General features: G+C 33.0%; 1 protein-coding gene across 1 annotated transcript; it reads right to left on the minus strand.

The window, feature by feature from the left end:
- Window positions 1–8,410: 8,410 nt before the first annotated feature.
- On the minus strand, window positions 8,411–53,136 carry LOC128989161 (uncharacterized). Its single transcript, XM_054411030.1, has 4 exons — window positions 52,849–53,136; window positions 52,483–52,788; window positions 52,387–52,428; window positions 8,411–9,051 (listed from the first exon to the last, which is right to left on the minus strand). Exons 1-4 carry the CDS (start codon window positions 53,134–53,136, stop codon window positions 8,440–8,442), a joined length of 1,248 nt encoding a protein of 415 aa, XP_054267005.1. The 3' UTR covers window positions 8,411–8,439.
- Window positions 53,137–63,015: the final 9,879 nt, after the last annotated feature.

Below are 63,015 nucleotides of genomic sequence, written 5' to 3' on the forward strand. Positions count from 1 at the left end.
CACACAGTGAGGAATAGAGAGATGACAACGAGGGTAGATCAGCTGACAGTTGAGGTTTTGTATCCCACTCCTGTAGGCAGTCCTGTACTGCCAGTGTTCCTGGGGCTCCTCTGGGGACATACCATCTACTGGGACTCTACAACACACAGTGAGGAATAGAGTGATGACAACGAGGGTAGATCACCTGACAGTTGAGGTTTTGTATCCCACTCCTGTAGGCAGTCCTGTACTGCCAGTGTTCCTGGGGCTCCTCTGGGGACATACCATCTACTGGGACTCTACAACACACAGTGAGGAATAGAGTGATGACAACGAGGGTAGATCAGCTGACAGTTGAGGTTTTGTATCCCACTCTTGTAGGCAGTCCTGTACTGCCAGTGTTCCTGGGGCTCCTCTGGGGACATACCATCTACTGGGACTCTACAACACACAGTGAGGAATAGAGAGAGGACAACGAGGGTAGATCACCTGACAGTTGAGGTTTTGTATCCCACTCCTGTAGGCAGTCCTGTACTGCCAGTGTTCCTGGGGCTCCTCTGGGGACATACCATCTACTGGGACTCTACAACACACAAAGAGGAATAGAGTGATGACAACGAGGGCAGATCAGCTGACAGTTGAGGTTTTGTATCCCACTCTTGTAGGCAGTCCTGTACTGCCAGTGTTCCTGGGGCTCCTCTGGGGACATACCATCTACTGGGACTCTACAACACACAGTGAGGAATAGAGAGAGGACAACGAGGTTAGATCAGCTGACGGTCGATGTTTTGTATCCCACTCCTGTAGGCAGTCCTGTACTGCCAGTGTTCCTGGGGCTCCTCTGGGGACATACCATCTACTGGGACTCTACAACACACAAAGAGGAATAGAGTGATGACAACGAGGGCAGATCAGCTGACAGTTGAGATTTTGTATCCCACTCTTGTAGGCAGTCCTGTACTGCCAGTGTTCCTGGGACTCCTGTGGGGACATACCATCTTCTGGGACTCTACAACACACAAAGAGGAATAGAGTGATGACAACGAGGGCAGATCAGCTGACAGTTGAGGTTTTGTATCCCACTCTTGTAGGCAGTCCTGTACTGCCAGTGTTCCTGGGGCTCCTCTGGGGACATACCATCTTCTGGGACTCTACAACACACAAAGAGGAATAGAGTGATGACAACGAGGGCAGTTCAGCTGACAGTTGAGGTTTTGTATCCCACTCTTGTAGGCAGTCCTGTACTGCCAGTGTTCCTGGGACTCCTGTGGGGACATACCATCTACTGGGACTCTACAACACACAAAGAGGAATAGAGTGATGACAACGAGGGCAGATCAGCTGACAGTTGAGGTTTTGTATCCCACTCCTGTAGGCAGTCCTGTACTGCCAGTGTTCCTGGGGCTCCTCTGGGGACATACCATCTACTGGGACTCTACAACACACAAAGAGGAATAGAGTGATGACAACGAGGGCAGATCAGCTGACAGTTGAGATTTTGTATCCCACTCTTGTAGGCAGTCCTGTACTGCCAGTGTTCCTGGGGCTCCTCTGGGGACATACCATCTACTGGGACTCTACAACACACAGTGAGGAATAGAGAGAGGACAACGAGGGTAGATCAGCTGACGGTCGATGTTTTGTATCCCACTCCTGTAGGCAGTCCTGTACTGCCAGTGTTCCTGGGGCTCCTCTGGGGACATACCATCTACTGGGACTCTACAACACACAAAGAGGAATAGAGTGATGACAACGAGGGCAGATCAGCTGACAGTAGAGGTTTTGTATCCCACTCCTGTAGGCAGTCCTGTACTGCCAGTGTTCCTGGGACTCGTGTGGGGACATACCATCTTCTGGGACTCTACAACACACAAAGAGGAATAGAGTGATGACAACGAGGGCTGATCAGCTGACAGTTGAGGTTTTGTATCCCACTCCTGTAGGCAGTCCTGTACTGCCAGTGTTCCTGGGGCTCCTCTGGGGACATACCATCTACTGGGACTCTACAACACACAGTGAGGAATAGAGAGAGGACAACGAGGGTAGATCACCTGACAGTTGAAATTTTGTATCCCACTCCTGTTGGCAGTCGTGTACTTCCAGTGTCCCTGGGGCTCCTGTGGGGATATACCTGAACAGAGCATATTTGGAATTGGGTCAAAGGTGTTGAACTCAAGTGTTTTTAATTAATTGTTTAAAAAAAATCTTCTACTAACAGTACTTCGACAAAATTAAATTGTTGATGGAAAATCCTTATAATAGTCCTTTACATTTACATCGTGAACTGAACATAATGAATAGTCAACTTTAGACAAAGAAGAGCTATGTACTCACAAGAATATAGTACGAAGTATTTCTTCTAGTAGTCCAACTCTTGGTACAAACTGCTGGGCCGCCTCACACAACGCTCTCAAAACACAAGACCTACCGTCCAACCCCGCTCTAAAATCAGACAACAACAATATAAACAGTTCACTAAAATAAGCTTAGCTTACTAAGATTCAAATATTAGAACAAATTTTAAATTTTGATAATCTAGTCATTTTAGGTTAGATATATACATACATATGATATATACTTATGTTAGGATGTAGATGAAATACATTCCGGCAGTTTTTTTCCTATAGCCTGGAAAAGTATAATAAAATATCAAACAAATTATGCTCATCAAAAGATGGCTGATAAAGGCGAAAATTTATGTTAACAAGCGCTGACTACAGATATGACTATGGCTGTTTATACTGCCGTTCGTTTGGTCCAAAATCGTTTTATCTAAAAGTACAGGCCAAACTAGAAGTACAATTTTGCATTGTGGAGTAAACTTATGAAATATACTGTACGTTTCACGGTGGACCATTCGAACGGGTCGTTTTATCCTACACTTTAATACGAGTTCGTTTGGCCCAACAGTATAAACTATTGCTTCCCTCACATGGAAAGCGTTCAAATTATCCGCCGTCGTATTCAATAAAATATTAATACAATTTTTGCTTTAAACATGCCGACTTTCTATGTTTTAAACGTTAAAGACACCATGTTTTGTATTATTCAAACTAGGCTACTAAATTATTATTTGAACGCCTTCAATGTGAGATACGCAATAGTTCGTACTGTTGGACCAAACAAACTCGTATTAGAGTGTTCGATAAAACGACCCGATCGAATGGCCCGTCGTGAAACGGACAGTCTATTTCATAAGTTTATCCCACAATGCAAATTTGTACTTCTGGTTTTGCCTGTACTTTTGGATAAAACGATTTTGGACCAAACAAACTATTTTACAACTGGTGGACCAAACGATTTTGGACCAAACGAACTGTTTTACAACTGTTGGACCAAACGATTTTGGACCAAACGAACTGTTTTACATCTGTTGGACCAAACGATTTTGGACCAAATGAAATACTCCCATTTTGACAGGCAATATTGAATACATTATTTTCATTCTTTGCTGGTCAGTCAGTGATACTTGATAGATTGCGTCAATTCATGATTTTCCTTTACAACTGATTCAACTGTACAAATCGGTTTTATAGGACGAATAAGCCAATCCCAAACCATTTACAAATAATATAGCACAGAGTTGTATTCTTGAGCCTGTCATCCACTTCGGATATTCCCTAGAGCTTGAACCATGATTCAATCCACTTCGTGGATAGTACATGTGTAATTCAATCTCTATGTGGTAGCCAAGTGATAACCTTACTACCAGAAGGCTGTCAGATCGATCCTGATTAAAGTCGAGCGTATCGATAAAAATAATACTACCGTAGCTTTTAGACTTACAGGTTAAACAGATTCTCCATCCTGCTGTAGACACTACGACGATGTCGTCGCTGCAGCACAGCTGGTGGTGGTGGTGACTTCCACTTGACCGTGAACAGCTGATCAGGTTTGGAGGGAAGGTCATAGTTGGCGGCAACTGCTACACCTTCAGTGAATATGTCAATGTCCTGAGTTACTGTCTTAAGCTCCATGCAGAACGCAAACTGAAAGATGGGATGTTTAAGAACACGTAAGTTATTCTAGACCATAAAACATAAATGAGACGTCATCCATCTAGAGGCCTGATTATCCAAAGAAAACCACATTCATAAGAAATGGCAGCGCACAAGAATCTCGCAGAAGCACACAATATTTTAAGACTAAACTTTTACTGCAGTTTAAACCATATGTCTAAAAAAACAGCTGATCAAAGTATAAGCGATTTGACTTCGTTTGCAGCTGTTAACAACACAAGACAAAGGAAATCAGCAATTTTATAAATTTTCCAGTGAAAAAGATTTTTATGATTTTCGAAATTTGCTTAAAGTAGTGACCACAACGAATGTACTAACAAGATAAATGTCTTTATCAAAATATTGGAACCATTTAAAATTTTATCCGCAGATATTTTAAGTCATTTTTTAGCCGTGTTATGAATAGTAGATTTTTAATTTATTTAGTACCCGTTCATTCTTTAGAGCTCCTTTTTGATAGTCAGTCTATTTCCTAATATATGAACCACTAAAACTACATCAACAACAACACAACATATCATGAACAAATGATAGCAACGAAATCAATAAAACAACTTATCCCTCAAAACAGCTCAGTTTCATGTGCAGCGATTTTATTTTAATTTCCTGTATACAGCCATTCAAATATATTGTGGTTAAACTTACAATTAAATGTAGAGGGATGATACAAAGAAATGTCATGATATCCAATTTTAAGGAGCTTTGAAGGTGCATAAAGTATAATTTTGCCACGAAGAGTACAAGTTAAGTACATTCCTTTACACCAGATCAACATACATCTTGAAAGTTATTTAGTGCATAACATGACTGAATACATAGGATAATTACAATACCACATACTTTACCTTAGTTAACAGGTAAACACAAAAATAGGCAAACCCTTTAAAGTGGCACTGTTGTATCCTACCTTATATTCTGCCAAATACTGAATACGTAGTTTCATCTTTGTTGTTAATACAGATATTTCGGTCACTGATAGCACTACAAAAAAATTTTACCAGAAAAATTATTTAGTATATAATAGTTAGGTCAACAATACATACGATTCGGAAACAGTTAATAAAACTACAGTTGGTTTAGTTGAAGTATGAATACAGTAAAACCCCAAACTGTACTTAAATTTAAAAACATTAGCTAAATAAAATACACTAACGAAACGGAAAAGACCGTTGTTATTTTAATTGAAGCAATGGAAACAACAATGATGTCAGTTTTGTTTAGATCGAAGGGTAAATAAGCTTATTTTGAGAGTCAACACTGTGCGGTGATGATTAACATTCAATGGGTCTATAAAAATAAATTTTCGGCAATGTTTTCGTACTGGATTTCGCTTCACGCTCTAAATCCAGCACTTCTAGACTAGAAAATCTTGCTGATTATATAAGCAAATTAATAATGTAAAAAGACCTTAATAATGTTGGTAGCCTTGCAAAAGTCCAAAGAACAATCCCTAAACACCGACAAAGATGAGGGGATCTGTTTGGAAATTACCCATTTTAATAGGGTTCTACCTACTTCAATCGGGATACAATTATCAATAAAATTAGTATTTAAATTCAATTTTCAAAAACTGTTTCGTTTCTTAACAATCTGGCTGTGGTCAAACATTCAACTTTAAAACTCTTAAACAGTTATAAAGAAAGTTGGTCAGCATTACTGGATCTTTGACAGCACAATTTTTAATAAATCAAAGTATATGGAACGAAACTAAAGGATATTGCCTTTTTGCTAAACATTCCTTCACCCACTAGATCATAAGCTTTAAAACTACACCAAAATCGTGAAAAACTGGTTCGGTAAAACAGGTGAAATAGGGATGTTACAAAGACAACTCATTATTGCAGTAAGAAATATAGATTAAACTTACAGAAAAAGTGCTGCCTTCTGGAAAGGTAAGGTACCTCTTTCGCCGTGAAAGAACTTTGGTAGAATTAAAGCTAGAATCGCTCTCATCGACAGCGGCTGTTATATAAAAAGTGAATAGAACCGTAAACCATATCACCCAGGTAGAAGCCATGTTCAAGACTAAGTTACCGTTTCTGTACTGCAACGGCTGATTAGCACTTAGTTAGAACATAGTTGTCATTTGTTACACTGACTGACTTCCGTTTATTGTAGTTTCGTAGTTTGGCTTTGTTCTATTTGTTCATTAGAATAAAAAATTAATATATTCAGTTGATTAACTGAACCTTCAGTATACATTGGATATTGTTTGACTACTAAACGTTTTGAAATGACCATCTTTGCAATTTAAACTGATAATTTTTTATGATTCAAGAGTGTAAACAGTAAACCAAAAGGAAAAACTATAGAGGAACTTACAAATCGTTGGAGAACAAAAATAGCTAAATCCACCCTCATTTTATATTTCAAATAAACACGAGAAGCCTATTATTGATAAATATAGTCTTACGGTTGGCTCCCGTTTTTATTTTCAGCAATAAATGTGCTATGATCTGATTGAAAGGTTTCCATTAGTAAAATTTACATTTGGTTTCACTCAACTTATTTTAGGGTTAGAAACAATATCACAAATTTTATTTACTGCCGGTTGCCTTGACAAGTAGGCTATTCTTGTTTTGGCGTGTAAATAATTTCAAACTTATTATACATTTCTTCTAAATACAAAACATAACTTTTTTTTTTTTTTTTTTTTTTTTTTGTCCTAGGACGCTAGGCACGAGCCTGGGATTGTTTTTCACATTACTTCAGGCTAGACCTAGGGGTTGCGGCATTATCACTTAGATAAATTCCATTGGTGACTTGGCGGGGATCGAACCCGGGACCTCAGGGACTGAAGTCCCGCGCTCTAACCACTACGCCAGCTCGCTCCCCAATACAAAACATAATAGAAGTACCTAAAGTCTCCAGGTATTTTTTTAAAAGCTGAAATTCTACATGGTAATTCCTGAGACATCTCATCTGCACAGTAACCTATTAAAACTTTAGTAAGTTAAGTAAAATTTACTCAAACCATGTTTTGGAATCTTTCTATAATAATTAACCTTTTATTATTCTCATGGAGGCTATCTATTTTTTTACAATTTATTAGATCAGCATTACATTGCTATACAGATCAGATATAACACAGAAACAAAATAGCATATTAACTTTCACATAGGTAGGGGTCAGCTATAGCTAGCCCTCAGACATTGACACTGTTTCTATGGGTCTCACTGTAAGACACTAAGCATACATAAATGGAACACAGAATTCTTCAGAATGGAACACAAATGGAAAAAGGGTTATAGTAAGACATCTTGAGGCAACCTGGGTTTTAGCCGGAGTCTCTGGATTTCAGAACCTGTGTTATACAATCCAATGCTGCTGGTTAATAGAAGTTTTATAAAGAGTTTTAAGGTAGTTTTCTTGATGAAATCCTCTATAGGCTTGATACCCAGTTTTAAATGCATTTGACGGGTTTGAACATACCAGGGACGTTTTAGGATTATAATTAAAACTTTATTTTAAAAGGTTTGCAATTTACGATTTGAGCTTCATAAAGCAGTTCGCCATACTGGGCAGGCAAACTACAATAGTGAACGTTGAAGAGATTTGTATAGAATGGTCCCAGTTGTAAAGACAGACATGATTTTTTTATTAAAGGAAACAGTTTTTATAATCTGCCATAAGCCAAATATAATTTTTATTAAAAACTAAAAATCTAAATCTACAAACGAATATCTATGCATTAACCTTAACCTGACCTTAGATTTATAGACAAAAACTGCAGTCAAATAAATAACTTATTGTTTGCCCAATATTTAATATTTTCTGAACATTTCGCCATAACTGAGCGCAGTTTATAACAATAACACAACAATGTAAACAGAGGCACGGCTGTGGCGCCATGGCGGGAGATGTATGAGAGTCTGCAGCGGAAAACACCGCCATCAGGCTTCTGGCCCGCGCTCCGCTTAAACGATATTTTCGCTTTACTCAAAATAAATAGCTACTAGTTCACTGGTGAGAGTTATATTGGCAATTATCTAACTCTGGTTGGGTCATTAGACTAAATATTTTATAAAAAACTTTACTAGAAACTGGATCAAATAGATTTTCAGCCCTAATGAATTGTATAACATTTAAAAGTTGATTATATCGTCTGGAATATGTGTAATGTGTGAATGTTAAAATAGTATAAGTAAGATTTCAATACTAAGAAAATGGCAGATGCAATAATTTGGTAGATAAATATAAAAAGATACATATACAGACAATACTAATACTATATACTGTTCATTTAGGACCGGAGACTATTAAAATATCATTTGAAATATTAAGAAATTGATGATTTTTCTCTCACAAGTATACAATTTCTGACTGTAAATAATTTTATCATTCATGAGAAATAACCTAAACACATTGGTTTACTTGAACAACAAATTATATTTTACTTAAAAATAGTTTGTACAGTTTAAAGATTTTGTAGATGTACACTTCAGAAATTATATCCATGACCGGTATGTTGATGGCCAAAGCTGTGATCAAAACTGTGAGTTTCTTGTTCCAACCCATATCCAGATCGATGGTTGTGATGGTGATATACAGGCACCTTGACGGGGTAAGGCACCGGCTTCTCTACTGTATAAGGCACCTTCTTCTCTACAACGACCGGGTAAGGCTTGGGCACAGACACAGGTACGGGCTTCTCCACAGGCACCTCTACCTTGTAAGGCACCTTCTTCTCTACAGTGTACGGGACATGCTTGACGACAGGCACGTGGACGGGGTAAGGTTTGTCCACAGCCACCTTTACAGGGTACGGCACGTGCTTCTCCACCGTGTAAGGTACTTTCTTCTCGACGACCACGGGGTAAGGTTTAGGGACGTGGACGGGGTACGGCTTGTCGACGGGCATCTCGACCGGGTACGGCTCCTTCTTGTAGACCGTGTACGGCTGCGGGACGTACTCCTTGACCGTGTACGGCACTTTCTTCTCGACATAGACGGGGTACGGCTTGGGCACGTGGACCGGGTACGGTTTATCGACTGGTACCTCGACGGTGTAAGGCACTTTCTTCTCGACGATGACAGGGTACGGCACAGGCACCTTCTTGGTCACCGTGATGGCTTTGACGTGCTCGTGATGATGTTGGACGTGGTGATGGAAGTGTTCGGCGGAGGCTACCGTCAGAAGACACAATGTTGCCAGTAGAGCGGCCATCCTTGCTGTGTGCTCTGGCAGTGCGTGTGCTGGATTATATATCTGTTCTTGGGATATGGAATGTCGGCCAAAAGTGTAATTTACTCATGCCAATTCAGTCCAATTTCCTGTTATCTCATCCAGTTTCAACCACAACTTATATAACTTTGGTTCCTCACGATCTTCATTGTTAATTTGAAGTGAGAATGGTCGAAATAAACATTTAGTACCAGTGTAGTTTTTTTTTGTTTTTTAAATACAATATGAAATTAAGTTATTACCATTACAATATTTATTTAATCTAGGATCCATCCTAAACTTCAAATTTATCTTACAATTGTGTAAAACTTATTTTCAGTAAGGTCGTCGTAATCCTACCACTAACATCGTTGGAACATCCGTTAATCTTCTGTGACCACGACAGTACTCAAGATTTCCGTCTCCAAAAACAATCAAAAAAATTGAACTCATGTAGTGAAGGTAAACGAACATTCGGGTGGCAGTTCTGTGGTTGAATAGCAAATGTTACTAAGTATGAGATTTGGAACTCAATTCTTGAATCCAGCCGATTGGAACTGTGAAATACATACTGTAACATACTCCCATCGGCTTATTGAATAAACAAAGGTTTTATGTTTTAAATACAATGGAAAGTTGTTTCCCATCCCTAAGCTACCTAACTATAAGGACAATGAATGGCATACTGAACCAATGATTAAATTTAAGATAAGAACTGTATATTAGTTTATATCCAAATAATGTGAAATCACCTTAAACAATTCTTATCTTATATTATGATATAAACAGCCATGAAATTTAACTATATCTAAAAACACATACAATGTGTATTAAATGTTACTAGAAAAAACCTTATTAGTAATTAGTTTTATTTTGTCAAACTATCCTGAATTTTTGAGTTAGTTCCAACAAATCTTTCAAGGAAGTACATTTTTATAGTTTTATTTTACCGTTCACAAAAACACCGATGTACTATAAAACATCGTATGTCTGACGTTTGTTAAAACTGATACACCACTTAGATTGCATGGCCATTACACTGGAGGGTTAGACTCAGTGGAGTGGTAAATGTATGTAAATGGACGAAACTGACGACGCCAACACCTCTGTAATATTTACTATCAGAGGCTTTGGAGTGTTAAGATACAGCTAGATTGGTTTAAATACCCACCAACCGACCATGGTTGGTGAACACCTGTAAGGTTTACGAAAAATTATGATCAAAATTCGTGAGATCCCAAAGTTCTTTAGGGAATTTAAAGTAAATGTCATTTATTCTATAGTGGAACATTTTTTGCAATATTACGAGAGGGGTACACATTTTAATCAGTATTCGGGACCTCTATGTGTGTGTTTTACAAACGTTTCACAAAAAGTTCGTACACAAATTGCCGGTACGTTATATCATTTCTAAGAAGAGTATTAGGGTTTATCCTATATCCCTAAGGAATTCAAAAGTGTAGTGAGGTTAAAATTTGTGTTACACTGTAGTTCTTGTATTTAGTTAATGTCAAAAACATTTAAAACTGTAAAGTATAGCGTTTCGCTTGTAGAATATCATCACCGACACAAACTCAAATTAAAATTATATTAACTTTTAGATTAAATGCCTGGATCCAATGCCTGGATGGATTGGATTTTAAACGCAATTTAGTGGTTCTCCCTTTTTCTGTAAAACCAATTGTGCTGAATGTTGCATTCTATTGATCATCCTACTTGTGTGTGAATAAATATAAGAAAACGTCAAAAATACAAGATTGTATCTGGTAATATAACCAGTACCAATTAAAAGCATGTTATGCGATTAGCGTCTTTGTTCTTCATCAGGATGTTATATCATTGAGATAGTTACACAGGAATCCTTCGCCTGTATATAAGACACGTATATGCCCAGTGAAAAATCACATCATCTCCCAGTTCCTACGATGAAGGTCCTAGCAACACTTTTTATTATAGCTTTGGTGTCTGCTGAAGAAAATTCTACAAAGAAGAGAGGCATCGAGCAATTTGAAAATCATAATGGATTTGAAGGTCACGACTTTGGAGGGCATCACTTTGGAGGCCACGACTTCAGCAACCATCGCCACCACGAGATGAAGACCATCACGATAGAGAAGGAGGTGAAGGTGCCATACCCGGTCCACGTGGAGAAGAAGGTACCGTACCCTGTCAAGGTGCACGTCGAGAGGCCGGTCCCATACCCTGTGGAGAAACCTTACCCGGTGACTGTGGAGAAGAAAGTGCCTTACCCTGTCAAGGAGTACATCCCTAAGCCTTACCCTGTCGAGAAGAAGATTCCTTACCCTGTGAATGTGCCTGTCCTGAGGCTAGTACCCGTGCATATACCCAAGCCTTACCCCGTCTACGTAGAGAAGAAGGTGCCTTACCCTGTAGAGAAACACATCCCTTACCCGGTCAAGGTGCATGTCCCCCGGCCTGTCCCCTATCACGTTCCTGTTGTCAAACACGTGCCTTACCCCGTCGAGAAGAAAGTTCCTTACCCCGTCAAGGTGCCAGTTGAGAAGCCAGTCCCCTACCCTGTGGAGAAGCCTTACCCCGTCTACGTAGAGAAGAAGGTTCCCTACCCGGTGGAGAAGGAGGTGCCGTATCCAGTCAAGGTTCCGGTTCACATCCCGGTCCATGTCCATGAGCATCATGAGCATGAGGAACATCACTTCGGAGGACATCACTTTGAAAATCATCAGGTGGAACATCAAGAGAATGGACATCATGTAATAGGCCAATTTGGGCACTCACACCATCTGTTCAAGTAAGACGTAATGGTTGGATAATGCCAGTTAACCTTCAATTACAATGAGAACATTGAGGAAAAGTTATTGTTGGCTAAACAATTTATTTGTTTTAAAATAAATTGTTTTGATATACTTAAGGATTATATTGTTTATTGACAATTTCAAGACGTAAATAAACATCTTTATTTGTACATTTTTTGAATAGTTATAATTTATTGATCCTAAAACCACATTATAGTAAAGGTATGATGGCTTAAACTTGAAACTAGTATGACCTTTTGTGTGTCTTTAACCAGCTCTTAATGTGCAAAATAACGCTTAGATGCAGCTGTGTTTAGTTTGAGCTCGGTTGCCTATTCAATAGCTTTGTAAAAATCAGTGGTCATTCAGAATAACCCACTTTTTGGCTTTTAAAAATGACAGCTATAGTTTTAAAGCTAAGAATTTATCTGAGCAGTTTAGCTAATTTGATTACGAATGTTGCTATCTAGATTTCAAATATATTTTCGTCATATTTTAAGTGTAGAATCTACGTTGTTTTTAAACATTGGATTAATCTCAGTAAATTCAACAAGGCTAATAATTTTACATTACTTTATATGTCTTTGCAACGTACTATTGCTATCTAAAAAACACCTTTTCTTCGATGTAATTCTTTTGTTAATAGACACAGACCATGAAAATTAGTGGAGTAAGGTAATCATATTTCAAATTGAAAAATCATGTTGCTTTTGGTTCACTTATAGCCAAATTATGTTGTATTTAGTTTATTTGCTGTCATAGCACAGTGTTTAACATTATATTATTTATGGCATGTACTTTATTAAACACCAAACATCCAAGTCTTAATCTCGTTTTTGTTTATGTAATCGTCAACTTTGGTGACTATTGAGCTTTGAGAAGCTCTAAAGGCTCTGAAGTGAATATTACACAGCCCTTACCACCGTCACTTTCATCCATTTACATACATTTACTATCCTCATCAGCTTCCACTTATGCAAGAAATATTCATCACAAACAAACCTCCTTTGAATGGCAACGACGAGTGGATTGTTGGACCAATGATAATTCTATGTGTATGTCTTAAATCATTATTAGTTTTTGCTATTTGGAATGGTTTTTTTCAGTTTTCAAACAAAGGTAAAACACAAATAAATGCAGCACAAAGGATGAGGGTAATTATTCCGATTAATTGTTCGGGTAGCTGAGTGGTGATAGTGATCACCTAAGAATGTAGAGGTCACTGATTCGATCCACCCAGTTCGATTATGAATAAAAACTCAATTTTTAATTATGGCCTTAATTAATCATGTTATCTAAAATATTTTAGATCTTTGAAACATACAAAAGAATAAAATATAATTAAATTATAATCGTAAAATTGAATGCTTGGAATTATATGTTTATTTTGAACTCAATTAAATTAAAAGGCAATGTCTGAAACGTTGTGCTAAATTATTTTTAATCCATAAACATTTATCTATATCAAATGTAAGAGGTTTAACTCGTATTCAACAATTTGTATTGCTTATACTGTATATTTTTAAGTAAGAGCACTGGTTTCAAGGGGTGAATTATTGTTGACAACAGACAAAAGGAGAAGCACCAAGTTGACATTTACATAAAATATGTGCCTTTGGCGGAAACTGTATCCCGAGAAGAAATTTGCAGGGGTTTCTGAGTTTAATCTATGGTAAAACTGAGAAAGTTAATCCTACAAAAATCAGTGAACTTTATCTAAGAATTGTGTGTATGAGATCATTAAGTAAATAGACTTTTAGTTAATAAAACGTTGTGAATATTAACTATAAAAGTATTAAGACTAATTATGGTAAAAACGTACCTTGTCAGACAATCCTTGACATGTTTTGTAGTGTCGAAATTGAAGAACCACCGAAACATGTAGCAAGTTAAATTTCGACACTACTAAACATGTCAAGGATTGTCTGACAAGGTACGTTTTTACCACAATTAGTCATAAAACGCAATCCTGGGGCTATAAAAATTAAGTATAATTGAAAATATCAAATGTGAGCATAACATGTGGGGACAGTCCTGTGTAGATGTTTTTTTTACTCATTATTACAATGCAAAAACAAAGATATGTAGCAAAACTAAAATCTGAATACTACAAGTTTAAGGAAACAGTAGGCCTAAATACAATAGGAATTCGAAACGATCCCTTTAATTGTTACTCTATGAAATCAATGTTACTGATAAAGTTTTAGTGAGTTGAAAATATTAGCATAAACTAACTAAAACAAACATTTTCTAAACCAATTTAATCAATTAAAACACTGAAATAATCCCCCCCATGAAGCGTATTTAGTATTTATATTTTAATAAATTATGAATGGCGACTGTATGTAGATAGATAGTTAGTTATTGTTTTGACTGTCTTAAACGTTGGCTGTGTGGCTTCAAAGGTTTGAAACGTTAAATATTACTTAGCCTTCATCGTTCCACTTAGTGTATTTACATTCTCTTGTAGGCTGTATTCAATAGGCCATAATGAAATAGGAATTAATATTTTACATCGCTTGGCACTCGATCGTTGATTCTTTCAGAAGCATTGGGGTATTTTTATTTAAAATGTATGATATAGTTCAAACATTGGGAACACTGCTGCACTAAAGACAGACTTTGACGGTTAAAAAAAATAAGAGAATACGTTTAATGATTTTACTAAAAGGTTATACTGACGAAACACAAAAAAATAGGACGGAATGTAAATGTTTACTAAAATAACTCCAGCCTTAATGTTTTTCGTTGAAAATCTTGCATATAAAAATACATCTCGTTAACCTGAGGTTTATCTAGAAAGATTAATCCAAGTTCAAGTTTAAGACAGGGAAATATCAGTAAGCGAGTGACTATATCAGTCACAGTTAAGGCGTACTTAAGACTTGATGACGTCACATCAATCCATTGTGTAGAAACGTCATTGTTGGCGTACACATATTGTTGCCGAGCCTGAGATGGATTTAACAGTCTTAACACTGATGTCGCCAAAGATATGATCTCGTCAACAGCTATGGTATAGAACAGGCATGATGTGGATATAGAAATTTGCAATATAGAGGTTGTTAAAATGTTTTTAAAGGAGTTGTCGTACTAATTACGTCATCTCGTCCCAATATTTCTACTACTTCACTTAAAATAACATTAATGAATGAAATAAAATAAATTAAAATATATGTTTAGCATTTAGTCAAAAATATTCTTACCATAACTTTAAATGACAATGATTTGTCTAACGGTCCAGTATAATAAGCCGATCAAAAACTACGGTAAGAATTTGTTGAGAGTATCATGTAGTATTTTTTTTTAATTTTACCATCACTTTTTTTACCCTGTGTCCATCCCTATGAATTAAGTTTGCAACAAAAATCAAATGCTATGGTTTAATACATATTGTCTGGTGTACATTCAGTTTCGTTTACCTCAGATGAACTCATGATGTGCCTCTGAAAAATATACTATATCAAAATAGTGACTTTTAGGAAAATTTTAATGAAGATAATTTTTATCCAACACGTACAGAGATTATTAATAGTTGAAGTGTCAGATTTAGCAATAACTTTATTGCTTTGTTGACGTTTGTAATGTAATACTGCTTGTATACCGCAATTAAATGCATAGTTCTAGCACTTGTACATCGTCTGTTTGCGATAGTTTTACACTTTTTCGTCTACCTGCAAAAAAAATCAAACAATTGACTTTCTCTTGAAAAATCAATATAAATCTCCTTTTAACTACAGTTTATCAAAGACGGAAAACATTACATTTATCAAACATATTATCCATAATGCTTCACAACTGGACTGCAGCAGGACAGGATATATTTACGTGGAGGGTAAATGAGATATTTCTCTCCTGGGACAGTTTCAAAGCGCAGTTATTCTGTGGTGATTAGAGGTACGGTGTAAGCCGTCTCTGGCTCTGTAGCGGGGATTAGAGCTCTAATTACAAGTAGGGAGAAAAAGAAGCATGCCTCCTCCAAACAGTATTTAATAATGTTCCTCTAGAGTTTTTTTCTGGCTTTGTAAAAAAGTTCCTGGAAATTCAGAAAGTCGGTTACACTGTACAGTTGTCTAAGTATCTGCTTTAATTACTATGAATTTGGTTGTAGACTAATTATTTAGTATCTTTGAAATTATAATCGATGGAGAATATGTAAAATTTAAACCTCTCGTGGATACAAGACCAAAATTTAGCTGTTCACGATGATTCAAAATTTCTTTGTTTGTACGTAGATTCAAATTTAAAATAGAAATATAACATTGAAAATTTAATTAGTAGACTGAATTCGGCTTCTTATTAAATAATATGTTTAAGAAACACAATCGACTTAAAAACTAGTTTGATGTTATACTATGCATACTTCTATTCCATTCTTCAATATGGAATTGAATTCTGGGGCTTTGCATCAAACATTGATTTAATTTTTAAGATTCAGAAAAAATGTTTAGGAATAATGATATTTGCACCATGGAGAATATCATGTAAGCTAATTTTTAAAGTAGTAATGAGTAATGACTGTTCCGAGTTTAATAATTTTTTAAACACTTTTGATGGTTGATGGACATTTTTAAAAATTATGTAGTGAAAACGTTGAGCACAGGCATGATTGAACCTTCTATTCTAGGTTTAAAACTAAATTTCAATATCTGCGGCATCGACTTTCATTAGTAGAGAAAACACCGATATATATAGGTAAAAAAACTATTTAATAAACTGTCTCAAGAATTCTATTACAGTATAGATGAACTCTTAACTGATCAGGTTGTGTGAAAATAAATTTGTTTTAACAAAATTGTTTAACTGATACATTTTGTTTATACCACTTTAATTTTTATAGTTTTAGTTTATTTTAGTGTTTTATAACTCCTTAGTCTTAAGGTATTTGTATTTTGACAATTTTACCTGTTTTATAGCATTGCTATATTTTGTAAACGTTATGTGACAATAAAGATTTATTTATTTATTTAGATGCATAGATTTATGGGTATGCTGTTGTGATTTTATACAATTTAACCAAAACAAAATGATTTATTTCAGAAAAAAGTGAAACCGCACAAACAATCATATCCTTCAAACAGAAAAGAAATATTAAAATTTTGAAAAGCAAATAATATTAATAAGAGGTTTTAAAGAGAAATTACATGAACAATAACGCACAAAATAAACATACAGGGCGATGATTGTGGAATTATCGGTGTCAGTTATTTTAAAATGTAAAGAGAAAATATATAGTTTTAAATATATATTTCTATACACAATTCTATATAAAGTATTTAGAGTTTTCCAGTATTATATCAATGGTTTGGTTGAACTTTTATTGATCTACTCGTCACACAATATTTTATTAGTGTGACATTATTTGAGTTATTCGTCCATTTGATCAAGAATCGTAGATGTATATTTGTATTGATCAAAGGTCGCAAGCACACAGTAATTATGGACAAATTCGAATATTATTAATGCGTGCATAAAACGCAAGTAAGTAACAAAGTCAGCCATGTAGATGGATGAGACACACAAGTGGATACGGGGATGATTGCCTCGACGTACAAAGGGACAAATGGCTGATAGGGACAAATGGCTGATATAACAGATAGCGGCCATTATGTTCATTTACATAATCGGCCCTCCACAACGCTGCCGCTTTTTAAATGGACCCTTAATTGTTTCATGCATTTGAAATTTACTTAGAGTTTGTCAGCAAGAAATACATGTACACATCTAAAGTTTGTTAGGAGTTGAATAACTTAAAATAGAATAAAACTATCTAAAAATGCGTATAAAAAACTACAATTGATATGGCCTAACAATTAAACAAAATAGTAACTTTGAAAGGCTTAAACACGAACAATAAAGCGTCTGACACAACTCAGGAGCGGATGTTATATGAGTAAGATGTATTAATGGAATAACCCACCTAACGTTATGTAATACGAGTACTCATTACATTAGCACTTGTATATAACAGCGCTACAACGTTAGAACAATCAGTGTGTCTTCCCATCTTCAACATGAAACTTCTCTTTCTGTTGGTTTCAGTTTGTTTGGTCTGTGCTGAAGAAAGATCAAAAGAAGATATATAATTTATTTTTGTAAAAAAATACAACCGACTTCAAACGCTCTAAAAAGAATGAAATAATTTCAATAAAGTAAACTTTTGTATTAGGCATGCTCACGTATTTTAAGTCGGCGCGGCTCTATGATGATTTTTGATACAAAATTGAAAGAGGGTGTCCATATTGCAGGTGACTATCTATAACTAAAGGTGTTAATCTGCATGTCTTTTTCATAGCTATGCGTTAAGTGTTATTTTATTACCGTAATCAGAGATCGGCATTAGAGTGGTATTAACGATTATCTTTAAAAATCGTATAACGCATTTAAATGTTTTTTTTTTTTGGAAAAGTAACGTTTTAATACTAAACTAGCTTCTTTTCCCTATCATAATATCAAACTAAATTATTTTCCTATTCATATAGAACATTTGTGTGTGTTATTTTCATAATGCATTTATTCTGAAGTAGGCCTAAACATAAAATACAAGAAGATATTTCCTTTAATATATAAACAAAACAGTTCAGTATGTTTTTTTTTTATATATTTATGTTAAGTTATCCAGCTACAATTTATTAATTTTCAAAATACACACGCAATATTTAGTTTCAATCATATTTGCAGTTTAAGCCGCACCGACTTGAAATACGTGAGCATGCCTAATACAAAAGTTTACTTTATTGAAATTATTTCATTCTTTTTAGAGCGTTTGAAGTCGGTTGTATTTTTTTACAAAAATAAATTATTTTATGATTTTTAGTGACTGTATAAGTTTTTATATATTAAATACTTGAGGATTTTTGATAAGCAAAACTGTTTGACACAATCAAAAAGTTCCACAGAACAATCATTATTTTAAAACTGCTTGAGTCACCTGTTCTGGTTACATAATCAATGGGTATGAAAATAAACATTTTTAGATATTCCTTAAAAAGGAAAGAGTTGTCCATTACATTAGGCCTAACGACAAACTAATTGTCTTTTCTAGATAAATTGACATGTCAGACATCATCGTTTCCTGCAATCGGTGTACTTCTACATTATAAAAAGAAATACAGTAACGTCTCAAGCCTTATGGAATGAAAGTTATTCCTCAGCTACCAGCACTAAAAAATCCCTCAAAAGTGGAAAATTGGTCGTTAACACGTATAGTACCTTTGGAAAATATTATATAAAAGATTGGTTCAGCTTAAAGTGGTGTAAGTCATGTAGGGGGTTTTGTTTGCTCAAGATATAGCCTAGTCGAAATTGCAAATCATCTTCCTCTAAGACTTTCCAAAGCAGGCATAATAGTATTGATATGATATAGTAACTGGGTAGAGAATACTAATAAACATTCCACATCTGCAAATGAAATATGTATATGAAAGATTGGTTCAGCTAAAAGTGGTGCAAGCCATGTAGGTGGTTTTGTTTGATCAAGATATAGCCTAGTCGAAATTGCAAATCATCTTCCCCTAGGACTTTCCGAATCAGGCATAATAGTATTGATATGATATAGGCCTAGTAACTGGGTAGAGAATACCAATAAACATTCCACATCTGCAAATGCATGTTTAGTAATTAAAATATTTATCACTTTTAAGACAATTGACGATTATGCACTGTCACACTTCTTCGGTCGTGTAAGGAATAATTGCATTTAATTTATATTTAGACCTGTTTTACGAATGCTTTGGTTTTCACAATACACCTTTATTTGTCAATATCATACAGCTATTCACTGAAACATATATGTTTTTGTAAGTCAGAATATTCAATACTAATAACAGAATTACTGTATACACAAATCAGGTCAAACGTTAAAATCCATTTTTTATAGTAACCAAAACAAAATGCATTTTTCTCAATGTAATTCAAAGGCTCCATGGCAAGAAATAGTTTATTGATCAGTGAAGCAACTGTTTTATGAAGAATTGTCTGTAGCTTCATTTAAATGGTTTCAACTAACAGCTGTAGGAATGTTATTATTATTTATTGCCTTCTCTGCACAAATGTAAACAATCTGCACAAATGTAAACAAAACTAATGTTGAATATTTAAGGTTTTCAGAATATTTCACCGAAACAAATATTATACTTAAACATAATATATAAGGTACCAAATAGAAATTCTCCTGGTTATTTTGGTGGTGGAACCACACTGATCGGTAAAAGAATCACAGAGAAATTGGTGAACATACATAGAAAAAAAAAAAACATCGCCACAAACAAATTGAGAACCTCCTCCTTTGTTGGTAGTGGGGAAGTCGGTTAAAAATATAACAAGAGAGATATAGAAGGCTTCGGGGGACACGATTTTGGAGGACATTATCTAGGTCAACATTTTGGAGGACATGACTTCAGCAACCATCACCACGACGAGGTGAAGACCATCACGATAGAGAAGGAGGTGAAGGTGCCGTACCCGGTCTACGTGGAGAAGAAGGTACCGTACCCTGTCAAGGTGCACGTCGAGAGGCCGGTCCCATACCCTGTGGAGAAACCTTTCCCGGTGACTGTGGAGAAGGAAGTGCCTTACCCGGTCAAGGAGTACATCTCTAAACCTTACCCTGTCGAGAAGAAGATTCCTTACCCCGTGAAGGTGCTTGTAGAGAGGCCAGTCTCCGTTCATATCCCCAAGCCTTACCCCATCTACGTAGAGAAGAAGGTGCCTTACCCTGTAGAGAAACACATCCCTTATCCGGTCAAGGTGCATGTCCCCCGGCCTGTCCCCTATCACGTTCCTGTTGTCAAACACGTGCCTTACCCCGTCGAGAAGAAAGTTCCTTATCCCGTCAAGGTGCCAGTTGAGAAGCCAGTCCCCTACCCTGTGGAGAAGCCTTACCCCGTCTACGTAGAGAAGAAGGTTCCCTACCCGGTGGAGAAGGAGGTGCCGTATCCAGTCAAGGTTCCGGTTCACATCCCGGTCCATGTCCACGAGCATCATGAACATGAGGATCACTTCGGAGGACATTACTGAATTTAGATGAGGAATTTAATTTAGATCTCATTCAATCATTGTAAATACTATGTATGATAACAATAAAAACTATAAAACCACAAGAAACTGGATACCTGAATATACATAGAAAGCTAATGAGGGCCACAAAAAAAAAAAAAAAAAAACTGAAGTCGCACATTTTACAACCACATACTTGAATGAGAGGTCTTGATGTGAAACCTCCCTGAAAAATACCAGTTTTTCAATAAACCATCTCCTAATGGCACGAATCTCAATAAAAGGGTTTATTTAATCACATTTAAAATACTGAAGATACATCAGCTTTTATTTGTTTTTATTTATAGTTTTGTTTTGTTTAATTTTTCTCGGAGTTATCTTTTGATTCTTATTATAGATGGTACAATACGATAAAGTTATTAATTTTGATTCTGCCACACAGTTGAATGTAAGTACACTAGAGATTTTTATTAAAGTAAGTAATAAGTACGATTGAGATTTGCCAGAAAAACAATGCATGGCAAGTATGTATTACTGTGTGATTTTTTTTACAGTAAATTCAAAGACCCACATGTTCTCTTAAGTATTCTCTTAAGTATATATTTGCCCTGTTGCGAAACACGGGCAGAACAACCCATGTTACTAACTATAGTAACTATTAAGTAAGAAATCATTTATTTTTAGTTATTATAAGTTTATAATAACTAAAAATAAATAATTGCTGTTCGGTTAAGCTTTAAAGTTAGCTAATCATAAAAACTATAGATAACAATCCGGTTTTAATATTAATGAATTTATAATTGTAAAGAGTTACATTAAACCGTTTCAATAAACATGTAGCTGATATTTAAAAAAAACGGACAGATCTAACCTGAGACGAATTGTCCAATTAGAATTATAAGTTATATTTTACTAAAGCTTCTTTCCCAAATTGATTAATAGTTTTTATTTATTAGTCCAGTAAATCTGTCAGAAAAAATGGGGTTGCTGTGAAAAGGTCGGGTAGTTCTGATTTTTGGATATGTTGTTAGTATTGGGCCCATAACATAAAATCCAAGTTATCCACCTCGAGATACTGCCGCTCGCCGCGGGGCGCGCCCCTTGTTATCGAAATATAAAAAAAATATGGCAATTCCTATTGTTTTTCACTCAATCTTGCGAACCGTTGATTTTACCGAAAATTTTATATTATTACATTAAATAAGAATAAATTTGTGGCAGTTTAAGCACAACAGCAAGTATGTAGCGTAAATAATAGTCATAATACAGACCATCAAAATAAATAAATTTTCCAAAGACGTATAAAAATTGTGGTTTTTTCAATATGTCCACAATATAGTTGTTTGAAGCAAACACCATATTGAATTAGAGAGTATGCCAGTTTATTTGTTATTAATAGAAAATAAATGAAAGTATGAATAAAAATACCCCCACCTCAGCAAACCTGCAGACTAAGCGAATTTCCAGTAGCTTGATTTGATTTTCACAAACCTATTCAAATAACATTAGGTTTAACTGGTACCTAGGTTTTCTGCTACAGGGAGGGTAATATAGTATATAAAATAATAATAGTATGATAAGAAACAAATCAATTTACCCAATTTTATAAAAATGTGTCTATAAATAAGGTAAAAACAATAATTGAACATCTTCGCAATTGGAATAACTTGAGGTTTTTTAATTTACATTTTTTAATTTTCTCCGTAACCAATAACTGTAAAAAAACATTTTAATGTACTAAATTATTTGTTTTTAAGCTCTACAAAACTCTTTAATGATACAATTGTAAAATTGTATGTTTTGAGGGTTAAAAATGAAAAAAAAATATTCTTACCGGCAAAATACCTATAAAGCAACCGTTCCTATGGCCGGCCTTATCATGCCGATCATGCTTTTAATAACTCGTTTTAATAAATAAATGTACGTTTAGATGATTCAATGATTCAATGATTCATTAAGCCATTAAGCAAAAGCAATAGGCTAAGTCACTTACAATACAAACTAAACGATAAATAGTCCATCTCTTGATTCACAAATAAAAGTAATGTTTGTACCAAATTCCACTAAATCGGATGATTTTTGGGAATCATCGTGCTAACGGACGATAATAACTTTTTTGGATACAGTTTAGTAAAATCTTTAGTTTTTTTTTTTATACAGGGTCTGCAAAAAACTTACCTAGTTAGAAAATTTATTTATTTATTGTACTAGATACAAACTACTGTTTAACGACTGATACCATAGAGAAGGCTATGCTGATACATTAAATGAAAGGTAATAAAATAAAAGTTATTTTAACACGATCACACCTCAATATGCGAACCAGTTGTAGCCCTGCAGACATGCAAGCTATTTTTACTCATTTTTATCATTAATATTTTATTATTCGTATTATAATTTATTACCAAAACTATGTTCAAGGTCAAATAGGTGTACGCAACTTATTGCCAACGTACGAAACTAAAACGTTGAAGTATACTCTACACAGCACGAAATGATTATTACTCATCCATTTGAACAATAGTATCAGACCAGTATCACACCAGAACTTGTCTGTACGTCTTGTAGTGAAATTTCCGATCTTTGTGAATTTGTTGTGTTCTTCAATATCAATCATGTATTTCAATTAATTCATATTCAGCATGCCCTGTATAGATGGGCGCACTTGGCGTGGAAAAATTACCCGCTGCATGGAAGATCTGTAGAGTGATTGTGATTGGAAGATCTCATTTGCCTGATCTTTAAGCCTCAATAAACTGTTAACTATGTTACACTGTTTTATTTTGTTTTCATGTGAAAGTATTGTACCCAAAGCTTAGCTTAAATGTTTATGTATAAACATTCGACAGCTTTGGAAAGAGTAGTTTTGCCGTTGAAGGTATATTTGAAGGTCTGTTTTTCGGCATGCAAACCTACATTTATTAAAACGAGTTCGCGAAGCATGATCAGGCCATGGGAACGGTTGCTTTATGGGGTTTTTGTTAAGAACGGGTTTTTCGTATTTTTGGCCCTCAAAACATACAATTTTACAATGAGTCTCTAAACCATTTTGTAGGGTTTAAAAACAAATAATTTAGTACATTAAAATGTTTTTACAGTTATCGGTTACGGAGAAAATTAAACAATCTCAAGTTATTCCAATAGCAAAGATTTTAATTATTGTTTTTTCCTTATTTATAGACACATTTTTATAAAATTGGGTAAATTTATTTGTTTCTTATCATACTATTATTATTTTATATACTATATTACCCTCCCTATAGCAGCAAACCTAGGTACATACCAGTTAAACCTAATGTTATTTAAATAGGTTTGTGAAAATCAAATCAAGCAAATGGAAATTTGCTTTGTCTGCAGGTTTGCTGAGGTGGGGATACTTTCATTCATACTTTCATTTATTTTCTATTAATAGAAATAAACTGGCATACTCTCTAAATCAATACGGTGTTTGCTTCAATTAACTATATTGTGGACATATTGAAAAAACCACAATTTTTATACGTATTTGGAAAATTTATTTATTTTGATGGTCTGTATTGTGACCATTATTTTCGCTACATACTTGCTGTTGGGCTTAAACTGTCACAAATTTATCCTCGTTTAATTATATAAAGTAATACTTTCGGTAAAATCAACTGTTCGTGAGTGAAAACCCACAGGAATGGTCAGATTTTTGATATTTCGATAACAAGTGGCGCGCCCCGCGGCGAGCGGCAGTATCTCGAGGTGGATAACTTGGATTTTATGTTATGGGCCCAATACTAACAACATATCCAAAAATCAGAACTACCCGACCCTTTGCATACCAAAATGTCTTATTTTACTGGACTATATTGAAACGAGTGTTTTACGCTGTAAATTACTAATTATTTAATTGCTTGTTGTTTTTTAGTCAGTTGTGTGCAGCAGTGATGATCATACAACTCAATAACCTTTTGTTAGGTACTCACTACTCATTGTCTTCTTCCTAGTTTTTTTGATAGCCTGTTTGTCAATCAATAAATTTACTCTTATTATAAATGCAAATTGATAAGTTGTAAATTTCAATCATTGTGAAATACTAATCAGGTTTATACATCCAATTTCCACGAAACAAACTTTAAGTCACGTGATTGCCAATACGTCACATACAATTGGTTCTCCGATATTGAAGAAGCCTTGAGTAAATACGGAAAGAAAACAAAGAGTTTCTCTCTTAGCTGAAATATTGCAATATATCGGCGAAATGTGTAAGAAAACGAACTTCAAACGTCAGAATCGTTTCTATAAAAGCTGCCTCTTCTTATGTTTTATTTTTATTTTTTAAAGTATATCAACGTATATAGATGAGCTGTGTGTTGGCAGTAGAAACAAATTTAAAAATTGTCATAGTCTATATATTTAAAATTATACCACAGCTTAGTAAATCCATCTTTTAAGACACATAGTTTAAATAGATATCTTAAAAAAATATACTGTCCATACAAACTGAAAATTTTACATAATTATAAATGCTATTATCTTACATCAATATAAGTTCCTATGCCTCCCGGTCTGTGTCCAAGAAATGTGATGGCAATGATTGTAGGTTTTTACTCACAACCTTATACAGTAGTAGGAGATACATCAAAGTACATGGTAGTTTTATAAGGATCTCCAAGTTTCCAATTTGTACACACTACACATGTGTTATGGTTGTGTCAAGCTTCATTTTTTTTAACCATTTGAAATGCAGTTGTGTATGTGATTCTAAAAGTTAAAAGCAATTTTGATGGAGTTATAAAAAAAAACTAGGTTTTAATGTTTGCAATAAAAAACAAAATTCAGAACCCTCTCCCCTACAGGATAGAGCACCTTCTTCTGTACTTAGACAGGGTAATGCTTGGGGAGGTGAAAAGGTACTGGCCTATCTACAGGCAGCTTGACGGGATAAAGAATCTTCTTCTCGACAGGGTAAGGTTTAGGAATGTTCTCCTTAACCGGTAAGCTACTTTCTTCTCTACAGTCACCAGGTAAGGTTTATCCACAGGTCTTTAAATTCATATTTGCAGTATTATGATAGTAAACAAGTAAACATTTTAGTAGCCTGCTTTTTTAGATTATTTTTATGATTGATATTCATAATTTAAATATATATAGATGTCTTTCAAAAGTTGTTGCAAGTATAGTAGTAAACCTCAATAAAATGCCAATTTTTTAAAGCAATAGCTTTGAATACTTTTAAATCTTTAAACAAATATATCTTGATGAGACACACAAGTGGATACGGGGATGATTGCCTCTACGTACAAAGGGACAAATGGCTGATATAACAGATAGCGGCCATTATGTTCATTTACATAATCGGCCCTCCACAACGCTCCCGCTTTTTGTCTTCTCAGATTTTTGGAAACCAAATGCAGAATCGTACCGATTTATAACAGTTCGTAGAAATCAATAAATTCAGCCATCTAATTGTCACATCATTTTAAGTAAGAATACTCTACTAGTTACACATTGGAAGATCACAATTGATTATGTATTCAATATACAATTCCTATATATTGTTTTATAGTTAATCGTTCTACTCACATTTGGCTGGTTAGCCAAGTGCCTAGTGGGACAATGTTATTGTGCTATCAACTAATGGTGCTTTCTAACAGCAGGTCAATGTTAGATAGTAACAAGGGGTTTGGACCGTTCCCTTGCAATATCACCTCAATCTCAATCTCAATATCATCTATTAAATTAGCAATACCGAAGTCTCATGGAAAACAAAAACAATTACAGTATTTTCAAGACCTATCCAGTCTTTAACATCAACTCATTATTTCCTTGGCTTTTACTGAACTAGTTTTTCTTCTGTCACTCATTGTAACAGTTGAGTACTGTTTGAAAACATACGCATAAAAAATATTAACTAAGCTTTTAACTAGAAAGCTTTTAAATTACAGTTGGATGATTTTATAACTTCGTCTGAGTTAGCCAGCGCTGTATAGTGTATACTCACCATACAAACAGCAAGGCACTATAGCGTCATCCATTTGATACGCACATGAAAGCCTATACATCCAGTCACGGTAGATGGCTAGATGACGTCACACTTAACTCTGTTGTGGAGTTGTCATTGTTGTTTAAACCTCACGCTGTGTTAGCTTCATGTATCAATTTGAAGTCAAAGCGTTTTAAATACCTTAATTAGTTGAGTGTCTGGCTTTTAGTTTAAGTATATATCGATTTAAGTATTTTATTTAGGTGCATATTACAAGAGATTATGGTTTTACCAACAAAATGACAGGCTAATAATCACTAATGTACTATATTATTTCTTCTTAAAACGTACAATTTATTAATTCATTTTGTGAACGATTCATTTAAGTTGTGTTGGTTGATATGGTTGAATTATACACTGTTTTTCTTTCCTTAAGTAAATAAAAACACTTTCTTTAAGAAATTTAAAAAATTTTTCACTAAAGAAACATTTTCCACAACATATTTTAACTATTACTTATGCATGACTGCATTTCTACTGATGCAATTATTTACAACAACAAAAATTCTTTAAAACAAATAATTAAGTGTAAAATTGAAATGCTTGGTTTTTGTTTCATCAATCAACGTATCCACACAACTCCAAGTTACTCATCTTCCTTCTGAAAACCCGTTATTCCTTCACCATTATTTTCAAAATATGCTTGCTAATAAATGCTTTAACAATCATCGGGATAAGAAACTGGGAAACAACACTTTAAGGTGTTAAATAATTATAACGGTACGAAATACACCGCCCTAGGTACGAAATATACTATTATTTTGTCAATTTATACAATTTTACATATTAAACGTTTTTCATTGAGTAAGCCTACAGTGTATGATTTGTATATCTAAATCCGCTTACAGTCTTACACTTTGCAGATGTAAACATATATTGACATAATAAAAAAAATGATATTACAAAATGATCTGATGTTACTGAGTTCAAAACAAACAATGTCTCAGTTTTAGAGTTGAATTGTCAATTTTAGTAAATTACCGCAGTTAAGGTTAAGTACGTGATCTATCCTTATTTAAAATCAATTTCGAATAATCTAAGAACATAAGACAAGCTTGTACAACAATGAAACATACAGTAAATTGACGGTTTAAACTTACAGTTAACAGTAGTCTAACAGCACATAAATTCAAAACTAGTAGAAAATTACAAAATAAGATTTAAATGCATCCAGAAAAACACATCGCGATAAGTTAAACAGAGAGAGGTACTCACACATATTGTAACTGTTTTTGTTGTTAATGTATTTTTTATACAGTAAATTGTATCTATGTATAAGTACCGCCCACGTTACATCTTTTGACAATGTTTGTATAGAATTTGGCCGTTAGTATTAGTTTTTGTTTACAGTAGTTTTCCGAATGTTTCAGAAAACGCTAGCAAATAATATTTATATTTCCAATCATATATAACTTATTTGAAAAGAAAACATTTATAAAAAAAATGAACAGTTGACCTAAAAAAAATCTGTTTTTTAATTTCCTAAGTTGCAAAAAAAACCTGTTAATACTCTTTCACAATAAAATTCAAATCTAAATTTTAGAAAAAAAAATAATAAAAAGAGTTTTAACTTTTTAACTATGTGTAAGATGTTCATTAAAAACTAAATTATGAGACATGAAAGCACAATTATATATTTAGTGATTGATAATGAATAGACTAGCAAGGGATCTGTACCCTGGGATAAACAGCTGATTTGGCCGTCCCTTTGTGGTACTTCAAACTTGTAATCGTTGATTTGGGAACAACAATTACACTAATTACATCATTAATCTCTCCCCCGTTTGGCAATTAAATCCCTCCCATTCGGCAAATACACGGTCTTTACTAATTCAATTAGCAGTGGAAAATTCCCTTTTAACATAAAAGATGTGCTGAAGTTAAGTAAGTGTTAATGATCGCCGTTTTAATTCAAACTAAGTATTTTCAAATATTATTGATAAATTCTGGATATGTATTGAGGTATTTATAATTTTAGGAATCTAATTTAACGCTGATATATTTTTTTAAATAGTATATATTATTAAAGGATAAATATCAGTAGATTGAAGGAATAATTGTAATTTGAAAACAAGTAGATAATTGAAAGCAATAAAATCTAGATAAAAAAAAATATTTTTGTGTATCATCAGTGTTTTTTTTTATATTAAATATTCACGCTATACAACTAAAGATCAACGATGGATGATTAAGTCACAGTTTGGACCGTTCCCTTGCAAAAATGTAAGCAATTGACAACGACGTGGAGACAAACAAAAAATCGCGTTTGTGAAACGGGGTGTTAAAACGAACAAAGAAGCTGCGAAAATGGTGAGTACATAATTTTAGCAAAAATGGCTGTTATTGAAACTTGATCAGTTAAACTGAACAATTGTCTAGGTTCATGAGGCACTTGAATTGTATTAGTGTTATAGTATATCTACCACAACAGAATTTTACCACAAACTTTTCACCCGACAATACATCTTAACGAAATTGAGTTACGTCGTCGTGTTTCGAATTTATTTATTTCCGTAGGGAATTCGCAGCCTGGCTGAGGGTGGATATTTATTTTGCCGCAGTTTCAGAAACAATTAGTTTACGGGTGTGCCACCGGTTTCAGAAGTTATGAATATTAATGTCGCCCGTTGCGCGCGTGACGGTGGGTGCGGGTGTGTGTGTGTGCGGGTGTGTGAGCGGGGGTGCGGGTGCGCGAGTGATCCGTCAGTTGGTGAGGCGCCTCCGATCGTGTCGGTACAACCCTGTGTCATGGATACCAACACAATCATCGAGGGCACACTAAAGTTTAGGGATGGAAAAAAGGTAATATACATACAAAATTAATATTTTAATTTTTATTAATATAAAAAAAAAATGTATTATTTAAAAAATAAAATAATTTATTTTTGTAAAAAAATACAACCGACTTCAAACGCTCTAAAAAGAATGAAATAATTTCAATAAAGTAAACTTTTGTATTAGGCAAGCTCACGTATTTTAAGTCGGCGCGGCTCTATGATGATTTTTGATACAAAATTGAAAGAGGATGTCTATATTGCAGGTGACTATCTATAACTAAAGTTGTTAATCTGCATGTCTTTTTCATAGTTATGCGTTAAGTGTTATTTTATTACCGTAATCAGAGATCGGCATTATAGTGGTATTAACGAGCATTTTTAAAAAGATTATAACGCATTTAAATGTTTCTAACATGGAAAAGTAACGTTTTAATACCAAACTAGCTTCTTTTCCCTATCATAATATCAAACTAAATTATTTTCCTATTCATATAGAACATTTGTGTGTGTTATTTTCATAATGCATTTATTCTGAAGTAAACGTAAAATACAAGAAAATATTTCCTTTAATATATAAACAAAACAGTCCAGTATGTTTTTTATATATTTATGTTATCCAGCTACAATTTATTGATTTTCAAAATACACACACAATATTTAATTTCAATCATATTTGCAGTTTGAGCCGCGCCGACTTGAAATACGTGAGCTTGCCTAATACAAAAGTTTACTTTATTGAAATTATTTCATTCTTTTTAGAGCGTTTGAAGTCGGTTGTATTTTTTTACAAAAATAAATTATTTCATGATTTTTAGTGACTGTATAATTTTTTGTATATTACTTACTTGAGGTTTTTTGATAAGCAAAACTGTTTGAAACAATCAAAAGTTCCACAGATCAATCATTATTTTAAAACTGCTTGAGTCACCTGTTCAGGTTACATAATCAATGGGTATGAAAATAAACATTTTTAGATATTCCTTAAGAAAGAAAGAGTTGTCCATTACATTAGGCCTAATAAAAACTAATTTTGTCTTTTCTTGATACATTGAAGTGTCAGACATCATCGTTTCCTGCAATCGGTGTACTTCTACATTATAAAAAGAAATACAGTAACGTCTCAAGCCTTTTGGAACAATATGAAAGTTATTCCTCAGCTACCAGCACTAAAAAATCTCTCAAAAGTGGAAAATTGGTCGATAACACGTATAGTACCTTTGGAAAATATTATATGAAAGATTGGTTCAGCTAAAAGTGGTGTAAGTCATGTAGGGGGGGTTGTTTGCTCAAGATATAGCCTAGTCGAAATTGCAAATCATCTTCCTCTAGGACTTTCCGAAGCAGGCATAATAGTATTGATATGTTATAGTAACTGGGTAGAGAATATTAATAAACATTCCACATCTGCAAATGAAATATGTATATGAAAGATTGGTTCAGCTAAATGTGGTGCAAGCCATGTAGGTGTTTTTTTTTATCAAGATATAGCCTAGTCGAAATTGCAAATCATCTTCCTCTAGGACTTTCCGAAACAGGCATAATAGTATTGATATGATATAGTAACTGGGTAGAGAATATCAATAAACATTCCACATCTGCAAATGCATGTTTAGTAATTAAAATATTTAACACTTTTAAGATAATTGACGATTATGCACTGTCACACTTCTTAGGTCGTGTAAGGAATAATTGCATTTAATTTATATTTAGACCTGTTTTACAAATGCTTTGGTTTTTATAATACACCTTTATTTGTCAATATCATACAGCTATTCACTGAAACATATATGTTTTTTTGTCAGAATATTCAATACTAAAAACCGAATTACTGTATAGACAAATCAGATCAAACGTTAAAATACATTTTTTATAGTAACAAAAACAAAATGCATGGCAAGAAATAGTTTATTGATCAATATGAAGCAACTGTTTCATGAAGAATTGTCTCTAGCTTCATTTAAATGGTTTCAACTAACAGCTGTAGGAATGTTATTATTATTTATTGCCTTCTCTGCAAAAATGTAAACAATCTGCACAAATGTAAACAAAATAAATGTTGAATATTTAAGGTTCTCAGAATTTTTCACCAAAACAAATATTATACTTAAACATAATATATAAGGTACCAAATAGAAATTCTCCTGGTTATTTTGGTGGTGGAACCACACTGATCGGTAAAAGAATCACAGAGAAATTGGTGAACATACATAGAAAAAAAAAAACATCGCCACAGACAAATTGAGAACCTCCTCCTTTTGTTGGTAGTGGGGAAGTCGGTTAATGAGGTGCCTTTTGGTTTATCTGACAATGAAAAGGATTTAAATTACTGTGAGTGTTTTTAGATTTTTGTATTTAAATGATATAGATATATTTATATTTATATACATACATAGAGATAAACATGATATGTATAAAATATTTTTGGGTTGAAGTATAACACTCAGAACAATAGCGATTGGTAAGGAAGTAAATTAACATATTCATAAGAACATTGAAAACGTGGTCAGTTAATATTACATAATAAAAACATACAGGGGAAAATGTTAAATGTATATTTCATCAATTCAGATCCTAATTTTAGAACCATAGTGGTATGTTAAGAACCAAATAAAAATATTTACTAAATTATTTTATAAGAATATAAAAATACATGGAAACATTGGATGCAATTATTTCATTAAATTTAGTAAATATGGAGATAGATTTCTTTGCATACCATTTTTATAATTCAACTTTTTAATTTTAGAATCATATCAAATAGTGAGGAATCAAATAAAAAATTACGAAAAAGCGATGTACAAAATGTTAATAATAATAATTAATAATAATAAATAAAGAAAATGGGAAGGAAAAATTAAAAGAGCATTTTTTAAATAATACTACTGTATTATTTTTTATGTGATACAGAACTTTAAAATTTAATTATATTTATAAAATTAAACATAATTCAAGAAGTTTCGATGATTTGATTTAATGTATTGTTGATTTAAATTTTAGATAAAACTTTTAAGGATTATGTTTAAGGCCTACAAGCTAGTTATGTATTTACTATAATGCCCTTAGTAGTAATTTCAATTTTACAAAATTTATAATAAAAGTGATTATAACAAATTAGTAATAACAATATTATTAATAACCAATACAAGGTTTGTTACCTATTTAATAACTAAAAATAGTGAACCAATAACAAAATGTACTATTTAGTCAATCAAAATTCAAATTGATTTTCAAACAACTAGAAATCGTAGCAAGGGACATATTTTAAAGAAGATATTTTATCATGGTACAGTATATGCTCTAGTAGTGTTCTGGTACTTTTCTTTTGTCTTACTTTTAATGCAGTTATATCATTTTTAAGATTTTTTCCTTTATAATATAATAATTTACAGATATAAAAAGTCACAAAAAAGAATATGAGTAAAATTTAATTTTTTTTTGATTGGTTGATCTTAATTATACAGTTAAATGTTATGGAATAAGTTGTCTGTTTTGAGTTAATAATATGTGTTAACTATGTTGGTTGTTTCGTTGTTCAGGCTATGTAAAAAGGAATGTCCGTATGGTATAGATAATGTGGGAATGCATTTATTGTCAATTTCCTTCGATTTCTTTATTATTTAAAATTATGATAGTAGTTTACGATACTGTTATGATTGTCAACACAGAGCTATTAACATATTTTGCTTACATTTTCACAAAACACAACACAAAACTTCAAGTTGTTAGTAAGATGTGGTTTACAATTTTTCAAAGTCACAACGTATTCAGTCGGCTCATCGATTCATAAAAATAAGTAACGTGGCATTTGGTTTATCAAACAGTTTTTTATTCGTCAAGGGACGGAGAACGCTGTAGCCGGAGCGGGGAGTGAAATAATATCCGTGCATTGTGTGGTTCCATTGTGGACACTTGCTTAACTCATGTTACACTGGGCGAGTAACAAACTTTACTACGGGTCTCGGACATAACTGTTTGATAACAGGCCCAACTTTTCATGCAGAACAAAAACTTTCATAAACAGACACATTTATTCGCCTTTTGGTCAAAATGTGTAGGCTAGTTCGTAAAAGAAAATGTTACAAATATTTGGTGTTTTCACATATTTGGGAACGTTATTGATTTCTTGTGGTTAGGTTTATGTTTTATGCCAATATTTTCTATTTGAATTTTTAAGATTCAATTAAAATTGGCTAGTTGTGAAGACCTCAATAGTGCTTATAGATATTATTTTTTATGTAGAAAAAATTCCTGTTTAAAATTTATTTTGCATTGAATTTACTTTAATTTTAACTCGGTACAAGTAGGTGAGGGTAACTTCAACTTAGTGACCACCTACAAGCGGCATCTATAGTTTCCATAATTTATGTAAGTTCACATTGTGATGCTCGTTAATATGGAAAACAACCCGAATTTCTTATTATATATATTTTATTTATATCTATATATATAATACGTGAAGCCGTTTTTTGTTAACGCAACTCCTCCCTTATTTGTGGACCAATTTCAACGTTTAAGGATTCTAAAGATTCGTCTCAATATGTAGTTTTGCAATAAGGTTTTAGAGTTTTAAAATTCCTACTCTTAAGGGCGTGAGACCCTCTCAAAGGTCGGGTTTTCCCCATAAGAAATACATAGAACAAATTTTGAAACAAAAAACAGCTGTTTATAAAAAGATGCTCATTAGCTTTTTGGGAGTAAATATTAATGTGTGTGATATTCAGTAGGTTAAGACAAAGTTAAACAGTTAATCAGTTATGTTTGAAGAACAGAAAATGTATCAAGTTCAAAGAAGAAATATTGAAAACTGGAGGAGGAGACATTAATAATAAGATATCTTGTGTCTATGTGTATGAGGAGAGTAGAAAAAGAGAGGTCTGGTCTAACAGACACCCATCCAGATACACATTCACTTGGTGATATGAATAATATATGACAGTTCTGCTATGCAACTTACTTTGGAAGTGATAAAATATACGAAGCACATAGTGTTATCACGGTGGTAAAGTAAAATAAGTGAAGGAATTAGTGTTTATGTATTCAACGATCGAGTAGTTACGGTGAAGTTTATTTTTATGATTCAGGAGAGGCAAATAATATATGATGTTCAAAAAGAGAAAATGAAAATTGCTATCCAAATCTTATAGCTACAATAGTTATCCAACCTATTTCGACAAATGAATCCATACTTTCAAAACTTTGGGACAGGTATTAAGAGAAACTCCACTGAACAATGTGAAAACGTTCTGGTGCCGGGAATATACTTTGACTGACAGACAACACGTTAAAAAACGTTAACCAGCTTTCAATAGGTAGTGTTGCTGCTTTAGCCTATTCCAAGCAGATTATGGCTGTCCAGTTGGTAACTCAGGGTTTGTGGGTAAAAAATGAAGCACATGAATGGTTGATATCATCCTACTTTTCAGTATTCTCTACGGAGAAAATTCGTTTGATTAAGGGGATGTCTCAAATCAAAGAAATAAAATGACCCAACTTAAATTACTTAACACTGGTTATCTGTAATGCGGCAGTTTTCTTCAATTCTTAATGCTAGAAAAACTTTGTATTAACATGTTAACTAGAATTGATACAGATCGTTTAGCATTCATTAGAAGTTATAAGTTAAAACTGAGAGCAGAAATTATGTAGGTCCTTAATAAATGTAGGTTAGGAAATTATGGGCCTTGACGACGCAAATAGAGATATTTAAAATTAGTTCCTAACAAGTGTTTAAACAACTCTAAGATGTAACTATAATTACTCGAATTTAAGCATAACGTTTTCCTCGGCGTTATGTTTTATTCTATGCGGCTCATCGAGCCGCACGGGTTCTCTAGTATACATGGATAACTAACATTGGATATTAGGAAATACTATTGAAATTACTTAAAAAAATCCGTTTAACAGTTAAACTTTATTCTATTTACAAAGTACAGAATCAAAATATATACAGTATACCTTATTCCGAGCACTATATGTATCTCATATGCATGTATCTCAGAATGTGTGTTTCCATAATGATTGAATGAAATGAATGAAATATATGTTTATTTCCACACAATGTATACAGAAAAGAAACACACTTTTAATACAAAATATACTTACAATGATTCTGTAAACCTAATGCTACAATAAAAAAGTAATAAATTATAACAATAAAATAAATAAATCATTATTTGTTTGTTTATGTGGATTGATTTTTTAAAACCATTTTTACATAATGAGGACACACAATGGTTGGTATTTAAAGCTCAACACTAATGCATATTTACAAATAAATACGGATATTATAATAAGCAATAGTTTTTATGGGTGCTACAAGGACAATTCAAATGTATTATAATTTATAATAATGTAAATATTTAAAACGAAGCATGCATTGTTACAAACGTTGAATATGTATGACGTCACGTCAGTCAATGTTAAAATCACGATTGCCCTAACATTCTCAGCCCTAAATTGTGATTCGTGACTCTTCCCTTGTTTTGTCCTGACAACGAGTGTTTGACTCAATTCGATTTGCTGCCTCTGATACGTTGGCAAAAGTAATTTAAAGGATGTTTGATATAAATATTGAATTAACAATTTCATCTATCAATGTTTGCGTTTATTCCACGACACTTTTATTTTGGAAAGGTCTGTAATGGAACGGAAAGGACCTGTGATGGAACATACAGGTAAATTACTTTAATTAATTTAAAGAAGGAATATGGAAAAAATATGAAAATACACTATTTACATGTTGCATGATAGGAATTCCCCTAAATACTTTTTCACAAAAGCAATATCACGTAGATTAAATATCGAAGTAAATAATACAACTCGTAAGTTGTATTATTTACTTCGATGTGTTTAATGTGTAAGTTGCAATGCTATATACGAGAATGCACTCTCAGAAGTAAAATATATTTAGATTTTGTCCTTGTATTCACTTATTATTCAATGTACAAGTTATTATTTATCGTTTGATTGGTGGAGGTCAACATGAGATAATTTTACGTAGTAATTATTATATTATTATACGTAGTTGATTAAAAATAATTAATTTGTAACATCTCAAACAAAAAGTTATATTGTTTGCAGAATATTAATTATTTGGTACACATTTTTAAGCCCAGACGGAAGAAACGTGTGCATTACTTACATTCAAGTTTAAATAAATTATAGACTATATATATAACTTATAGACTTCAATTTTTCCGTCAAGATAGTTGTTTTCAGAGAAAGAGAGAGAGAATGAGTAATGTCAATATTACATGAAGGATGTCTCGGAGATCACTCAAGCATTCTCTGTTGTACAACGTCGTGCTTTGTGTCTATGTTTCTCTGTAGATCTGATATTACACCGGCTTTGACACATCGAGCAATACAATTCGATACTTATATATCAATTCAAGTCGTAAAAGATATGTTCATAATACAACTTCTTATGTTTTTACAATTAAAATAGAAGATTTGAATACAAAATTTACCATACTAATTACCAAATAAGGTCTTTAATTTATCTCTTAAAATGTTCCTCAATCATATGAAAGGTGCTTACCTTATTTCAGTTATAGTGTAGGTAATTCATTAACGTGAAGCAGTATAAATATGCTTTATAAATGTTTTGATACTACCAAAAAATATATATATTTGAGATTTATATCTAAGCCAAAGATGTTTGTACTTTTCAGAAAATTATGCTTGGTCATCCAATAGGCCAATAACACTAAAAAGTGAATCAATAGAGCCTTATTGATTAAAGTCGATTGGGCGAACTGTAAAATGTTTGTTAATGTACACACAATACGAACAGAAACAAGTATTGGAATATAAAGTTTGGTTCAGAAATGATTTTTTAAGTTGTGTAAGAATTAAATAACTTCAGAATAATCTTAACACTGGCCAAACAATGATCTCACCATCATTTGTCTTTGACAAGGCGAAATAGTCATGAGGCCCTAATGGATGAACAACAACCCCTTGATCAATTAATTTGTGTTTGTGAATAGCTCAATTTTAAAATTTTATTTATGCCATGGTCCTCCTTTCAGTATGTTAGATTCAAGGTCATATTTAGAATAGGCCCTACGCAAATTGTTTAGAGGCAATGTAAAAAGGAGTAAACTAATTGTTTGTTCAGGTGTGGTAAAGTGTAGAACAATATTTTGAGTAGTGACATCCCTTTTAATTTAAACAGGTGATCGGTCATCTCATATAAATAGGGCTTACAAAGCTAAAAAAAAACTTTGGTTTTGAAGAAATGTTTACTACTGCAACAACAAATTTAAGTTCATGTTTTAAAGTAAATATATGCACAAATGTGTATTAAAAGAACAGTTTATACAATTCTTCATACATTGAAAATGTTTGCAGCTGAATGATCTAAATTCTAGTAACAACACCGCAGGATATTTTATGTAATTACAAAGAGCTTTTTGTACAAAAGCTATCTCTGAATTTGAACTTAATTATAGCTAAAAATGAAGGTTTACAAATCTGTTGTAACATCGTTTCCAGCATGGAATAGATAATGTATTCCTGGGCAGCTGAGTGATTTTTAGCTCTTGCCTTCAAATCGAAGTCGCTAGGATGATTCCGATTTGGATTGAATTTGAACCCAGATGTCTTTTTCATTGGGCTATCTGGACTAAAGATTAACAGTAGGTCTAAGCATAGACAAAAAGAATTATAGACTGTCAGCCATGCTGCGGTTACCATGGTTACCATAGGTTCTGGCGCACACCACTGGGAGCGTCACCACTGGGACTGGCCGTGTAGCTACGTAGCGTGTAAGCCGTAACTACATGGCACTCCCAGTGGTGTGCGCCAGAACCTATGGTAACCGCAGCATGGCTGACAGTCTATGTTTAATTATTTTTGTTCATGGTCTAAGTAAGATAATTATTAGTCCAGTTTTGGGCTATCTCTATAAAAATACATATAGGCTAATAAATAGATGATTTACAAAATTAAAATAAATGAATAATAACTTAAATTAGTGCTGAAAAATATCACAAATAGTTAAATTTCACACCATTACGTTTAGAGAAATTTTAGGAACACCATATTGACGTTTTCTAAACTATAATTTCATTAGAATATCATTAGATTTGATTACACAAATATTTTTTTTAGCGTTATGAAAGAAACGCTAATTTAGTTAGGGAGGGGTTGAAGGGTTTTATGTTTGAAGGGAGGGCTTGATAACGTTTTTTTTTTAGTCTACCTGATCTTAAATTTTGGGTTCCTCATGTGCTACATTTTCTATGTTTTTTTATTAAAATCTATAAATATTTGCTTAGGCAATTATTATAGCTTAGTTAGTCAACTTATTATGCCTATTCATGGAATAATTAACGACACGAGAAAAAATACAAATTGGATATAAAACAATAGCAATACCATATAAAATTTCCTTCAATTAACTCGTTTAATATCAAGGAATAAATCACAGTACAGCTATTACAAGAGTATTGCAATGACAAAATACAGCAATCACTTTAACATTCAGGAAATGTTTTTTTTTTACATTCTCTCTCCTCTTCGCCTTTTCGATTCGAGTTTAGGAAAGATGGGGACAAGGAAAGTTAGGGACACGGAAAGTTAGGGCCAAATAGGGGTTCGACCGGGGGGGAGGGAGAGATTAGCTGAACTAGACTCTGAAACGACTCTTTTAGAACGAATCGTTCTCCTGTTTCAGTTCACAGAGAGCTACAGTAACAGGATTTGACTTCAAAATCATAATTTGAATATTTCCAAACAGTAAACCAGCCATTTTTAACAGTTAATGTTAAAAGTCAGTCAAGTACTAATTAATCCAGGCCGAATCGCCTAGGTTTGCTAGATTCTTTTTTACGCATTTTGGGTAAGTTAAATATATATTACAGAAAATATAAACGCATTCTATGCAACCATATTACTGAATATAATGTAATGACACATTGTTAAGATATGCTGACGTAATTAGTTTAAAATTCAAATATTTTTGTGATTGTGTAGGCCTACGATAAACGTTATGAAATAAATTGTATTTTTGTTTGCACATTGCGTCGGATCATGGTGTATTTGGTTACTTTCATGTCTGATGGACATTTTATCTCTGAATTTTTGATTCGCTGTTATTTTTGTCGGAAACGCTTAAGAAGACAATATTTTACGCGGTCTACTCTGGGAATTTTACAGCACTGCATGGTCAATATTGAATATTTTGACATATATTTTCAACGAAAATTTAGTTATTATTTTTAAGTTGTTCAAATCGGTTTACAAGGCTTTGTAAAAATAAAGCGAAATATGTTACATTATATTACCCGATAGTTAATTATTTTCTGGCCAAGGGATCCTTGGCTGGATCCGCCACGGGATTAAACTCTTTTTTTCTTATATTCACTAAATTGGTGAAAATGGCCCAATGTATTTTTTGAAATATAAGTACGTACGTTCGTTACAATTGTTTACAAGGCATTTCATATTTATTTTGTTTTTTTATAAAAGTTATGAGAATTTTTTTCGTTTGTAACACTTTTAAAATAAAACTTGATATAAACCTACAGATTTTTATATACCTCGTCTGCAAAACGTCGCTTGTTTACAATTTTTGCTAAACTACCCTTTGTTACTTTTCTTTGTTTGTTGTCTTGAATCTTTTTTCACACTATTCAATATTTATTTTGTATATAAATATTTCAATCAGTATACACTGACAAAGGAATAAATTAGACCTAAATTACTACCACTTTTAAGAATTCAGAAAAAAATAGTTTTATCAACAGCTGAACCTTAGAGTTCCTCTTTTGCGATTGCCACGTAAAACCAAAACAATATTTAGGTTGGAAATTGGAGGTCAATCACACTTTCGCAACTACACAAAAGTTAACTGACCCGAGTGACCTTGACACCCCAATAACTGGCCTGTTTGAAAGGAAAATCTAAGAAATTGCAAAAAGTCGATTCGGAGAAACGTGCGAGGGGATTAACGGGACATCGTTGTATTCTGTTCACTCATTTTTCCCTTACCTTTCCCAGTTCTGAATGTTTATGGGTTTGCTTATATTAAACAATAGGTGGAATACATTGTACCAGATACCTACGACCACATTTTACAACAGGTATTTCTTTAATCTTTCTCAGTAATAGCTAGTCACGGGTTGTTCCTGAATTATATTGTATTATTGTTCTAATACAAACGAGAGAAATTCGCCCATGTTCACGGTCGTATAACATAAATTGGAGGCTATAACATCATCACGAAGTTGAAGCTATTGTTTTGGAAATATTCAAGTGTATTTTTGATTTTAAAAATTTGGAATAATCATTTACAATTCGAGTTTACTCCGTGATTAGTAAAATAACCCTACAAAAACACTTCAATGTACTAAATCTGTTGCCCCTAAGCACTACAAAAGTAACCATTTAAACAAGGTGAAAAATTGAAGGGGAGATACAACTAGATATAAATACAATACCCCCGCCGCAGCAAACCTGCAGACTAAGCGAATTTCCATTTGACTGATTGGATTTACACTGAAATGTCTACCTACTTAAAAATATAACGTTTATTCTTGATTTAAATAGAATTAGTTTAACAAGTACTTAGGTTTGCTGCATCAGGGAGGGTAAAACAGTTTTTTTTTTTGTAAAATGTGAATAGTTAGTAAGAAATAAAAACATTTTCCAAATTTGATCAAAATATGTTCACAAACAAGCAAACTACAACAGTTTGCTTATTCTCCATAAGAATAACATGGGAATTTTAAATTTACAATTTTTTGGAATTTTCTCCGTAACCATTAGGCGCATAATAACGCTTCAATATACTAAATTATTTGTTTTTTTAAGCTCTACAAAATGGTTTGGAAAGAAATTGCCTAATTTTATGTTTTTTGGGTCAAAACTGGGAAAACCCTATTTTTACCCCATAAAACCCCCCGTAAACCCCCGTTCCCATGGTCCGATCATGCTGGATCGCGAACTCGTTCGAATAAACGTACTTTTACACGTTTGTACCAAATTTCATCAAAATCGGATCATTTTTGCTCGAGTTATCGTGCTGACGGACACATATATATATATATATAAATATATAAATATATATATATATATATGAATTTGAACGGATGGTGTTTTTGGCCTCTAGGGACCTCAAAACGAAAAAAAAATCGGTCCCGCGTCCAGGTCTTACCATGAGTACTACGGTAATAGCTTATTCCCTATATGGGAAATTCGCTAATAAGTCGTAGTTACAACTAGACCTAGGTACAATAACAATAGAGAACGAGTCGATTTAAAGAGTCGTTCTCAGAGCTTAGTCAGCCTCTGTTTGCCTCCCCCTCGGCTCAAAACCCGATTTGTCCCCAAGTTTCCGTGTCCCTAAGTTTCCTCGTCCCCATCTTTCCGGACACCCTAAAACCACTCTGCAATCTAGACCATCAGTGTTAGTTTGTTTATGACCATAAGTGTTAGTTTTTTTATGGCCATCAGTGTTGGTTTGTTTATGACCATCAGGGTTAGTTTGTTAATTACTATCAATGATAGTTTGCTTACACTATAAATTAGACAATTATTTATAATTATGATTAAAAGACAAAGTATAATTCTTTCCGAATATTGAAATGCAATTTAATAACACAAAAATATATACCAAAATGCAAACAAACAGTACATTCAAAGCTGTAGAGTATTCGAGGGAACTAACAAAGAACAAGAATAATACACTTTAAATAATGTCATCTGAAATAGTCTTTGGAAATTCTGATGCTGAAAGATGTTGATTCACGTCGCTCAGCCGCAGGCTTCTTGGTAGAATAACAAAGGGCTTTTAATGTAAAAGCTATTTTTTCGTTTCAGTTGAAATGGGGGTTATTTTAGACACAAATGTTACGGTCTTCGGTTGGATAAAGATTGGATGGGTAGGGATAGTTTGTAGGCGTTCATACGTTTCCACGTTAAGGTCCAAGTCCACGTTGAAAACTGTGTAAAAGGTATAAGTTTACTATGATAAAAAATATGGTGAAAAGAACATAAAAAAAACGGTAACATGACGAGTGCACTTGACAAAAGCAGTGATAAACAATACAAGAATTTCAATATTACTAAACAATATAATCAATGAACAATGAACAATGTGTACAGGTTTTACTACCTGTATATTTTATTTTAGCAATTTATAACATTATTTTTCTTTTACTAGAAAAACAATGTAATAAATTGCTGAAACGAAAAGTACTGGGACGAATTCATTTAAGAGAAATTAATTGGATTACATAAAAATTCCTCTTATCCTTCACTAAAGGCTACACCACAAAGGGAGAGGTCAAGACCATCAGTCACTTTTTTTTCTTCTGCGTAGCTTTTCGCATGCCTGCCACAGCAATATTCGCATCGTAGTTTGTATGGTGGCATAGTCTTAAGAAAGGGTTTTTGAGTACGTGCACGAAAGATTTCTACGCTCGATCTGAAGAAGGATTTCAAGACAGCCGATGGCACTATTTAGAATATTTCAAAGAACAGCCGGATCAGCGATGGTTCTACGATGTTTCAAACCAGTTGTAAAATATTCCAAAATCTGCCACACCAGTGCATAGTGCAAAGTTTTCCAATCAAAAACCTACTAAGATTACTAATATTCGAGAAGCGAATGATGAAATCTAACGTTCGGCATGTCTTCATACTGATGGCGAGTAAGAGTTCAACAGTTTAGTGAAGTTGTGCAAATAATACTCAGATCCCTTATTTACATGGCTAGAATGAGGATTTCTCCTCTAGCCCGATAACCTAATAACAAAGGCGAAGGAAAGCGATAGGAAGTAAAAACTTGACACTTCATAGTGTTATGATACTTATTTTAAATTCACCAATGATTTAAGCTATTTATGTTCCTTTGAGTTATAGATCAATACTCTTTTTTTGAAACAGCAAATAGGAGTCAACATTATTATGAAGAGTTTAGTAAGTCATTAATAAACTGGGATAAAAAATAAGGTCCAAGAAGTGAGCATTAGGGCACCTCTGGGATGACCAAAATTTAGAGGACCGTGTGGCTGCAATTTTAATCAAAAAGTAACAAATAGATAAACAAGTAACTAGATTGTCTGGGTTTGACATAATATGCAAATATGATTTAAAAGTGAAAACATTTATTCACAATTTTAAAAACATTTGGTAAGTTTTGTACTATTTTAATATCATATTGGACAAACTATAATCTTTTTTAAGATTAATGACTGAGCTTCATGAACACAAAGTTACAAAGACTTTTTTTAACACGTTTATTTACTTAAAGTTTAGTTAACCCTTACAATTCTCTAGGAAAAAAATTCATTATTATAAAATATTTTTTTTATTAGGTCGCAAAATTACAAAGAAAAAAATATCTTAATACTATAGCTGGAAATCAGTTGTCAATGTCTTTTTCATTCCTAAACAAAATTACAATGTATTTGGTAAATTTTATTTACCTCGAATGTTGTATTGGGGGGTTTTACTCAAATGTTGGGGTATTTAGTTATGTAAAGATGGGTTTGGATCAAAATTATTTGTAGTTGTTCATATATTTACTACTCTTGAAAAAAGGAAATATTAAAATGACTTCTGACTTAGCACTGCACCTAGAAACATTCTCTGCGCCATACATTTACAACAAGTGAAACCATTGAAATGTGCTCCGGTTCAACAATAAAACGAAAACCAATTTGATTAAATTTGTTTTGTCAATACATCAAACATGACTGAATGGAAAAGGCGGCGAGGAGAGAGAATGTGAAAAATCATTCCGTGAATGTTAAAGTGATTGCTGTCTTTTGCTATTAAATTACTTGTCAATGTCACACCGTGATTTGTTATTTAATATTGTTTGAGTTTTAAATTGAAGAACATTTCATATATGATTGAAATATGATGAATATGATTGGAATTTTTCTCATTCAATTAGATTTCTTGAAGTAGTGATAAACAATCAATTACAGGACAAAAATTATTTACTAAAAATCCTTTAAATAAATATTATATAAGAAATATATTTATTGTACCAATCAAATGAAATTGGAACCCTTCCTTTTTTCTTGATTTCTTCGATTAAGTGTTTGAGAAAAACTTTCGTGTTAACTTTTGCTTTAAGTTATTATTTGCTTAATTTTATTCCTGTTATAAACTATCTACCATTGACGTTGTTTGCGCGTTTTGAACGTAAACTACTTGAATTCTGGCCAACTTACTACAGCTTTTTAGAATGCACAATTAATTGATAGTCAAATGACGAAGTCATGTGGTTCCAGAATAAATTGATTCGATTAATTGTTTTGAGTCGAATTAGCAACCTTTGATTCAAAGGTTAGCACTATAACCACTAGACTTGTCTAGACGTAGACAATCAATGTAATCACTAGACTTGTTTTATAGTTATTCTTTGCCCAAGGATATACAATTTGTTCTTCTATGTTTCCCATAGCTACTAACAGATTTGTAAAACTTAAATTTACCCTTGAGTTCAGAGATAGATGTTGTATTAAAAGCTCTTTTTAATTTCATAAAATATCCTGCGGCGTTGTTACTGGAATTGAGATAGTTCAGTTGCAAACATTTTCAATGTATGAAGAGTGGTATTAACTTAATAGTGTTTCTCTGTTTTCAATTAAATTTATTTTAAAAACGGTTCCAACATGATAATAAATAATCGATTAGTTTCATTGCTACACTTTTTTTTTATACTTAAGATATTTCGTTAGAAGAGCTTTATGTATGTTACTTGTACTATACTAGTTTTTACTTCCTTTATTTGATCAAATTAAACATATTTGATACTTTGTTCAACAACTATACAACCATATATTAAGTTGAATCTAACACATTGTAATTTTACATTAGATGATCTTAACTTTTCCTTAATTTGTATAATATTCTATGGGTATATTAAGTATTCCTGTCGGTGGAGTAGAGTGTTGATTATGCGTCTATAGGAGAACTTAATGTTTCCACCGAAGATTGGGAAAATATACATGGTGATCAAATCAAGGAGACCACCATTGGGATATCGGAAACGGTAAGAATTAGAGACAACTTAAAGTGGGGGACATTTCTTTGTTTTTTTGCAGTCAAAAATATGAATTTAGTTTTTCGAAATTCAGCCACCATTTTTAATATGGTGGCCAACTTTGAAATTTCTTACAGAACACCCGATATAATATCATCGGATTGAAAATGCAATTTAAACCTTGTTTATATTTGACATTTTTTCTATAAACCCACTCGTTTTGGAGTTACAGCCTATGAAAATATGACTTACGTTGTACATTTTGCATCATGTAGCTCCTAAACGAGTAAGTTTAGAGCAACAATGGAAGAGTAAATAAGTCTTAAAATTGCATCTACATTCCAAAAATACCATAACAGTTTTCCACTTTTCAAGTTTGCTGCCATTTTAGAAAATGGCCGCCATTTTTGAAATAATAGAATTAGTATTTTTTACATGTTTTATTGTCTTTTTTTGGGCGTGGATGCAACTGTACGACTTATTTTACTTTTCACATTTTCGCTATAAACTAACTCGTTTAGGAGCTACATGATACACAATGTACACCGGAAGTCGTAACTCCTAAACGAGTGGGTTTTTAGAAAAAAATTTAAAATAATGTAATGTTAAAATTTTTTTAAACTGCATGTTTTACCTGAAAAAATGATAAAATATAGGGTATTCCGTAAGAACTTTCAAAGTTGGCCACCATATTGGAAAATGGTGGCTAAATTTCGAAAAGCTAAATTCATATTTTAACTGCCACAAAACAATAATAAATATGCCCCATTCAAAGTTTTCTCTAATTCCTACCGTGTCCGATATCCCAATGGTGGCCTCCTTGAGTTGAGTCTTACTTCCACCATGGAGTTGATCACCCTGTATAAGACAAAGTAGAGATCATATTGCAAAATAATAACTCGTTTAAATAATCATACATAAAAAAAATTAATAATTATCTAATCGTAAATAAAATATAGCTATGAGAATAATAAGTACGTATACTACCATTACGAAGAGGCGAAACAAATTAATAGTTTTAAAAATTACTGAATGCTGGATGCTTGAAGGCTTTTTAGCGAATTTCCCTATAGGGAAGTAGCTATTACCGTAGGTGGCACGGTAAGACCTAGACCCGGGACCGATTTACTTTTTCATTTTGATGTCCCCAGAGGCCAAAAACACCATTCGTTCAAATTTTTATATATCTATATATATAAAAGGCAAAGCCCTCACTGACTGACTGACTGACTGACTGACTGACTGACTCACTCACTCACTCATCACTAATTCTCCCACTTCCCACTTACCTAGGAGGCTGAAATTTGGTACACTGATTCTTTAGGCATTAAATAGGAAAACTAAGTGGTTTTTATTCTGATCGGACTCTCGGGCTCCGCCCCAGTGGCTCTGGAGTTTCCCATGTTAACCTAATGAGTACTCATATTTAAATGGAATTAATGAATCATAACAGCTGTTTCAATTAAACAAGTTGGTTCTGTTCTATGATATTCAATAGCATTAAAGTTACAAGGATTACCAACAGAGTGCAGCATTATTATTTTTTTAAATATTTGACAACAGCTAATTTGAAACCAAAAGGTGAGTGAGCGTAGCGAACGAACTTCAACCCGGAGGCGAGGTAGCGTAGCGAACGAGCTAACCTGAAGGCAATTGAACGCAGCGAACGAACTTCAACCAGGACGTGTGAGCGCAGCGAACGAGCTCCAACCTAAAGGTGAGTGAGCGTAGTGAACGAACTTCAACCAGGACGTGATTGGGCCATGCGAACGAGCTCAAGTATGAAGTTAAACGGGGCAAAGCCCGCGGGTACAGCTAGTGTATATATATATAGACTTATATATACGTCCGTGAACGCGATAACTTGAGTAATTTTAGTCCGATTTTGATGAAATTTGGTTTAAAGGTGTAAAGCGGGATAAACTTGAATGAGTTCGCGAACCAGCACGATCGGACCATGGGAACGGGGCTTTACGGGGGGTTTTATGGGGTAAAAATTGGTTTTTCTCACTTTTGACCCTCAAAACACAAAATTTTCCGATTTCTCTTTAGACCTTTTTAAAGAACTTAAAAAAACAAATAATTTAGTATATAAAAGTATTTTTGTTCGATTGTAAGTAACGGAGAAAATTAAAAAATTGTAAATTTAAAATTCCCATGTTATTCTTATGGAGAATATTGTCAAATGTTGTAGTTTGCTTGTTTATGGATATATTATGATCAAACTTGGCAAATTTATTTATTTTGTACTAAGCTATCAATATTTTACTCAAAAACACACTTTATTAGTTTCCTTGTAGCAGCAAACCTAGGTACTTGTTAAACCTAATGTTATTAAAATATATTTAACTGAAAATTAATTCAGACAAATGGAAATTCGCTTAGACGGCAGGTTTGCTGCGGTGGGGGTATTTATTTCTGTATTGTGGTAGAAAACAAATCAGTTTTTTTGTACTGTAATATTGAAATATATCTTACATTTTGAGAAAATCTTCAATGATTTTTTAAAGTTTTAGGATATTTCTGGATATATAGTTATAGGGATATTTAAGCAACATTTTTACTCTTTCATATTTATAAACTATAACTCACTCAAATAGTTGGTCATCCTTAGTTAGTTATATCCTACACACTCAGTTAGTTATAATATTTTCATATGCGTGTAAAAATAAGAGTAAAAATAAAAATAACATAGCCTAATTTATGAGGTGTTTAATCAATTGAAATTCTAAATATATAAATGGTGTCATATTCAGGAATAAAACAATTTGAAACTACCTTCTCTAGTTAAAACTCTCCCTGTGTCCTATCAGTTTACTACGAAATAAAAAATGAAATACACTGTCAACATAAATAAATATTTCTTAAGATATAAATTGGTAGAAAAAGGACGAATTATATTGCTCGATGTGTCAAAGCCGGTGTAATATCAGATCTCCGGAGAAACATAGACACAAAGCATGACGTTGTACAACAGAGAATGCTCCAGTGATCTCCGAGCCATCCTTCATGTAATATTGACATTACTCATTCTCTCTCTCTCTATCTGAAAACAACATCTTTGGATAACAAATTTACAATTGGTACAGTCAAATAGTTTAATGGAAGTATATGTGAATGTACCCTACATTTATATGGGTTTTCGAAATGTTCCAACAATTGGTTTTGTAATGCGAATGGAAATGTACCGAAAGTTATTAATTATTTATTTAGTTAAATTATGTTGATTTACTTATTAAAAGTCAAAATGGATCATCAAAAGTTAGATGGTGATTATGAAGTAAGGTACAACCTGAGCTTTTTCAGTTCTTATAAATACTCATGTATATACACATCACCTATAACACTATGTCTTATTGCTTTAACTAATGACTTTATCAATATAAATCAAAATTTCAACTCCGGAAAAAAGGACGGTGATAAAATAAGGAACTTGACAAAAAATAAGAATACTAACAGAAGAATAATGACATCTGAAATAGTCTTTGGAAATTCCGATGCTGAAAGATGTTGATTCACGTCGCTCAGCCGCGGGCTTCTTGATAGAATAACAAAGGGCTTTTAATTTAAAAGCAATTTTTCCGTTTCAGTTGAAGTAAAGTTTATTTTAGACACAAATAAATGTTTTTGGGTAAGTAATGAATGGGTGGTAAAAATAGTTTGTTGGGGTTCATATGGTTATTGTTTAAAGCTACATAAATAACTCTTAAAATTTTTTTTTCAAATCTCCTACTTAATTACATTTTAATTGCGTACTAAATAAATCTATATAGTACTTGTAATGTACCAACTATCAATCAAATCAATCATCAATTATCCACTATTTATTTGGGGACGCACCATGTGCGTATTTTAACACATGAGTCTAAATGTACCTCCTTTATGGCCCCATCGATTATGCCGATGATGCCCCCTTTCATATCCTGGGACGCTAGGCTCTGACTCGAGATCTTCAATAACATTATTTTCCTCTAGGTCTAGATAAACTCCATTGGTGATTGGTAGGATTAGAGCCTGGGACCTTGGGGACCGAAGTCCTGCAATCCAACAGCAGGACATACTCCCATAAACGTACCTTAAATAACATTAGAACATTAAACATTAAATAACATTAATGGGATAATTTCCTACATTTTTAACGTGCAAACTGAACGCGTGATATATGCGTGCATTAATTTTTCATACACTGTATCGTTTTGTATATATTTATCTTGTAAACTAGTTTTTTCTTATTTATCCTTTTCTTGTATACAAATTCTGTGTACAATATATATATATAAATTTCCTTTTTGAATGTAGCCTAAATTATCGTTTTTTGTGCGGATGATTAACTCAATCCCCAACCACAGGCATATAGCCCATTTGGGGATTCATATTTCATAAATCGTTTATGTACCATTCAATCTGATGTTCTGTATTGAAATAATAAAGAATTCATTCAATTATAGCTTAAAAAACCCAAGTCTGATACTTCTTGAAAATATTTTTGGGTATTATGTCTGTGCAATATCTAATATGAATATCCTAATTTATTGTTTGACGGTTTAAACTTACCAAATATCCACCATTGTTTTAAATAAATTTTTCATCCTGACCATTTTTCACTGTCCATGATATTTGGATTAAATGATTACCTATTTAATTTAAAATGAATAAAAAAAAAACACAGAAAATGCCGAAAGTAATGAGGAATCACCAATATTTTACATTGGCCACGCTTTGTCTACAGTACATGGTACGAAAATTCCCCCTTTGGCAACCATGCCAAATAAATATTTTTTTTGATATCGTACAATTTATATTTGTTGTGTCTCTGAAGAGTATCCTAATAATGTATTCTCTGTGTTACAGTGGAAGTCCCGTTGGTGTGTGTTGAGAAAGCTCTCTCCAGTTGCAGGTAATAATATATTTACTTATCTGTGTAAACATTTTGATTTCAATTTATTTTTATTTTCTAGGCCTACGATAGCTTGGCTGTAGTGTAGTAGTTATAGCAGAGATTTCCTCACCCAGCAACATCTTAACTTAATGCAAACAGTTCTAAATTAAAAGTAACCTAAAAACTGTATCGTCTGATCAACAGATGAAGCAGTCGATCAACCCTCTGCTCTATAAGGTAGATAGACTGAACGATGCGAGAGGCCAAGTTTTAATAAAGACTTCCAGATATTGGTAACCTCCTTACTTCCCCAAACCACTCTGGATGCTCGAGTAAACCGTCTGTTTCTCGGAGTTATTCCATGTTGGAATCATTCCAGAAGCTTCCCTCTTGGCTCTTCTTATCACATTTTCTCTTCAGTCCACTTGGAAGCACAATCATCCCATAACTTCTTTTTCATTTAATAAAAACTGCTTTTGAAATGTTGACGAGTTTTAAACTAACTCTTTTATCTTTCTAAGTAAAGCTATACATTATCAGTAGACCTTATTTTTATCGCCAGTTGCTAAATAAATTAATATGTTACATTATGTATCTTAGTTATTTTTCACTTAAAAAAAGTAATATTATGAACTTATTGTAGTTTGTTTGAACTTGCTATCAACTTTTACACTACCGGTATTCAATATCAAATTTAAGCCTTTTATATAGGTATCAGTCAGCTTAGCTATGTAAATTTAGGACGTTAAGATAGGACTAGTTCGAATACTGGGTTTGAGGTAAGTTTCTATGAGCTATTTATCTAGCCATTTATGTTATAATAACACCTCATACCAATAAATTTACTGCTATAAAACAGGACATGTTTTATGATTAAATCCTTCTTACCCTTTTGAATATATAGTATTAAGGTTTTGTTCAAAAGAAAGAAAAAGAAAACAATTTGATATATTTTATAAAATAGATACAGATATAATTTAAACATTAAAATAGAGGTTAATCGAAACAAAGAAAATATACGCACATTTTTAAATAAAATTTCCTACCCATATCTAATCCATGTCATTCGTGATTTAGATTTACATGAAATGCAATCTTACAGTTTGAGAAAAAAAAAATAGTCAACCATTGTCAACAGTGTTCGTAACCAAATTGTAACGTATTTTAGAGTCGTAAAAATAATAGAAGACGGGTTGAAGATAAGTAAAAAAGGTTAAATAATCATTAATGCGATTGAGATTTATCTGAAAAAACAAAACATAAACCCTAACCATTCTAGATGCACCAGGTCATGATCCAATTGTGAAATGATGCAGCATGGACGAGCAAACACCTCACGATGCATGTTTACTTTTACATTCTTTTTTAAATATCAAAACACACGAATGGCTCTTTTTGCACTATTGCTGTGAACATTTAACTGGACACCTCACTGCAGATGTACAATAAGAAAGGTTTGAAAGAAACTCCATTGGGGCTCTGCCCTAGAGTTTGGCCTTTTTAAAATTATCTTATAAAATACTGTATATATTATTTAAATTAAAAAAATGTATCCTTTAAAATTAAAATACCTGGAAAATTAGTCAGTAAGTTGAATGTTTATTTTTATAAATTTATTTCCAAAGACATAACAAATATATACAAATTGTACAATGTTAAAAATATATTTATAGTTCATGGTTTCTAAAGTGGAAAATTTCGTGTCCGTGCTTCTCTTCTTAGTGGTGATGTCCTCCGAAGTGATGTTCCTCGTGGTCATGATGCTTGTGGACATAAACCGGGATGTGAACCGGAACCTTGACTGGATACGGCACCTCCTTCTCCACCGGGTAGGGAACGTTCTTTTCTACATAGACGGGGTATGGCTTCTCCACAGGGTAGGGGACTGGCTTCTCAACTGGCACCTTGACGGGATAAGGAACTTTCTTCTCAACGGGGTAAGGCACGTGTTTGACAACAGGAACGTGATAGGGGACAAGCCGGGGGACATGCACCTTGACCGGGTAAGGGATGTGTTTCTCTACAGGGTATGGCACCTTCTTCTCTACGTAGACGGGGTAAGGCTTGGGTATATGCACGGGCACCGGTCTCACTACAGTTACCTTCACGGGGTAAGGAATCTTTTCCTCGACAGGGTAAAGTTTAGGGATGTACTCCTTGACCGGGTAAGGCACTTTCTTCTCCACAGTCACAGGGTAAGGTTTCTCCACAGGGTATGGGACCGGCCTCTCGACGTGCACCTTGACAGGGTACGGTACCTTCTTCTCCACGTGGACTGGGTACGGCACCTTCACCTCCTTCTCTATCGTAATGGTCTTCACCTCGTGATGGTGATGGTTGCTGAAGTCATGATCTCCAAATTTGTGATCTCCAAAATCGTGTCCACCGAATTCTCCACCACTGAAGTCATGTCCACTGAAGTCTTCTATTCCTCTCTTGTCATGTTTCTTCTCTTCTTTCTTCTCTTCGACCTTCTTCTCCTCGGCGAAGACAGCAGTCACCAACAACAAGACTAGAAGACACTTCATCTCCACTGATGTCTACAGACGAGTGTGTCTGGTACCTAGAGTCTGGTGGGTTTACATCTTCAGTCACATAACTCTGTATGTTGGTCAGTGTAATGCAGACGCTTCCTAATTCCTCACCATAACAGTCTTCAGATACGGTTCGTTACCTCGCATACGTATGATGCATATCTTAAACTTCTTCTCATAACTGATATAGGTTGATACGAGAGTGTTTACGCTCACTATCATATTATACTAAGAGCTATGTCTTTACGTGGATTTGTGGGGTTTTTAAAAACTTATATTGGTATTCAGCACAAGGTTTTAGCCTATTTTGGAACTAAGCATGTTTAGGTACAAAGACGTGATTGGCGAAAGCCAATACCTTAAGAAAAGTTACTATTTCGTTACCTAAGAGTGTGAAAAAATTTGAAAAAATAACCTTAGATTCGTAAGCAAGTTCTAGGATTACACAGTGGATTTTTGGTATAACTGGCCATGAAACTTTTTAAAACTTATTTTGGCTGCACCTGTTATTTTTTTAAAAACCTAAACCTTACATCCAACGTGTATTTTAAAAGTAAAACTAATTGAATATACTTAAACTAAATTTCCATACTCATTTTAACCATTTCCAAACATTGTTAAGAAGTGGATAATCCAATCATGTGTTTGGTGTTAGTTTAAACTTTTAGATTTACTTATATTGTTAATGTAATGAATTAGATCATTCATTAAACTAGAAACGTCATTGTGGTAATTAAAGTTTACTAGGTTCTAACAAGTAAAGTCATGTCCCATCGAGTTATTAAGGTTTATCTTTAATAATTGTATTTTACAACTGCTTGGTCTTTGTGCAATTACAAGTTAAAATGAACTGAAGTTCGAACTGCAATAATTGAAGGAACTTGTGCCGCTATCGTAAGATCAAGTTTTAATTGCATATCGTAATGATGCCCAAGAGATCGAGTATTTACTAAAGTAATCTTGAACTAATCTCTTACTTTTAATATTAAACATGTCTATTATTGTAAAAATATATTCTAAGGGGTTTTGATATCACCATTTCAAATACTCTAAATACGAATTTATTTTTAAACACAAATCTTCCGTAGGCAAATAAAATGCTGGACTCCGCCAATAGTTATTACACCAGTAAGATTATTATAAAAAACTAATACAATTATATAGCACATTTTTTCACCTTTTATAGAATATTTCTCAAAAGTTTTCTATTTATTCTTTTCTTAACAACTTATAACTAAATGAGAGGTATTTTGGATATCTATGAAAGAAATTACGCTATCGTATTTAAACGAAGATATATATATTCAGGAGATATATGTAGGTCAGGAGATAAATTATGATACCTTAAAAATTATACTCTTAAAAAATAGTAGTTGATTGGAAGTGAGTAAATGAATGCAGGGGTTAAATAAAATATTTCTATGACCATGTCACCAGTAGTAGTTTTTAGTTAGGTTTAGCATTTGTGATGAAAGAAAAGAATCAAGAATGAAGAAAGAATCAAGAATTTATTCACCATTAAATACAATATACAATAGGTGTCGTCAATGTATTAACACAAATCAATGGATAATATCTTGAGTATCACAGCTCAGGTACTCTCAATTGGTATAAAATGCCTTAACTTTAATTCACTTGCTAATAACATTGTTAATTTTTTTAGGTGGTAACAAGTTAACGTTAGGTGGCAGTTTATAATACATTAACATTTGATGGTAACTATGGTTCTTTAATACTTATCAGGTCTAAAAATGTCATATTTTTGTCTGGTGTTATGATAATTTACAGAAGAGGTTTTTTGAAAAAAAAAACTAAATAAATAAAAACTAAATAAATAAAAACATATAAAAGAAATAAAATATTCATATAAACTTATTTGTGAAAACTAAATATATAAATTTAATTTGTATCTGCAAATAACTTTTAACCCAACAAAAAGTTAATAATCGAGTCGCAAAAGATGGTTAAGCTAAACCCAACAATGTATTTAATGTGATTATATAAAATTTTAATTCAAATATAGAGAGAAAGTGTTCATTTTAATTTTTAACAATTGTCTACATTTCAACAAATAACCCAAGAATTATTAATTTTATCTTAAAAGCCAATAAAAGAGGAAACACTGTTTCTACACAAACATGAAAGCCTCGCTTGAATTTTCCAAACCAAACAAGGCAAAAGTTCTATTGTTCAAACTTCCTTTGTATGTGACAATTATTTGTCTTCATGCAAGATAAATATATGTTATATTAAGTACTAATTTCTGCAGTTTACTTTCAAACAGTTTTAAGTTAGTTGTGTTTTGTGAATAATACTAACCAAAGGTTAACATTAATTGTGATACATTAAATTAGAATTATTACTTTTTTTTGCCATACAAATATGTCCTACAATAGTTCTTTTGTGCTCCTTTTGAAATTTAATATGATTTTGTTATATTATATTTTTGTCTCTCTTGTATTCAAATATTTTTAACAATATGCAACGAGGAAAGTTTGGTAATAGCTGTATATTTAAAAACGAAAGTAGAAATATCTATTTGCTTCGGAACGAACCATACATAAAATATATGGTTTGCTATGGCTCTTGTAGAATATATATCTATGTAGGTAGCCTATTGAATTTGTATTTGAGGAATATCTAAAGTTATATAACTAACTTGTTGATCAAATTTATTCAAACTATTAAAACACTGAAAAGTTTAGGTTACCAATACGTACACAGGGTGAACAATTTAACTATGTCGCCATTGGTATCTCGGAAACTATTAGATTTAGAGACGAGACAACACTAATGGAAACACCTTTGTTTTATTACATTTAAAATATAAATAGGTACTGTAGGAGTGTTCGATTATTTAATAATACGATTTTTAATATACAGCAATAAAATAAAAAAATATAATAACCTTCAATAAGTGCTCACACATTTTTGATATACTATTAAAAAGTTCACTAAATACATTGGCAGTTATATTAAATTAAACTTAACATCATTACATGCAAATTTCCTCGACAATTTTAATGCGATCACTGCTTTAAATTAGTCATTTCTGAATGAACCTGTGTAAAGATTATTATTGATTTAAATATAAAATATTATTATTTAGAAAATATTTTAAAGTTTATTTTTTTGGAGTATAAAAAAGTGTAATAACAGTGTGAGGGGGGAGCGTTGTGGTTTTAACATCGACAGCCTTTAAGCTGTAATTAAATACTGTTGATTGAAGCCAAGAGGTCGCTGAAAAGATTGTTTCTTCTGTTTTCTTGAAATAAATAAGCTTTTCGTAACACTCCAGAAAAAACCAGTCGTTTTTAATACATGCATTGCGGGTAGTAGCTCTATCTAGGGAGTAAAATTCATCTGTTATAAACTCAGATGCAAATTTCGATTGTAAGCCATGGCATACATCGAAACTATGTATCGATTGATTTAGTCAGTTTTCGCGTCGCTTATTGTTGCATTCTTGTCAACAGTTTGACATATCGATACTGTAGTATAATGTACACGAAAACAATACTTATAGACAAAATGAATGAACTACTTACTAAACAACTGCTTGTTTGTGTTTTAGCGAAATTATTGAGAACAGGCTTGAAGTCGTTTTGAGTGGTTATTTGGAAATTTACTTTTGCAAAAGATAATATGTAAAAGTGAATTAAAAGAAACGTAGGCCTAGAGTGCAATATCTATTTTCTCTAACAAAGCGTAAATTATATCTTTTCTGTAATACATTTAACAAATCATTAGATAGTTTATTTTTTGTGTTTACGCTCTATAATGTATTCACACAGCAATAAAATAATAATCACCCTTGTAGTTTTTTTGTCAAACCAGCTAATTTTTAAACTATGTTTGTATGAAGTTATACGTAAAATATATAATTTTGTCCTATAATTGTTTCGTGAAGATAAATTTTCTAAATAAAAATTTTGATCTTACTAAGAACTTGACTTTGACTGTTTTTCTCCGAGTCCCCTCAAACAGGGTTGAGGTTTTGAATCTCTTCAAGGAATCATCATCCTCATTCCTATAAAACCTAGCTTATATTCACATTATATTCTGCTTCCACAACAAATTATACATAATACACAAATTTTATCGTTTTAATTTATTGATATTTCGATTTTCCTTTATGAATCCCACCCATGTCTTTCAAATAACAAGCGTTGTAGTAAAATATTTCTTACTTTGACGTAGTTATAATGTATGAATTTGATAATATACATTATACTTTATAGGTAATCTAAGCAACACGCGAGAGTATCTTCTAATCATTTTACTAGTCCAACGATCTATCATCTGTGACTTTCAGAGGCGAGACTCTGCGACAAATGTTGCAATTATTATAAAACATCTTTATTTTTTTATATTCGTTAAACCTAGTCAGTTGCATATTTATTTAGGCCTGAAACATAAATTTTTGTATTCGTAAACCTAATGTAAGATCCTAATGATTCCGTATAAATATTAATTCAGAATATTTAGACATTTACGTTTCAAATATTTTTTTTCTCACAAAAAAATACTGAAAACCTAATGATGACTCTAAATAGGAGCCAAAACTAGTTCCAACTGCAATTAAATTGGTCGCTTACTAGCGAGTATTTAAGCCTTTAATTGTTTAATTCCATGTAAACGTTTTAAAAAAAGAATCTAAGATTTAACAAGCATGAATTGTTCCTTTAATTAGTAGCAACATTAAAGTATGCAGACAAATTACTGCGAATTTATAAGTTTGTCTGAGTTTAAACAAGAAACTTATTGAAATCCCAGACTGATTGTTCTTTTGTAAACTTCCAAACAACTTCATCTGAAAATTGTCAATGACAATTACCTCTGTAGCTACAGATTACTAGAATCATAAAGTATAATCCGATTCTTTTTACTATACCCGCCTTTTAAAACTTGTCGTTGGAAATATAGTAATAAAATAAATAAATTACCTTTCAGTAGCTGTGAATATATTACAATGGAAAACAACTTAGAGTATGTACCAGGGTGCCACTAAATTTGTAGCTCTAAACTTATAAAAGATTAAAAAAAAAAAACTTGAGATTAAGGGTTGTCTCTTTGTGAGAATACCGAGTAGTATTTCCTAGATAATTCTTATAGGAATAAGCCTCTTTGAAACATGAACTTGTTAAATATGGTTAAACTCTAAATACCGTGCTTGCTAGACTAAACATGTACTTGCAGTCAAAACTGCGTTATTGGTGTAAGGCTATATATATCTTTACAACTTGACTACTTTCAGTTTATGGGGCAATATTGATGACAAGTAAATCTATACAGGGTGTGCAAAAAAGGTGGGGACATAGTTTACGTAGTAGTGATTCCTTAAGTCAAAATAAGCAAAAAGTTCATATAAACATACATCCTATCTCGTTACGATTAGCGTATTTCTGCCTGTATGTATTTTTTACTAAAACCTTCTTTAACCCCTCCTTTCTTAAACATTCCTAACAGTTACAGTCACAAAGCTCTGCAAAATTGATCACCTTTTTAACCACTCTCTTAATTTAAAATATGAATAAAACCTTTGGACCGTTAAGAGATTGTGGCTATTTTAAATATTTTATTTCAAATTACACAAAACCTATAAAAAAATGCAAGATACATAAATAAAGTAAATATTATGCATATTCCAACGACATCTTATAAGCTTGGCTTTGAAAAAGAATAACTGAGAAGTTAATTTAAAACTCTATATAATTACAGTTTCTCCATAAAAACTATGTTTTATCACTAAAATTACTTTTTAAATGCGGCATATTGGCAAACAATATTTAGTATCAAACGCTTAAAATCAACTTTGAGTTTAACTTTAAATTAATCTGTCCACTCTCTTTGAGTCTTTGACTAAACTCCTATCACTTAACCCCACCCGCATCCAAAATCCTTAGAGTTAAAGGATTATTGTTATCGTCAACCTCAAAACTAACTCTTCCTCCGGATTGGAGTTAACGTTAGGCCCAAAAAGAGAACTTTCCAATCCTTGATGTCAAGCTTGGCTTAAAAGTTGGACTCCGGAATATGTGTTGGCAGTTTTTAAATAGAAAAAGTACTATTGACAATGTTTACATGAAAATGTCAGAACTACATTCATTCAATTTTGACGTATCTATATATAAAGCCAAAAGTACCCATGAACTTTTGAGAAAGCTACAAGTCCCCCCCCCCCCTTATAAACCATATACTTAAAATGTTCGTAATGACGAGAAACCTTGCGCAAAACTATCCATTATTTCATTAATTACCCTATAAGGTCGTAATTGCTTTCCAAAGGGAACTTTCTCTATTACCTAATCTTAAAAATACCTCAGCTGTATTCATTTGTATGTTATTCTTTCAATTTATTACCTTATTAAAATCAGGTGTGATTATTTGTTTGTATTACTGTATTCTGTTTTGTTTATTTCAGCTTGACCTAACCAATCAATAGTTTTATTAATTGAAGTCAAACGGGGTGAAGCCCGTGGGTAACAACTAGTTCTACTTAACACTCAATTTAGAATACTTTAAATACGTAATGTTACATAGAATATGTACCTTATGTATGTTATGTAGAATATGCCTTGAACTATAGAATATGTATCAAGTTTAATATAGGTTAAACATCATTTTCCATATTCTAATTTTTAGTACACATTTTTAGTTTGATGCCGATTTGGGTTTCTTAAGATAATAATGTACCGTAGGGTTAATTTAACTTTTACCACCTAAGCATTTTATGTTATTACTTTTTTTCTATATCTTGTATCTATTTTGTTTGTGAAGCTTACAGATTATCTTACAACAAATTAGAAATAAAAAATATATACAACCACAACATAATAAGTAAGCCATTAATTAAGGATTAATTAAGTAATACAACCACAACGACAGTAAGCGTTTTCCTAAAGATAATGGACAAGCGTTAAGACCGGTGCTGTAATATGATGATCCTCGGATGAAAGAGCACGTTGGAGATTATTTATCTGTAGTTATGTTTATTTAACTGCGGTTGTTTCTTTTCATACAAAGATATTTTAGTTGACACATTGCCTCAATTTTCAACAATTCTAAGCTACCAGTAATTCTTACACTACTTGGAAATTAAGTTCTATGGTTTTATTTGCCAAAGCGTATAACCATCCACGGTAAAGATTTACTGGTGTCGGGTTATTCAAAGACAGCGCGGCAAGAAGCCGACATCAAACATTAAGGCCCGTTTTGCCAGAAGCGTCTCGTGCGTCTATCGCTCAGTGATTATCGCTCCGCGTCTATCGCTGTCCACTGCTTTGCATTGTTTTAGGTTAGTCTATTTTGCCAGAAGCGTCTATCGCTACAGCCGCCAGCGTCTGTAACTGAGACGCTAGCGTCTGACGCGGACCACTGCTCCTGGAGCAGACGGAGATGCAGTCGCTAGCGATTATTACTGGAATAAGCTCGTGTTTAGTTGTTGACTTAACTTTTGTTTCCTTAAATAAGTTGTGTTTCAAGTTTAGTGACATGTCACAATTATAGTGGGGATTCAATAGTAAGGAAGATAAAAAACTGAAAAACTAGATGAAACTAGTGAAACTTGGGCTCATCAGAGTGGAGGTGATTTTCAATTAAAATTTAAAATATTCCTCTTCAGGCCTCTTTAAAAACATAGTATGCACTTCTTCCCTAGGTTTGCACAACATTTCTAATATCAGTTCATCGTCAAATTCCTCAGCTAACAAATACTTTACTATTTGCTTTTTACAGCTCATTTTCAGAAACATTCCTTTCGCCACCAAAGTAAACGACTTATCAAATAATCGCAAGGAACGGACGCTTCTGGCAAAATAGGCCCGAGCGATAGACGCTGAGCGATTATTGCTCTAGCGATCATCGCTGAGCGTCAAACGCACCAGACGCTTCTGGAAAAACGGGCCTTTAGGCATTACCTAACAATGCCTCATTGTCATACATCCATTCCTCATTATTGTGTTATTCCTGATTATTGTGTTTTACTCATAAATGTCTGAATGGTATTGATATTAGGCTAGATGGAGTCATTTGTCGATGTTAAGAAGGGAGATAGATATACATTGGTGTAAGTGTTAGAATACCTAAGACCATGATATCAATTAGGCTCCAAAATTAATTTTTATCTGTTAAATCTATGTACGACAGATTTATTCTCCACAAAAAGATTTCATGAAAATAAGAGTTCAATTAATCTATTTTGAAACGATATTTCACACTAGAAATTCGCATTTATCTAAAGTTACAATAAACAATTTCAAAGAAGAATATCACCCATCTCCTAGGACGAAATTCAAAATTAGTTTGTATATTTATGCACAATGAGTAGTGGACAAATGAAGCAGTTTGTTATGCGAGAGTTGTACACTCGTCCACCTTGTCATGCAAATGTCCAAAGCTTTTTACTGCTTTGGATCTCAACAGGGACTTTATGTCAATAAAAACAGAGTATTTACAATACAGTACTTATAAAACGCAAAACACTTTAAAAACCTAACAAATCCAACTGTTGGGTTAATATAATAAAATACAAACTTATCAATGTAATATTTATTCATGTATTAAGTTTTCCGTAACGTGAGGTTAGTGAACATTAAACTACCATCTAGGTATATTAATAGGCAAGCATGTTTCTTTAAAACCTTTTTTCTCAGCTCATGTGCATCGTAGGGAAAATCTACGCATACTGTGTGAAAGATATTTTCCTGTAGGTGTGCTGAGTCCCTTTATAAATTAAAATAGGCTCTGAAATAAGCGCAAATAACGAATTTAAAATTAAAAAAAAATTAAGTGGGCCTTATGGGTTGCTATGCTGGCAACGAAACATAAACAGAAAATCAAAACAAATGGAAGAAATTCCAATCACATGTTTTATTTACAGAATGGGGTGAAAATAGAGAAGTCTGAACATTAGATATTTTTGGTCGAGTTTTTTAACCACGGGACGACCTCTAGTTATTATTAAATTAAGGGAAAATGTTTTGATAATACAGAAATTAGCATTATACAAACAATTCTCAAAGATATCATTAGAATCCCACCAACGTTAACAGCAATTTATGTTCGTAATTATGTAAAATATTACAGTTATTAAATTTGTTTACATTCCGTAATTAATATTATATTCATATGTCCAAGCAGATGTAATATTTATGATTAGTTGAAAAATAGTTATTGAATACTGTTCCAATCCAAACAAAACCAAACTTGTATTGTTCGTAATCTCTTTGTCGCCGCCCCAAAGCTTAAGCCGCTGTCTCAAAGGAGGCAATTTGTTATTGGCAGCGTGTGTTAGAGAGCCGTTTCTAATTATCTCACAACGTTCAAAACGTGTTTGGATTACTAACATTTACTATTAGAACATGTATCCTACTAGTCATCTTTGCTTGACAAATTTGACAAATTTCTTTATTTACCTTATGCTACTTTTTTGATGTTTGATAAAAAGTAACACTATTCCCTTCTCCAGTCCACATACATAAAATACAGTCCTAAATACATGTAAAATCTTATGTAATTTATTAGGGTAAAGATATGACCTTTTTGGTAACATTTAAGTAAAAACCATATTTTACAAATAACAATTGGCTTAGTCTGCAGGTTTGCTCTCGCGGGGTATTTAACTATTAGGTTTGGCGTAAGAGTATTTGATGATTGATACACCATAATATAAAACAGAAGAAGAAGTTATCCCCCTATCCTAAAAGAAGTCCGTAGAACCTGAATAACAAGTTTCTTATGTACGTCTATTTTTTATGTACGTACGTTTAATCAAGGGGGTAACTTGTTATTATGGGTGACTTGTTATCGAGGGTCGTGTTACTGAGGTTCCACTATTGTAGAGTCAGAATAAGCTGCAGATATTGATAATCT

This window comes from Macrosteles quadrilineatus, unplaced genomic scaffold (assembly GCF_028750875.1).
Source record: "Macrosteles quadrilineatus isolate MER2022 unplaced genomic scaffold, UCM_ALF_1.0 Scaffold_3__2_contigs__length_128488019, whole genome shotgun sequence".
Taxonomy (NCBI): domain Eukaryota; kingdom Metazoa; phylum Arthropoda; class Insecta; order Hemiptera; family Cicadellidae; genus Macrosteles; species Macrosteles quadrilineatus.

Bases quoted from the DNA above. Each gene is read 5' to 3' on its own strand.
- LOC128989161 (XM_054411030.1), bottom strand. From the start codon at position 53,136: ATGAAGTGTCTTCTAGTCTTGTTGTTGGTGACTGCTGTCTTCGCCGAG. The intron at 52,789-52,848 runs GTGCACGTCGAG...GTGACTGTGGAG, and splicing joins AGGTACCGTACCCTGTCAAG to AAGAAAGTGCCTTACCCGGT. The intron at 52,429-52,482 runs GTGGAGAAGCCA...TACCCGGTGGAG, and splicing joins AGAAGCCAGTCCCCTACCCT to AAGGAGGTGCCGTATCCAGT.